General features: G+C 40.3%; 3 protein-coding genes and 1 pseudogene across 3 annotated transcripts; 2 read left to right on the forward strand and 2 right to left on the reverse strand.

Annotated features, from left to right (window-relative positions):
- Window positions 1-4,909: 4,909 nt before the first annotated feature.
- Window positions 4,910-5,010, reverse strand: LOC121172398 (annotated as a pseudogene).
- A 28,484-nt stretch (window positions 5,011-33,494) lies between these two features.
- On the forward strand, window positions 33,495-35,386 carry LOC121172356 (olfactory receptor 9Q1-like). Its single transcript, XM_041004217.1, has 2 exons — window positions 33,495-33,505; window positions 34,462-35,386. Exons 1-2 carry the CDS (start codon window positions 33,495-33,497, stop codon window positions 35,384-35,386), a joined length of 936 nt encoding a protein of 311 aa, XP_040860151.1.
- Window positions 35,387-47,643: 12,257 nt separating this feature from the next.
- LOC121172279 (olfactory receptor 9Q2) lies at window positions 47,644-48,588 on the forward strand. The gene has a single exon (XM_041004129.1). It carries the CDS (start codon window positions 47,644-47,646, stop codon window positions 48,586-48,588), a length of 945 nt encoding a protein of 314 aa, XP_040860063.1.
- A 10,350-nt stretch (window positions 48,589-58,938) lies between these two features.
- Window positions 58,939-59,952, reverse strand: LOC121172280 (olfactory receptor 1S1-like). Its single transcript, XM_041004130.1, has one exon. The coding sequence runs from the start codon at window positions 59,950-59,952 to the stop codon at window positions 58,939-58,941; it is 1,014 nt and encodes a 337-aa protein (XP_040860064.1).
- Between the last annotated feature and the right edge of the window lie 12,137 nt (window positions 59,953-72,089).

Genomic DNA, 72,089 nt, shown 5'->3' on the forward strand with positions numbered 1-72,089 from the left:
CAGAGGATTCTGACCTAGTTTGGTGTGGTCAGAAGAGGCTTCTCTGAGAAACTGACGTGCTCAGTGAGTAAATATGCCATAGTTGTGGGTTGGGAAGACTGTTCCAGCTAAATAGTTATAAATGCAAAGTTCTGTGGCTTGGGATTCCTTGACATACCAAGAGAAGCCACAGGATCTGTAGCATGCATGAGAGGGGCTTATTGTGAGATGTAAACTCAGGAAAAACTAGGTCAGAGAAACGTGCATATTTGCACAAAGTCTTGCGGATTTTATTTCAAAAAGCAGAGTGTGATGGAGCTGAATTTGAGTTTTAAGTAGACCTCTAATGACGGTATGATGAATGGAGAGGAGGTTGGTGGTAATAGAAATGGAAATAATGTCAAGCCAAAACAAAACAAAACAAACAAACAAACAATTGGTGTAACTTAGTGCATGGCATTTGACTTCCACACAATACTGTGTACTTCTTTCTAGAATCCTTGTTATGTTCAAGAAAGTCAGTAGGTGTAAGATGATCATGATAGCTTTGCACAGATTCTTGGCCAAATGGTGAAATTAGGAAATACAAGTTTTTGTGATAATTTATCTTTTCATTTGTGCATCTTTCCTTTCATAAAATGTGACCTTCTTCAGGCACACACAATATATATTATCTGTTTGTTTACTAAAAATATTCATCAATTACTCCTTTCTCAAGGGGCTGTTGGATTTTCAAGAACCTGCTACTGTTGGTCAAGCTATGAGATCTTGTGGACTGGAAGCAGGGGAAATCTTCAAAAAATAAAACAAAACTAATTTAAGTGGCTAAAAATGCTAAGCGGTGGGTTTTTACTTTGTTGGGTGACGGGAGATGGATGATATGGTTGTTAATACCTGATGTATACACAGTTATTACACAAGAGTAACTGAGCAAAATAAAAATGAAAGTTAATGTGTTTGAAGGAGCTTCTGACTAATGTCAAAAACACTGGAGGGAATTACATTTATGTTGTGTTATTAATTAGATGCACTAATAAGTGAATGAAAACATTTTTAAGGTTCTTAAGCTGTGTCAGGTTCTGCCATTAATAGCTTTCATGTTTTTCAGTTGAAGTTCTTATTATTAAAGAGAAAACTCTCAAGCTCTCATTCAAAAATAGGCTCTACAATGGTCTTAGAAGTGTTTCTGTCAACTCCTAAGTGCATTTCTGTTGAGGACCTGGAATTTGAAATGATATATTTTTAACTCTAATACTTTGGACTCAATCTACCAAAATGATCTTGCAAAAGTGAAGAAATTAGACCTTGTAATTCTGACCTAAGTCATTTTCTCAATACATTAAGAAGGCAAAATGTTTTACATTTGTCAGCACTTAGAGTAACATTGATACCCTAATTACGGTTTTTTTTATTTTTCACATATATGAATCTGAGTAAGTATAGGTGTAAAGCCAAATTAACCTACTCAGTGGGAGGACATGAGTGCAGGCTGAAATAATGGAGTCTAATTCACCCACACAAGGTTTTGGTCCTTTGACAGAAGTGTGTATTTCTATAGATACTGTCATGTACGGGTAGAGGTGTATTGAAAGAGTCACAATACTTCAGATAAGAGCAAAAATACCATGTTCTTTTTGGTAATGGGGATCAGTGCATGGCAGATAGAAACACTTCTCACGTGTCTTCTTTCCCTGTTCTTAAAATCCTATTTACACAGTTTAGGAAGAGCCATGTTCAAATGACCTCAAGAACAGAGCCATTGGAGCCCTAATGTTACTACCCCTCATGATGTCCTGTCACTGTGTGTGTGCGTGCGTGTGTGTGTGTGTGTGTGTGTGTGTGTGTGTGTGACAATGGAGAAAGAAGGAAATGAAGGGATGAAGAATTTTGGTTGACAGGTTTTTGCTGGTGACAGAGTTCAAAGAAGGTAAGATGGCTCTAGGTTATCAATCTCATTTTGCCTGATGTTGAAGCCAAAGCTCAAATAATATTTTGTCCTCAATCTTCCAGTGCGTGAGGAGGGTAAATCACCCCGAGAAATTGGGAATAGAAGGCACAAGTTGAAAGGAAAGCAGGCTGCCCGCTCCCCCGGGGTGAGCCTGCTTGTGGAGAGCGGGATGTTTCATGGACATTACACAATTCCTCTCTTTGATCCTCTTCGCAAAGAAAATCTCAGCTATTTTTCACTTATCTCTTCTTCAAAAACTCACAAAGTTTTCTGAAAATAGTTGAAAAGAACATTGTGTCTTATTCTTCGGCTCAACACATCTCTGTTCTTATTTAAAACCTAATAGTACAAACACAAAAATAAAAGCTGACAGCAGTAGCAATGAAAACGTGTTTTTTTTTTCTTGATATAGAGGGGATATATGAACTCTTTGTAATCTTGCCCTTGTTAAATTTGTTGTTTTGGGTTTCCAAACTTCCTAGGAAATGGCTGTTTAAGAAGCCTGCCTTAGATACAAACTACTTTATTAATTAGTCCAAGAATTCAACTCATTATTGATGTGTTGTCATATACTGGATACTGTTACAACGATTTTGGAGTTATGGTAATGAGGAACATGATAAAAAAAAGTCTATTTCTTTTCTAAAGAACAGTGTTTGCTTTCCCCTACTTACTATTTGTTGAAATCATTTATAGAGAGAAGCTTGGCATTATGGATTGATAGTATGACATTGTAAAAATTAAAAGAAAAATAATACAAGAGTTGAAGTGTGGAAGTCTTGAAGGAAGGGAGGGCTGGGAAGTATTATTACGGTTTTAAAACTGCATATTTGAAATACATGAAATTTGCTCCCTTTACATAAACAAAAGATTACAACAAAATATATTTCAACTTGAAAAAAATTCTATTTCCTCATAGAATTTATGCCTTAATGTAGGAGATAGATGAAAATGTTGAACATATTATATGAACAATATGCATAAAATATGCCAATAGTTTAATGGAGTATGTTAAATACTATGGAAAAAATGACCAATTAACATAGTAAGAGTAATTTCCTATGTCAAGGATTATGCAATGGATAGCCAAGTGGCAATTATTGCTTTTTCAACTTAAATAAAATGATTAATTTGGAATAATATTTGTGTAGTTTGTGCAATGCTGTAGATACTCTAATGAGTGTCAGATATGAATAAGTCATGGTTACTGACCTCAGGGAGCTTGCAACTGAAAGAAGACAGAAACATGATTATGTAAAGAAATAGTTGCAACAGGTGTACAAGGCTGCGGTAGAATCATGCACAAGACACAGATGTGGCCAGGTGCAGCAGGAATGATCTTTTCCTTGCAGGGATTGGTTGTTGGAGAGTCTTTCAGATGGCAGTAGAAATTCCAGCTGCATTTTGAAGGATCAGTAGGAGCTGATCTCCTGAACAGATTGTTGATGACAGTGAGGGGATGGCATTCCTGAAAACAGGAAACAAAAACCTGGTGATGGCCCCAGGGCATGACGGTGCGGAAGAGGCAGCAGGTGGATCTTGGGAATTTCTAGCTGATGCTTTGGTGTCTGTGTATAACGAATGAGGCATAGGGGATGATGTCCAAGGTTACAGAAAGATTTTACAATTTTCAGCCAATGTGGCTTGTGTTTCCTAAGAGACTTTCATCCTCAGTAAGCTTTATGAGATCATATTTTTTTTTTTAAAGATTTATGTTACTGGCAAAGCTCAGTGGATTATTTCTTCAGCTTAGTGTAGAAATAAAAATTCTGGAAACAGCTGCAGATAGAGAAGAAGATATATTTATAAAGTGAACAAATGTGTGTGAAAAGAAGGAGGCGAAAGCAGCTTTTGGGAGAGACCTGGGAGAAGAGGTGTCTCCTGAAAGGGGAGGGGGAGAGAGACCAACGTCTCAGGAAGGGTCTTGGGTTTTTAAGGGTTCCCTGCTCCTAGTGAGAACCTGCAGAAAACCTTCTCCACTGGTAGTCTCTAATCAATTAGGAAATGATGGGGCAATTCCTGTTTTGCCCACCTGAAGGCCTACTGGGCCACTGATTCATGTTAAGTTTCCCACCAAACAGCGTCTATGCAAACTTGGGGCAGTGCTGTGGTGGCCCAGGGAGAATGGCCCCACAAGATTTGCCCCTGAACTGCACATGAGATTTTAATGGGCTTGAATGGGCTCAATGTATTTATTTGAAAGACAGAGTTACAGAGAAAAAGGGAGAGAGAGAGAGAGAGAGAGAGAGAGAGAGAGAGAGAGAGAGAGAAGGAGAAGCAGAGAGAGGTAGAAGCAGAGAAGGATCTTCTATTTTCTGGCTCACTCCCCAAATGGCTACAATGGCAGATGCAGCAGCAGCAGCAGCAGCAGCAGCTTATCTGGGTCTCTCACATGGGTGCAGGAGCCCAAGCACTTGGGCCATCTTCTTTTGCTTTCCTGGGTGCATTGGCATGGAGCCGTACAGAAGGTGGAACAACCAAAACTGGAGCCAGTGCTCATATGAGATGATGGTGTTGCAGGCAGAAGTTTAGGCTACCACACCACAGCACTGGCCCTTTATGAGAACATTCTAATTAAACTATCATTCTCCCAACTACAATTTTTCTCCCAAGAGTCTTGAATCTATTATGAGCATCAGTCAGTTCGCCTGATCTAAGCTCTATGAGATGCTGAGTCTTGTCTATCAGTGGCACTCTGGGTTTCTCCAAGAAGAGAAGAGAATACCTTACATGAATGTCAAATCTTCAGGGAACCACTCCAGATTGATCAGCTGGTAACCATGAAGTCGGCAAAACACCAGGAAACTCTGGTCAGTGATGGAAAAAGTCCTGCTGGCTGTTTGGATTTAAAGCAACTAATTTTCTTGGTCCTAAAGCAGAATATGGTATTTCTTTGCCTCTTCAATCATACAAAGTAAGCTTTGCAACAACACTGAATGTTCAAAAACAGGACATTGATAAAGAGATAGAGAGCTTGGGCTCTAATTTGCCTGATGCATCGCTTACTACATCCTTGTGCAGGGGCCATGCTAATCTTCTCTGTATCGTTCCAATTTTAGTATATGTGCTGCTGAAGTGAGTACTGCTACAGAGAACCATATTTTGACTCCTCCTTTTGTGCACCTGGAGAATGGATTTTGGGACATACAAAGCATTTCACTAGGATTTCATGTAACTAAGTAGTCCCTATTCTATCTTTGCCTCATCAACCTTCCTTCTTATGGTATTCAAGGATTTTTCTAAAAATTTTATTAAGGCCATGCTGCTCTCCTATTTAAATGCTTTCAGTACCTCCTCCCATTTCTACTAGATTAAAACACATGCTGTTCGTTAAAGACAACAAAACCCATATGAGATGGTTCCTGCCCATACCTCTGCCTTACTGCTCACGTTGGGCTCCATCTACATTGTCCTATTGCCCCTGATCATGCCATGTTTATCCCCTGCTCATGGCTCTTGCCCTTGATACTCCCCTTTCCAGGAAAACTTATTCTTCAAGCCTTTAAGTGGTTATTCCTCCTGACTTACATGCCTGCTCAAATATTCCTTAAGCCCAAGGCCATCCCTGGACACTGTGTCTACAACAGCAGTCCAACACAGCTCCAGGGTTGGAGCCGGACATGCTTTATTACAGAGAAAATCCCAAAATGGTAATCTCTCTTCCTTTGTGTAGTCTTGAGACAGATACTTTAGCTTCCAGAATGTGATGCTGGCCATGTTGGCACAGCATACCAGAGCACTGGTTCTAGTTCTAAAGGCTGTCTTTCTAATCCAGCTTCCTGATAATGTGCCATGGAAATGGTGGAAGATGATTCAGCTACTTGGGTGCCTGCCAACCACATGCGAGACCAGGATGGACATCCTGGTTTCTGGCTTTGTCCTGAAGCAGAAGTGGGTGTTAAGGCAGTCTTAAAAGTGTCTTTTGCTCAGTTTCTCAGTCACTATGCCTTTCAAATAATGAATGAATGAATTTAAGAAGTAAGGAGCCTTAGAATGAGCTTCTCAAAAAAAAGGAACATGCTGTGCTTGGGGTTTGTGAGCTCCCTTTCCTTGGGAGCACTTAAGCAAGGACTTAGATGCTTGGTGGAAGATTCAAACATCAGGTGCCAAGCCACTGAGCTAAACAGGCCAAAGATGATTCGATAGAAAGGTGTAGAACAGTGAGGGGCAGAGCAAAAGCTGCCTCTCAGTTCTAAGTGTTGCTGTCAGGATTTGTAGAAAGATTTCTTTTTCCCAAAGATAAATTTGAAAAAAATTTAAATTAGGAAAATTCTTGCTTTATAAATTTTTCACGGGCAAAACAAATAATACCTGGCTTTCTCTTATAACCTGCCAGTTGGTAAGACCCATCTCAGGTAAAAGGGAGAATCGTATATAGAAATGATAAGTTTATGGACTAGAAGACCTTTCATGATTTTCTGACCTTGGTTCTCTGATTTCTGAGTTATATAAAAGAGAAAGATTATTAATAGTGTCACTCAATTACTAGAATATGACTCAGCATACGAGAAGAGCAGATAAGATGCAGGAAGGATTCAGATTTGATGGGAAGAAGAGTACTCGTGGAATTAGATTTCTCTGTACCACCCATCACCATTTATGCCAATTAATATTAATTTCTGATAATAATAGGTGGGGAAAGTCATATAAGTAAGTCTTACCAAGGAATTTTAAGGGGACAATGAAGAGAGTGTGAGAGCAAGAGTGACATTGAGAGTGAGAAATTGAGGGAGGGAGGATGATGGAGAGAGAGGAAAAGGGGTCAGGAGGAAGAGGACAGAAGGGAAGAGAACAGGACATGAGGAGACTGGGATAAGGAGAGAAGCTTTGGCAAGGGATTCCGATGTACAGAAAGGAAATCCAGAGTTTGAAGACTGCTCTGAGGCCAGTGGTTTGGAGACACAGGACATTCTGCAGGCTGCATCATTTACTAATCAGATGGAATGTTTCAGCTTAGCAATAACAAGCAATGCTATGGATTTTTTTTGTTTGTTCTGTAAAGAAGCAGGGAGCATAGAAAAAGAACAGGAATTTCTATTGCTTCGTGACCCAACTGGATTTTGTTGCATATTTATAACTAACGAGGAAGCTGCATGAATAGTGAAGGAGATGGCTTTGTCTCCTCCAGCACTGTGGCTGGAAATAAAATTCCCTTGTTGAAGGAGAATGTGAAGAAAGGATCCTTGTAATGAGGCACAAGGTTGTGACTCCACAGCTGTGTGATCCACACCTGTGTACAGCAACATGGTAGATGGCAATGCTATCAGAGCCCTTTCGTATCCGCTTAGCATCCACAGCTCCAGCATACAGCCCCTGTGAGCCTGTTCCTGTAGATACCAGCCCCTCTTTTCCTCTGCCCTATAACTAGGCACCCTGGGATCCTTACAGAAGTGCTCAACTGAAAAGCGTCAGGACTTCTGGGTAAATCCTGAGTCTGCATTCTCAAGATGGGGCTGTGTCCTCAGGCTCTGAATTACAATATGAGGAAGCTGCTCACATCATAGCCCACTCCTGATCCCTTTCTCCTTTTATCTCACTTGCCCCCTTTCCTATCTGCATGCCTGACTGTCACAAGTAAACCATTTTGTTCTTGACTCTCCATTCTGATTCTGGGGTGATCTCCTCTACCTTGTTGCACAGGCTAACCCAGGGGCAGTGAGTTCTAGGTTTGTTGGTACCACTGTGTCCTCTCTAAAATTGATATACCAAAGTCCTCACAATCTGGAGATAGGATTTTAATAGAGGTAATGCATCACTGAATTGGGATGCAGGACTAGACTTATATGACTGGAAAAAGGAGAAATTTGGACACAGAGGCAAGCATCTGAAAAGTGTCTTCATGGCAACACCTAGACTGTTGTTTGACTAAATAACTGGATGCCAAAGCTTTGCAAGTTTGACACGTTAAAACTATCACAAGCCCTTTGAAGATTGCAATAGACAGCAATTCCGCTTAAGGGGCCACTCACTGTCAGTGTTATGCAGGATCAGAACCAAGGGTGACAGTTTCCTTAACTTCTTTACCTCCTTAGCCTCACTGTGAATGTGGCCCTGATGCCCATGAGAGATAAAGAATTGTGACTTTAATCCAAGCCTACTCGGAGCAGGATAGAGTATGGGTCAGAAAACCCAGGGTTTGAAATCTGACTTCATCACCCTAATGAGTTCTGAAAGTGGCACATTCAAAAAGTTATTGTTATTATCATTTTCCATAATATGATTTTGTAACAGGGATTTCCCCCATTCCCTCCCATTTTTCCTTTTCCATTCTCCCCGTCCACCATTTCCCCCATTTTATTATAGTAAGGAAGTCCTTTAGTTGCAGTTACAGGTTTAACATTCTGCCGTTTAAGTGGATCATGGCATTGTAGGTATAGACCAAGGCACAAAATCTGGCACAGTCATTTAAAGCCTGAGCTTTCCCAACAGTGGAATTGGGGACCATGACATCACTTGTTTTCTAGGGGTATTGTAAGGTGCTAGAATATCAACTTTTCTTCTGGGTCGCCCATATGCGTGCAGCGTTCCAAGAACTTGGACCATCTTCCACTGCTTTCCCAAGCCACAAGCAGGGAGCTGGTTGGGGAGTGGAGCAGCTGGGACACAAACTGGATGGAAGATCTCTTTTTGTCTTTCCTCTTTGTAAATCTACTTTTCAAATAAAAACACATAAATATTCAAAAAATAAATCTACTCAAGTTAGCTCAATAGAGGTAGGTATATTAGCTGGGTGTTGGGTGGGAGAAACTGGGGCCAGGATAGAGGCCAAACAGGAACCATAGCTGATGTTGTCTGGCCACCCATCCAAGGCACCTGCAGTGGCTGCAAGACAAGGGTTAAGAAATGAATGTTGGACGAAGAACAAAGTTGTTTGATATCTGATGATAATAAACAACTTCATTTATTGGATTGTAGAAGTCTCTGAAATCAGTAGTTTTTTCTTTTTTTAAGGAAATGGGAAGTGAGAAAATCCAAACATAAATTCTGGAATATCTGTAACCCTCTTCAGGCTTACTGGAACATGGAATAAGAAAAGCTGGACTTGTGGTGGTACAATCCGCTTCCACGGGTGTTGGCCAGCCAGACAGTGGAGGTGTTGGCGGCCCCAAACATGAACCATCTGAACTGCTGTGAACACAACAGATTTTTAACAATTGGTGGGACAGACTTTAAAGACTTTCTGCTGATTTGAGATGTCAAAATTATGCTCTGTTTATAGATCAGCCATTAAATATGCAAAAAGGTGCTCTTTACCGCTGCCCATCAAGTCCCTCACTTGGGTAGCCTGGGGCTGAGATCCTCCTGGAGAACCAGAGCGAGTGCAGAACAAGCAGTCTGACTTCTCAGATACGGTGAGCTTTGCGAACAAGGAACACTAAGACATTCTTCTGCGGAACTGCAGGGCATCTTCAACTTGGCTCTGAAAGAGGTGCCGTTTCTCAGCTGAGTGATCTCTCTCTGCCCGGACATTGAGTTTGTGTTCCAGGGTGACGATGACCACCACGTTACATTCTGCATTACTTGAATAGCTTAGTCAGGAACAAAGCCACAGAGTTGTTGACAGGCTGGGTGAGTCACAATTCTGAGCCTTACCTGGATAAGAAACTGAAGTACCACATCCCAGAACTGGTGGACTCAGGGGTCTACCGGCTGGCAGTAAGCGAGGGTGGCAGCTTCCTCTTTCCTGGCCTTCGTGGGCTGTGGCTGTTCAACCCGACTGACCACATCTGTCTACTCCACAGAGGGCGTTTATGTTTGGATGTGCTATTGGAAACTCTGCATGGTTCCTGAGCAACACAAAGGCTTCAGGACATTTGACTTGAGGGAGAAAAAAAACCAAGAATGACATTTGTTCTTATGCAGATCTGATGTGAGTGCATAGGTGAGTGGAATTTGATCTCAGTTACCAAACTCTCATTTATAATAGTAACCGTGGGCCTGGCACAGTAGGCTGGTGGCTGGAGTCCTTGCCTTGCATGAACAGGGATCCCATATGGGTGCCGGTTCATGTTCCAGCTGCTCCACTTCCTTTCTGGCACCCTGCTTGTGGCCTGGGAAAGCAGTCAAAGACAGCCCAAGGCCTTGGGACCCTGCACCTGCTTGGGGAATCTTGGAGAAGCTCCTGGCTCCTAGCTTCGGATCAGCTCAGCTCTGGCCGTTGCGGCCATTTGGGGAGTGAGCCAGCAGACAGAGCACCTTTCTCTCTGCCTCTCCATATCTCTGTAAATCTGACTTTCTAATAATAGTAAATAAATCTTATAAAAAAAAAAACAGTAACAGAGCTACAAACTGAAGTTTGCATGCTGAAACAGTTCCCATGTTGTGTTGTCTCAGTAGAGCGACTTCCATGTAAACCAGTAAGACTGTCTTTATAAGGCAGTTTTGTTTGAAGGCCTTGAAACCCTCCAGGTTGGCACTTCTGTGAATGGAAATTTTTTTTGTGGAAGTGAGGGCAACTTGATTGCTTTGACTCATCCTTCCCTTTTTAAAGATTTATGTATTATTTTAAGGAGGAGGGGGGATGAGAAGGAAGAGAGAGAGAGAGAGATCTTCTGTTTGCTGGTTCATTGTTCATTGCCCAAATGGCTGCAATGGCCAGAAGCCGGAAGTCTCACCCAAGACTCCCTTGAGGATGCATGGGTCCCAGCTGTGACTGCTGGGATAGACACCCATGTGCTCTAGAGGTACTGGTTTTACCACCTACGCCAAAGCTGGCCTGGCTTTGAGCCATTGTTGTTTTCCAATTGGTTCCTCGTTCTTTCAAAAATCATTAAGTTCCTAGAATTTACCACTTTAAGTTATTTTTGCTTTATACTTCTCTGTGAATAACATTTCTATTTCCCCCTTATACTACTGATTAGTGTGTAATTCAGGTGTTTATTACCATACTGGGTATAAAGACTTTAGCTTTCAGCAATCATTGATTTTTTGTTGAAATGGGATTACATTTCTGTTTCATGTATTTTAGGTAAGTTTTTAAAATTATCTAGAAAATTGGGGAGAATCAACATGGCAGAATAGGGTAAGGACATGTTTAAATAGATAGAAAAATGTTAGTCAGTGTGAAGCATAGAGGACACATTCCAGGAAATAGGAGAGGACAGAACAGCAGAGGGGCACCTGGAGACTGACAGACACAGGAAAGCAGCAAAAACAACAGTGTGGTGTTGCAGTGACTGATACCCCAGTGGCATTCAGTGAGTGGTGATATGAACTCCACCAGCAGCTGGAACTCCACCAGCAACCAGGTGGGAAGGGACTTTCACCAGGAGCTCAGGAGGTGAACCCAGACAAAGAACTGCCCATCCTGCTGGTCTGTTTGATTTGACCAGGAACAGAGACAGAGCAGCAGATCACAGATGGGCAGTGTGGCAACAGTGTGGATACCACAGCCCAGTCCATCCCCTAGAGCTGAATCAGGCACCATTTTTTTTTAAGGAGGCAAAGGCTATGGAACATGACTGCACGTGCACTGAGTTGGGAGTGAACTCATTTCTGGCTCAGTAAACTGCAACAGTATGACATTCTACAGGTTCTACCCGAGATAGGTTCGGGTAGCCTCCAGATCTGACAGCCAGCAGATCAAGAATCCTAGTGATGGCATATCAGGTACCATTTTGCAGAGTGTACCAAAGGCTTTAAGACTGTAGAGACCACAGTGAGCTGTGCATGCCCTCAGCTCTTGTGGAGAGCTCACTGAGCTCATTGCTTTACACTGGTCCTACAGGGAAAATGATACAGACTTTGGCAAAATGGTCCGTGTGGCCCTCAGACCTCACAGCCAGCAGGTTCCTGCAAGAATACCATCAACGACAATGGGTCATCCTCTTTTTAAAAATTTATTTATTATTGTTTTGAGAGAGGAAAGCAGAGGGAAAGCGTGTGTGTGTGTGTGTGTGTGTGTGTGTGTGTGTATGTGTGCATTGTGGAGAAAGAGGGAGAGAGAGCTCCCATCTGATCACTTCCCAAGTGCTTGCAGTTTCTGGGACTAGGTTGGGGCTGGATCCAGGAGCTTGGAACTCAGTCAATAGCTCCATATAAGTGGCACGGATTCAACTACTTGAGTAATTGCTCCTGTTTCCCAGGGTTTTCATTACTGGGAAACTCTGGTCAGGATCTGGAGCCTGATCTTGGACCCTGGGTGCTCAGGTATAAGGTGTGATAATCCTTAACTGCTAGGCCAAACCAACCCTGATTCTTCCTCTTCTAAGAGAAAGAGAGAAGGGGAGAGTGCAGGGGCTGGAGGGGGAGAGAAAGCAAGGAGGGGAGAGACAGACCACATACAGAATGAGGGGGTAGTTGTGCAGACACAGACACAATTGACTGTATATTTGAGGGATCCGAATGCAGCTAATTCAAATTCAAAACATAATTTAAAAAATCCCACATCTGTATGAATACGTACAGGACTTTTGTCATTATTCTCTAAACAATAACACATTTAGATAGTAGGGATTGTAAGCAATCTAGAGATGATTTGAAGTCTGTGAGGAGATACACATTGGTTACACACAAACACCACACCGTTTTATATGAGGGACGTGAATACCCACAGGTATTAAAAGGGATAGCTAGATGCATAGAAATCACAGCTGTAGTTCTCACGGGATTTCCTGTTCTTCTTTAGCCCACTAGTAATAATTCCAGCTTAGATTCTGAATACACATATCTTTATAATAAACTTCATTTACTTTCACAAATGCTTATTCGAATTGTTTTTTGTTGCTTTCAACCAGAGTCTAAACTGACGCATACAGTCAATAAGAGCCTCCTCACTTCTCCATCAGTCAGCACCCATGCCAAGGTTCCTTGCAATGGAATTGCTGGAAGGGAGATCAAATTGTGGAGTTTTGGAGCACCCCAGACTTGGCCTCACCTGTATGCATAGACCTCAACCTGCTGTGCCAGGTGACAACTGGGTACTGACCCCTGTACAGGGGAATGGGTGAGTGTTCAGGTAGTTTGCTTTTGTTATTCTTATGTGGAACCTTTTCACTAATATCTTGGTGAAACAGGGGAGTCAAGGTGTCTTTGAGGAAACCTAACAGTTATTCTAATTCCCTTTGTAACTGAATCACATGCCAAGAGTCATTATTTTCAGTTGTTATAACAAAAAGTCATGACAAGTAAAAATTTGCCAGCTATGAACAAAGAACTATTCATTTTTTAGAAATGTTATGTTTTATTTGAGTGTGTTTTATGTAATGATACAGAGAAGATCACTCTAATAATGGGTTGTCAGGGTGTTAAGACTGGGATGCTAGCTTGCCATTGTGCTGGAGAAGTGTTTGTGGATACATGCTGTTAAAATCATTTCAGAGCAAGGAGTAAGAGGGAGCCTTGGGTAGTGACACTGGCTGTGGCGTGCTCTAGCAGTTGATAAAAGCCTCTTCTGAGTTTTGGTTAGAGCTGCAGTGCTAAGGGGAGGGTGATTTTGTTTTCTGGCACTGCAAGGAGCGGGAAGGGCAAAGGGGTCAACACAAGCTGCGCGGTGCCAGCTGGTGCCGCACAATACCAAGAAGGTGACTCAGTATCTGCTTTCTGAAAAAATACGCTAGGACAGACATGATTTAGAGTGCTTCCTGTATGGCAGCTGAGATTGTAATGATATCCCTGCAAGACTGGGGGTGGGTGTTAGGCGAGTGTCTTTGGGTCATTCATTACCGCCCCTCACGTCTATGTATCTACAGAGTGGGGTGAGCCACACCATCTCTGTTGTTCTTGGGAAGAAAATGGATGGTTTATTGTTCTTAAAAGTCAAAGATGTTCTGTAAATATAAGAGCTTACGACTTGTTCTTTCTTTGCATTTTTCTGTAGTAGGAGGGATGTGTGGAAAGAGAATGAGGCCAGGGTTTACCTAGGGGTTGGGGGACTACACAATAAATATAGTAAGGATGTTACATGTCATTTCAGAAAATTGAGTCAGGGCAAGAAGAACAGGCAGTGCTGATTTTGAATCAAGGTTCAGGCTGCCTGCCTCTCCTTTGGGATTTACAGGGAATAGCCCTTCCAGTGTGGAAATGACCTATAGATTTTCTCAAGGCAGGAAGTTGGTATGCTTCTGTCTGTCTCTCTCTGAGTGTGTGTGTATTTGTGTGGGTAAATTTCAGCCAGGACTTCCAGAGCCTCTTCCAAACTGAAACATGACAAAGTCTATCCACAGACAGTTCTCACCTGTCCTCCGCCTGATCCCATCTTTTCCTCCTGACCTTGTTTTTTTATCCTTGTGTGGACATTCTGAGATTCATAAAAAAAATTGTGCATATGATGCTAAGGATAACTGCCACAGTTTCTCAGCCTCAGAGAGCTGGCAAAGGTCATACCAACCTGCAGACTGCGCCAATTGCTTCTCCCAGCAATGTACTTGTCCTGCTTATTCCGCCACCCACTAGTGTTTCTCTTTTGTTAAAGATTAAAGGAAGAAATCTGACGAAGCACCTGAATGTCAGGAAGGCAAACTAGTAGCTACAATGCTCTTTTATTTTTTTCTGTAGATGAGCATGTTCCCATTATTGTGCTTCTGAGTGGAGATGCCAGAGCCCTGTATTTACAAAACATCTTTCTCTTAGGGGTCACAGCTGACAAGGTGCCATAGCCTATGAGTCACGGCATTAATCTGACCAAGGAAATAAATCCTGAAAATGCTTATTTCCTCTTGGGAAAAATGAGACCTGGAATTCAGGGTCCCTTAACCATTCTTTAAAATTTTTACTTACATTTTTATTTTTTAGTTAGATTCAATGTGTTTTGTGACTATAACTATGACAGCATAATATTTCTTTCCTCCCCCACCTCCACCATCCTTCCTTCTCTGGCTCACTCTCCTTTTAAAAAAGTTTTTGAAATAACTTAATTTACATTCCTGTAAAAACAGTTAATACTTCATCAAATAAGAAGCTTAAGAAGTAAAAAGCAAAAAGATTCTAGTATAGTGATAACACAGACAATGGCCATAACCAGTAATTGATGGAAATAAACCATTTCACTCATATATGGTAAATGTTCTAGTAGTCACAAATCATTAAAATTCTAGTAGTGTAACAATATTATAAACTGTCTTTTTTTGCGAGTGTTTAGTTTGAAACCTACGAATCTGGTTTATCAATTCAAACAACTATTTGGTATAGTGTTTAGATTTTTTTTGCCATGGCTATTCAGACTAGTTTTCTAAGACCCTTGTATTTCACTGGTGTCATTTCTTTTTTTGTGTGTGTGTGATTTCTAAGGTCTGTTTTTTAATCTACAATTTTATTTATTTGAGTTTTTGGTTAGTCTGCTTTGTTGATCGCTTTGATCTTCTTAGTTTCAATTTTATTTATTTCTGCTCTGATTCTTATTATTTCCCCCCCTCTTGATGATTTGGGATTTAGTTTATTCTTGTTTTTCAAAATCTTCAAGACACATTGTTAACATTTGTAAAGACATTTCTCTTTCTTAATGTTAGCTCTTAATGCTATAAACTTCCCCTTAATGTTGTGCCTGCTGAAGCCCACTGATGTTTACATGTTGTGTTTTTTGTTTATTTAAAGAAAGATTTTAATTTCCCTTTTAATTTCTTCAATGACATATTGATTGTTCGATAACATGTTGCTTAACTTCCAAATATTCGCTGAGTTTCCTGCTGCTCTTTTTGCTGTTGATTTTTGGTTTTATTCCTTTATGGTTTCAGAAGATACGTAGTGTGAGTTTAACCTTTGTGCATTTTCTGAGAATTATTTGTGTTCCAATATGGAATCCATCCTGAAGAAGTTGCACATGCTGATGAGAGCAGTGCATGTTCTACTGTGGGGAGAATTGTCTAATGGGTCCATTTGCATGCTCCAGTGCCAGTGTATCTTTGATTTTATGTTTGGATGATCTGTTCACTGGTGAATGTGTGGTGTGAAGTCACCCAATATGATTAGATGAGAGTCTATCTCTCCCTTTAGTTCTGCATAATCGTATTTTCTGCATTGATTGGGTGGGCTTTCTTGGGTGCATATATATTTGTGATTGCTATTCCTCTTGCTGGATTGAACCTTTTATCAAAATGTAATATCCTTCTTTATATCTTTTTTTTTTTTTACAATTTCTTAATTTAAACTGGACTTTATATGATAATAGGATAGCTGTTCCTGCTTTGTTTTGGTTTTTATTTGTCTGGTATATCTTTTTCTAACTCTTTACTTTCTGTCTGTGTGTGTATCCATGAGAAATAGACTTCTTGTAGGTTGTGTATAGAGGAGCTGTAATCCCTTTTTAAAAAATCCAGTCAGATAACCCAATTCTCTTGGAGAATTTAATCCACGCAAAGAGTATTGATAGGTAAGAATTAAGACTTAAAAAAAATAATTAAGACTTGCTGTTTTGTTAATTCAATCATGATTCCACCTGCTCTGTTAATTAATTTGGTGTTGACATGTCTCTCGTTTTTCCTTTGGAATTTCCTGTAAGGTTTGAGTAGACTTTTTCATTCTTCTAAATTATTATTTTTATTTTTAGCAATAAATTCATTTTATTTTTGATGATGTTTATGTAGTTGAGAGGGATGCATGCCCATGCGGATCGCCAGTTAAGGTGGGGAGGGTTCGAGGAATGGGGGAAAGCAGATGAGACAACTGCCTTCAATCTCCTTTTTTCTTTTGTATCTTGGGAAAGTAGAAAGAGAAGGGGAGTGGGTCACTTCCAGCAACCCAACCGCATTAATACCCAAGAATTGAGGAAGGCCACCTGATGTAAATTATCTCTTAATTTTTTATCTAATTGGGTTATTTCAGAATTATTGTCACTGAGGTAAAAAATTCTTCTACATGATGTATTCTGCCACTGAAGCTCTCAGTGGTGTTGTTTTAAATTTCATGTTCATTTCCAACATTTTCAACATTTCCAACATTTCTATTCGGTTCTGGTTTATGAGTTCTAGCTTGCTAGTAGTATTTTGATTCCCTAATTTCTATAATCCGTAAGTGACACAGTGGCTTAATGTACTGCCATTCGTATGGGCAGAAGTGTGACTTTGAGAAAGCCAAGGATTTCCTTAGATGTATTTCTTTGGTTTATGGAGAGTTAGGTGCTAGTCTTCCTGGGAAATGGCATAACCAGGAGCCAGTGTTCTTGGTGTCAAGGGAGACCAGAATGGCTGACCCCTTGTCCTACTGGCAAGTCTGAGTGATGCTGTGGCCTATGGCACCAGTTGCTGTGGCTCTAAGAGTGTGTGATTCAATGAACCCTTCCTCAGTGTCTGCTAGGAAAGCCCAGCTGGTGCTGTGGCTTCCAATACTAACAGCCCTAGTCTTAGGATAAGTGGATCTGGACTCGTTGCAGTCCTTGAGGGCAACTACAAGGTATAGAGGAGATTTTGTTCTGGAAGGTATGAGTCGAGAAAGCTGGAATGCAGGTAGCTTTGTCCCTATGCTCACCAGGGAGATTCCAGTGACACCAAGAAATTTAGAATGCATTGTTTTGGTTCTGAGGTTGGAGGATATAGAATGATTATTATCTCAATCTTACACATTATAATTCTTTTTTTTTCTTTTACGGGCTGCTTCTGTTTTTAGCCCCTCAGAAGCTGAGGCAACCCTCTGTGCCCCCCACCTCCCCCAGCTAACAGCGAATACATGAGCAGGGTGCAGGGGCTCTGCCCTTTGTCACACACGTTGCCCTGACTCTGTTCTGAGGTGCTCTGTGCAGCTCCTCACTACTGAGGGTGGCACTTTTTGTGGGTGGTGGAGGGAAGGACAGAAAAGCAGCTCAAGCCTGGTGGTTGCTCAGATTCCACTCAGCCCCTCATGCTGAAGTCAAAGTCCGTGGGTGACTCTCAGCTAAAAGTGCAAGCAGCACTTGCAAGGGAATTTCTCCCTGTCTTGTGGTGGTTCACATCTGGCAGCTGGCTGTAGTGGTGATTGTTGTCTTTCCTCTTGGCGCATGGAGTCTTCCTTGTTATTTATTTATTGTTTCACTGCTCCACCCAAAATGTCCAGCAGTCAGACCCCTGGAAAGGTAGTGCTTCTTTTCTTCTTTTCATATCCCAGAGCAGCCTATGTTAGTGTGACTGTTCTCACTCTCCATCATTCTTATGGCATTTAGCAAGGCATGCATGGAAGAAAATTTCCGTGTATTCTCACATTAAAAGTGTCACTTGCACGTAAGAATCATCAGGATGAGCCATAACCTCTCTGCCTAGACCCAGATCCATCATTTATGGGCTACAATAGTGCTACAGCAGAACATACAGCTAGTGTCTGCTTCTGGAACCAGAAGTCCAGTCAAGCGCTATGCCTGCGCTCTGTCCTTGTCTGAGTGGAAAATGTGCATGTGGACACCGGTGGGAAGGAATAAAGGACAAGAATCTTAAAAATCAATCTCTCTAGGTTGCTGTCTTCCAGAGATTTATTATGCATACTTTTTGGAGTTAATTAAAACAAGAGAGATAACACGGCGTGTGTTGTGGCATTATGGATTAAGTTGCCACCTATGATGCCAGCCTCGCACATGGGTGCCAGTTCACATCCCAGTTGCTCCACTTCTGATGTAGCTTCCTGCTAAAGGCTTGGGAAAAGCAGCAGAAGATGGCCCAAATGCTTGGCTCTTTGCTTTTCAGGTTGGAAACCTGGAAGAAGCTCCTGGCTCCCAGCTTTTGGCTGGCCCAACCCTTGTCATTGAAGCCATCTGAAGAGTGAACCAGTGGATGGGATATCTAATCCTTTCTTTCTATAACTGTGTTTTTCAAATAAATAAAAAAATAAATCCTTGAAAAAGAGAGATATAGAAAGTGTAGGAGTGGAAGCCGAGAATGTAAGAGGCTTATGTAGGATTGTATAGTCAGTCAAGGACGGTGGTGGGAGAGGCAGGTGTCTGGAGCTTCATTTCCATCCTGTGGAGGAGCAGACAGCTAAGGACAGAAAAAAACCCTGATTGGGGAGAGAAAGGAAATGTTCAAGGAAAGAGGAAGCAGGTTCCACATGAGGAAGATGACTAGGTTCACTCAGAACAATGCTGCCAAATCAGTTTCTGAAAAAGTATCACAATGGGGCCCAGCACGGTAGCCTAACAGCTAAAGTCCTCACCTTGCACACACCAGGATCCCATATGAGCACTGGTTCTAATCCCAGTGGCCCTGCTTCCCATCCAGCTCCCTGCCTGTAGCCTGGGAAAGCAGTTGAGGATGGTACAAAACCTTGGGAGCCTGCACCCGCATGGGAGACCTGGAAGAGGCTCCTTGCTCCTGGCTTTGGACCAGTGCAGCTCTGGCTATGGTGGCTGCTTGGGGAGTGAATCAATGGATGGAAGATCTTCCTCTCTGTATTTTTGACTTTCCAATAAACATAGAATAAATCTTTTTTTTTTTTAAAGTGTCACATGGGTCTGGCATTGTGGTGTACCTGGTAAAGCTGTCGCTTGTGATACTGACATCTCACATGTGGACTGCTTTGAGTCCTGGCTGCCTCACTTCTGATCCACTTCCCTAGTAACAGGCAGAGAAAAGTGACAAAAGTTGGAAACGTTTGGGCCCCAAGCTACACATGTGTGAGACCTGGATGAAGTTCTTGACTTGAGTCTTTGGTCTGGCTCAGGTGTGGGGAGTGAACCAGCAGAAGGAGGATCTCTTTCTGTCTCTCCCTCCCTTTCTATACCTGTGACTTTGCAGTAAATAAAAAAAAAAAATCTTCAAAACGAAGACCCTCGTGTGGACAATGGGTCTGTTTAACATTGAACCTGCTGCTTGGGGCTTTCAGAATACTCAAACATTGTCTCTGCGGTCTAGCATTACAACTCCGTCACAGTCTACCTTAACTAATTTGCAAAAATTTCTGGCAATCTTTCCTGTCATACTGAATTATATAATTGTTTTTCACGTAATTTTTCTTCTGATAGACAATGGATTTCCTTCCATTTCTCAAAAACAATCAAATAAATAAACAAACAGAAAACCAGGCGTGATCTTACCTTTGAACCTTTGCCTTTGATCTTCTCCCTGCTAGACTCCACTTCCTTCAGATATCTGTAGAGTTTGCTGTCTTGCTGTCGTCAAATCTTCGCTCAGACATCACTTTCCAATGAGGTATTTTCTGATCAGTCCATGTAAGGTGTCAGCATCTGTCCATGTTTACTTTGACATCCCTAATGTTCACTTCACCGAGGACTGGGCTCTCTGCTGTCCCTGGTGCTCACACAGTCCCTGGCCGATAGTAAGCACCCAGTAAATATTTGTGGAATAAATGCTCCATGCGTGATTGTGGTCCTCCACGTCAAATACATTTTGTGAACATGTCTGACCTGACACATATACTTGACAGAATAAAAGACACATCTTTTTTAAATGTACCAAGAGTTCCATTTAAAACTGTCTGGTCTTTTAGTATGACCTTTGAGGCTTCATAAATTCATGATCTCTTTTTTTTTTTTCTAAAGATTTAGTTTATTTTTATTGGAAAGGCGGATACACAGAGAGGAGAGACAGAGAGGAAGATCTTCCGTCCGATGATTCACTCCCCAAGTGACCACAACGGCCGATGCTATGCCGATCCGAAGCCAGGAGCCTCTTCCCGCGCAGGTGCAGGGTCCCAAAGCTTTGGGCCGTCCTCGACTGCTTTCCCGGGCCACAGGCAGGGAGCTGGATGGGAAGCAGGGCTGCCGGGATTAGAACCGGCGCCCATATGGGATCCCGGGCATGCAAGGCGAGGACCTTAACCACTGCGCCATTGCGCCAGGCCCCTTGATCTCTTTTGTGAACAGTTTGTATGCTGATCAGTTTTTCCAAATTCAGCATTCTCTAATGAAGTCTACAGACAGGATGGAACTTTTCTCTGATTCCCGTAAGAGACTAAGCTTGCTGGTCATTGGCTGCTGTGGTGTCCTCACTGCTCTGTTGGAAATTCTCAAAGCGCTCATCACTTGGTTAACATATGTTATTGCTGGTGAACTTTAAATGTTTCTGCAGGGCAGGGTGTGTCAGCCTTGCTTATTGTGGCTTCCCGCCTTCCAGCCCACTGACCTATGGGAGACAATGAAAGAGCGTTGTTTACCAGGTCAGCGCTATGGCAGGATGAAAACATGTGTCTGACTCCTGACGCTTGAGCAGCTGTTTTACGGAAGACCCCTCCCTGCACGCGCTTCAGTGAGTGCATCATTGGGGAAATTCTTTCATATGAAGACTTGACATTTGGAAAGTGATACGGCTTCTGGAGTTATGAGACTGATCACAGAAATTCTCCCGCTTGCTCAATAACGCAGAAAATTGACAATATGTGACCCAGATGTCTCTGCATCTAAACACTGCCTCTCTGCATTCTTTCAGCTTTGAGGAAAAAAGGCAAAAGGGTCAGCACCAAATCTCCCCGGAGTAAAAATGTCAATAATAATGATTATTAGAACTAAGTTCTACTTTTATTTCTTTTAATAGATGTGATTAAATGTCGAGGGCACAGCTTAGGAGTCTCAAATTTGTGTTAGCGTTTTGTCAGTTCCTGTGATGTATGCTTTTAGAAACTTAGTCTTAAGAGTTCGTTGGGGTTTTTATTATAAAAATAAGCTATTTTGCTGTGATAAGATTAAAGAACACATAAATATACAAAGTAAAACAGAGAATATTGGTTTTTTATTGCCCCTCCCCAGGTTTGGATGACTTTTCTATGCTCATCAAACATTTACTTATCTTTTTTTAAGGGAAAATATATCATATTTCGTATAATTTTTTGTAATTTGCCATTTTGCTTTACTGTGTTCTTACGACTTACAGCTATGTCTTCTTTTTTATTTATTTATTTTTATTGCATAGCTATGTCTTCTTGTTAAAGGCTCCGTAGTATTATACTGTTTGGAAGGATCCTCACTTACCCATCTGTCCCTCTAATTTCCTTCAGTGACAGAATTGCAATAAATATCTTGGATTGTGATTAAGTATGCATTCATGCTCTTCATAACGATCAATGAAAGTGAAATCAATCAGTGAAAGTGATTAATGAAAGTGAAATTGGTAGTGGATTCATTTATCCTTGCTGGATTCCTATTTTCCACAGTTTCTCCTATTGTGTAATTTTTCAGGGTGGGCCACAAGAGTCATTTTACATGAAATTTGGAAAGAAAGACGGGAGTAAGGTAGACAGGCTAATCCTCTACCTGAAAGCACTGGCATCCCATGTGGGCCCCAGTTGGTGTTCTGTCTGCTCCACTTCTGATCCAACTCCTTGCTTATCGTCTGGGAAGGCAGCAGATGATGGCTCCAAACTTTGGGACCCTGCAACCACATAGGAGATCCGGAAGCAGTTCCTACCTTTGGATTGGTTCAGCTCTGCCAATTGCGACCAATTAGCAAGTGAACCAGAAAACAGGCAATCTTTGCCTCTCCTATCTGTAATCTGCCTTTCCAACAAAAATTAAAGAAATAATATTTTTTAAAGAGTGGTGCTAGTGTTGGAATGAGAGTGAGCGCTGCAACTCTTATTCTGTAACATGTAGTCACTAATCTTGTCTCTCACATATTTTGGTGTCATTGCCTTCACCAAAGCTCAGGCACCTCCAGAACTGTGAATTAAGCAAGCCACTTTTCCTGTGAAATGAACTGGCTTCGGGTATTTCATTATAGTAGTGTAAAATGGACCAAAGCATTTTAATTTAGTTTTAGTAAATGTTTTATAAATGAAGTCAGAAGTCAGGCACTCCATCCAGGTCTCCCAGTTGGTGGCAGAGACTCATGTACTTGAGATGTTATCTATTGCCTCTTTGGGCACGCAAGGCAGGAAGCTGAATAAGTATGCCTAGTGTTCTAGATAAATTGAATTAACTTTTCACTTAAAAAAGTTTATTTGTTTTATTTTATTGGGAAGGCAGATCAGATTTTATAGAGAGGAGAGACAGAGGGAAAGCTCACCCACCCACTGGTTCACTCCCCAAATGGCCACAAAGACCAGAGCTGAACCAATCTGAAGCCAGATATCAGGATCTTCTTTCAGGTATCCCATCTTGGTGCAGGGTCACAAGGTTTTGGACCATCCTCTACTGCTTTCTCAGGCCATAGCTAGGAGCTGGATGGGAAGTGGAGCAGTGGGATTTGAATTGCTGCCCATTTGAGATCCTGGCACTTGCAAGGTGAGAATCTAGCCATTGAGACATTGCACTGGGCTGTAACATGTCATTTTTATCAATGCTTCAATAACTGTTGCCATAATAATGCATTAGTCTATTACAATAAGCTTTTATGGTTCCACTTTTAAGGTGAGTCTATAATGGTTTTAGTTTGAGTTGGAGGCTCATGCCTGTCCATTCAACTGTGCATCAAGCCGTAGTTTGATTAAATATTTTCACACATCTAGCAGGTGCCTGATTATCAATAACTGGGCTCTTCATGGTGTGGTGCCTCGCCTTCCTATGAGGTAGCCTAAGATGTTCACTTAGCAGCAGCCGAGGTCGCATGCACAAAGCAGCAGTGTGAAAAGTCCCTAGAAGTCCAGGCTCAAAAATGGCATAGCATCCTTTCAGCTGTACAAAACCTTAAAATCAGCAAAGATCTAAGTGCAGGTTGGGAGCAACACCATCCTTCTAAGGATAAAGTTACAAATACTTTGCCAAAGACATGCTGTTGAGGGGGCTTCTTATTGGGTATTTTAATACAATCACCACAGTACAACCTACCTGCAAAGCTAAAAACTCATTGAAATTTTGCTAGGACTCAAAATAATAGACTTTCTTTTCTGAGAGGTGATATTTTACAATATTGAATTTTCCCTCCACTTATCTCACACCTGTCTTCTGTTGTGTCTTTCAATTGATTTTTATGTTGTTCTTTACACAGAAGAGGCCATTTCTCATTAAGTTTATTCCTCAGTAGAAATCACATCTTTTGTTACTGGTGTGAACTGAATCTCTTTCACTCTGTTGTCTGCTGTGTAACCCAGTCTAACTCTTCAAAAAATCTCAGTCGAGATGTGTAAGCCATAAATATGGACCACAAGTATAATTCCAAAAATTCTTATAGTCATAACTATATGAAATTATTTCTTGTAGTATTTTATTGAACACATGTAAGATGTTGTCATTTTAATCTATAACTTATGAGATTATAACTTTTAACTTCTTTCACATTAAATCTTTAAAATATAATGTTTATGTTAGAAATTTATCTTGATAAGGCAGGATTCTGATACCTTTGGTAATGCTATTTGGAAGCTATGAGTAAGAGTTAATTCCTCTAAGCACACAATAGACTGAACAACATCAACATCAACATCCACTGTGAATGTGATATACACATACAAAATAAAGCCATTAAAAATTATCAGTTAAATGTTCAGTTGCGAAGACTTTGGAATCAACCTTGGTAGAGTGAGGGGAAATCCCAGAAGCTACAGAATGCAGCATAAAATAAACAAATTAATTAAAAATAAATTTAATTAATTAAAAATAAATAAAAAGAGAAATTAAGAAACTCTTAGTAGGTTGAGTCTATTGATCTAGAAAACATGAATTTGTGACTTATTCCAAGGACACAAAGATGGTCCAGCATTAGAATACTCATTAATATGATTTGTTGGCTTATTTTTAAAAAGAAATTTATTAGTACAATAGATCCAAAAGAACATCAAATAATATGTACTACTATATAACTCTCATAAATTCTCATAGTAATGGAATACTAACACAAACAGATTCCATATAGTTCATAGATACAATTCTAAGAATATGATACTCTCCCTTCCTCTTTCTTTCATTTTTCTTTTACGTTCTCTTTTCTTTTTTTCTTTCTTTCCTTTTCTCGCACCCTCTTTCACCCTTCTTTCCTTCCTTCTTAACTGTTGAGATAACATCTTAATGTGTTTATTTTTTAGTATTTAATACATTCAGTATAGCTTAAAGATATAATTCTAAGAATATAATATTCCCTTCTTCCCTTCTTCTCCCTTTCTCAAATCATATGCTCATGGCAAGATATTCCAAAAATAATAAAATTGAATAGTTATCTTTATCTTGAAGCATGGACAACAATAGTAAGATTAAAAATTAGAGGCAGGCATAAACTTCTTCATGCTGATAAGGATGGGTATTCTCAGGAACTCACACCGGACAATGAAATCCTAATGACACTTCCATTACCATCACACAGAGCGTTAAGTAGCCTCTCCTCCCAGTGACTATGAAACAGCTTTCTGCAGGTCTCAACCAACATAAAAGCTAGAAAAATTGTCAATTGTTTAAATGGAAGCAGTAAATATTACCAGTGGAGGAAAACTAGGGTACCAACTGAAGAATTGTCAATTTAGCAATATAATAAAATTGTGTTATCAGATTAACAATCTAATAAAATACTTAGTGTAATTTTGATATGCAAGAAAACATTAAAAAATCACAACTGTGAATATCTAAAATTTTGCTTTCCAAATATGACAACAAAGCCACATACAGCTATTAAGCACTTTGATGCTCTTTCCACATGGCCACCACGGCTGGGGCTGAGCCAGGCTGAGGCCAGGAGCCAAGAATTTCATCCTAGTCTTCCCTGTAGGTTGCAGATGCCCAAGCTGTTGGGCCATGTTCTATTGCATTTCCAGGAGGCAGACAGTGTGAGGTGTTCTTTCCCATAACTTAAGGTTTCCCCCTATAAAGCTGCTTTTTACATTTCTCAGTCCTAGTGACATTTATTTGTTTATGTCCTTTTTTTCCTTGGGTTGGTAATGCATTTGTCTATTATATCCGGCTTCGTTACACCTTTAAACATTTCTGTTATTGATCATTACCATCTTCTTAATTTTTAAAAAATTGGAATCATGACATTTAGTGCAGCTGATTTTCTCTTCACTACCCCCTAGGTAGATGTAGCTCATCTTTTCTGGTTTCTATTACCATGCACACCTGTTGACTTCTGCTGTCCGTAGAAGCCACGATTCTCTCCCAAGAGATGTTCTCTTTGTGTGGCCAGAGGGACCTTCTGATTTTCTGAGCAACTTTGATTTCAAGGTGTCAGGATTCTGTGACATTGTCTTGATCCTTCCGCCCTGACACCTTTGCCAGTCATTGTGCATAGGCTGTTCTGCCCCATGTTGAGTGCAAAAAATTCCAAACAGTCTTTCCATTACCTTGGAAAATGAAGCATGAGGATCTCCTCTTGAAGAAGCTTCTTATGAAGTTTAATGACTCCTCGAGGACTCATCTAGGGTTGACTGGCGTTGGAGTAATGGTCTTTTCTTACCTCTGCGATCTAAGTGAGGGATGCTGTCAGATTTTGTACTCTCCTGCCTACTGATCACATTCTTTCATTTTGAATAAGAAAATAACTCTTCGGTATGTTATGAATTTTCTGCTCACGTTGCAAATTTTTTTTTATTTTTCTCTTCTGCAGTTACTTTTCTCATGTTAAATGATCCATGTTGAATAATTCCAAGGAAAGCTTTTTTCTTTTTTTTCTCCTTTAAAAATTATTGTTATTTTATGATACAGTGCCATAAGCTCTGGGATTTCCCTTAGCTCCTCCCCAAATACTCTCCCCCCCCACTGATTTCACCTATATTATCACAATAATACAGTCATTCATAAACAATCATAAGTCCATCCTTGCAGGTATGGACAATGGCAGAGAATACAGCATCTTATTGTCAAGATATATTTAACAGTTTCATTGGGGGTCCATCTTTGATCTGGAAGTACCAATGTATACTGTATTGTATCCTCACATCTGGATATGATAGTCTCCATTACACAGTTACTATACATCCACTTAAGTGAAAAGCCACAAAACAAAATCAACAATAGGAAGAAAAAAAGAAATTAAAATGCCATGAAGTTAAATAACTTGTTACTGAATGACTGATGTGTCACTAAAGAAATGAAAAAGAAAATTAAGAATCTTAAAGAAAATAATAATCTATGAGTCAGTGAAGAATTCAATGAGAAAAATTGCTTTGAAAAAATGAAACTAAAAACAATAATATCAAAATCTGTGAGATGTAATTTCTACTGATCTTTTTTGGTGAGATATGTCTCCTGTAGGAAACAGATGGGTTTTGTTATTTTTCATCCCTTCTACTAATCTATGACATTTGATTGATGAGTTTAAGCCATTTACATTCAGTGTTAAAATGCACTCGTGGTAATTTGGTCCTGTCATTTTTAGCAATGGGTTGTCCATTGTTCGATTTAGTCTTCTGTTGTTATTTTACTGGGATGTTCTTCACATTTGCCTTTTCAATATTTACAACTAAAAGCTTTTTTGTGAGGATGAATATTAAATATGTTAAGATATCCATTAAGAAATCAGTGAAATCTATATTCACTTTAGATAAATAAAGTAAGTTTTACAACCCGTTTAGAAGGTCAACTGGTTCTGTTCCATGACGTGTCAGACACACTCCTAAACAGAAGGTGTAGGACAACAGTCACTACTTCTTAAGTCATGGAGGTAAATCAAGGCTCTCAGGAACAGAGACTGTGGAAAACAGATGTCTCTGGGTGGTGATAAGGCAGAACCTAGCATTCTGAAAATGGCCTAAATTATGGCATCATCTTTAGAAATGCCACTTACACATTGACTTGACTCTTCTGTGACATTGCAAATCCCTGATGTATGCCACTATCTTGACTCTCAAGACGTCTTGAAGGTAGTGACTACACAGCTTAGAGGGTTTAACAACATGATTCTGTCTGTACATTTCACCTTTGAACTTATGTTTGGAGTGAGTTCTTATTGATAATTTTATTTTCTGTGAGCCCTCATGACACTGAAGCTCACCTGGGAGGTAACTTTCTTTTTAAAAAAATTATTTATTTGTTTACTAAAAGGTTTATTTTTATTGGAAAGGCAAATTTACAGAGAAAAAGAGACAAAGAAAAATATCTGTATTCAATGGTTTGCTTCCTAAGTGGCCTCAATGGCTGGAATTGAGCTCATCTGAAGCCAAGAGCTTCCTCCAGGTCTCCCGAGCAGGTGCCAAGTCTCAAGGCTTTGGGTCATCCTCATTGCTTTCCCAGACTACAAGCAAGGAGCTGAATGGAAAGTGGAGCAGTTGGGACATGAACCAGTGTCCATATGGGATTCTGGGCATGCAAGGCGAGGACTTAGCTACTAGGCCATCATTCTGGGCCCCTTAAAATTTACTTTTATTTATTTGAAAGGCAGAACTACAGAGAGAGATGGAGACAGATATATTGGTTTTCTATCTGCTGGTTCACTCCTCAAATGGCTGCAATGGCTGGAGCTGGACTGCTCGCAAACCATCAGCTAGAAATTTCTTTTTGGTCTCCTACGTGGGTACAGGGGCCCAAACACTCAGCCATCTCAGGCTGCTTTTCCTTGGTGCATTAGCATGGAGCTAGATAAGAAATGGAGCAGCCAGGACTTGAACTGGTGTCCCTAGGGGATGCTAGCGTTGCAGGCAGTAGTTTTGCCTGTTATGCCACAGTGCTGGTCCTGCAGCTACCTTTCTCTAGCAGCTGCTGATTTCCCTGTTTATTCTCAGCACAATTCTAGCCAGACTCCCCATGTCCCTGTTTCCTCATCTGTTCATAAAGAAGGCCATCTGAATACATACAAACCATGTCTTTAGGCAGAGCTCTTCTACCTTTGCCTCCCATGTAATTGCAGTGTAGTTGATCTTTAGGATACTAACTTTAATCTGTGTATGATGACTTAGCCAAGTCCTCGGTGCAGGTAAAGTCTGTTTTCCGCATAGTCGTGATCTTCAGGGTGAACTTTCCCATTTTATAGGAGCAAGGGAGTGAAGGCGGCCATGAGGAAATCTCTTAACGAAGCTGAATTGTTCTAATTATCTTCACAGCTCGGCAAGATGTTCATAAACAAACTAATTTGTTGGCCTAACCATCTGGGCTCTTGTCATTTGCAAGTGTTCACAGCATACTAGGCATGAAACCAGGGACCCAGAGACAGAGAATTTTACTACAAGGAGTTTCCCATTAAACCTAGTTACAGGAAATGCAATGTCATACAGAGATTGAATGTCAGCAAATGAATTTTATATGTTACTGGACAGGAATATTAATAGATATTTGAATATAAAATATACAACATCAACAACATGGGAGGGTTACATCAGTAGTGTCATTAAACTTGAAACAGAAAACAAAATGTGATTAGAAAAGGATGAAGACACAGCTACAGAGAGAATTTATGAAGACTCCCATCCAAAACAACAGTCATTGTATAGGAGAACATTTCCTCCTACTGTCCTATTATATTTATCTTAAAGTTTTATAGTGAATAGTTAAATCTGACATGCCTGGCATGGTGTTTGACATAAACGGGCACTTAAACACATTATCACAATTATCAGGGGATTCTAAATTAATGAATATACAGGTAGAAGGCTGTATTGTTATTTAAAGAATTGGTTGGTATTAGCTTTATAATTGCATCGAATAAATGGCATTTAGACCTGTCAGTAGGTTTTCCAGGAGGCACCTTTCTTATTAGTGATGATCGGAGTTTCTTGTACATGGAAGGCAGAGTGACAAAGAGAGAGGGAGAGACAGAGGGAAAGAGACCTTTCATCTGTTGGTTCGTTCCTCAATGATTGTCCAGATTGAAGCCAGAAGCCTGGAACCCTCTTCTGGTGGCCCACATGGCTGGCAGGGGGACAAGTAATTGGACCATTACCCTATTTCTTTCTTCCCAAGTGCATTAGCAGAAAGCTAGGTCAGAAAATGAGCAATCAGAACTGGAAGTCCAATATTGGATGTCAGTGTCACAGAGAACACAGTGGCTGAACCCACTGCATGACGATGCCAACCTCTTGTTTCTTTCTTTCTTTGAATTTTCTCCGTAACATACTGAGTTTGGTGCTATGATTCCCAACTTGTAGATTAACAGTTGAAATATAGAGAGAAATTGGCCTCTTTTTCAAGATTGCAAAGCTAGAATTCACATCCAGGCCAACTGGTTCTAGAACCTGTGCTCTTATGCTAAACCTAATAATCGCTTTTTTTTTTTTTTCCTGGTTAACTACAGGTTGCTAAATAATATTGTTGACTGAGAAAATAGGAACTATTTTGATTTAGGGTTTATATATCCTTGAGTTTATTTTGCTTGAAAACAAGAGAGAAAGAGAGAGAGAGAGAGAGAGAGAGAGAGATCTTTCATCTGCTGATTCATTTCCAAATGACCACAAAGGCCAGAGGTGGGCTGGTCTGAAACTGGGAGCCAGGAGCTTCTTCCAGATCTCCCATTTGGATGCAGGGATCCATGGCCCTTGACAAGAAGAAATTCTACCTTTGATAGAGGAGCTACAGCAGCTTAACTCACAATAGCTAGCATAAGGAATTGACTTAGATGTGCTTTATCTGATGACTGGATAAAGAAATTATGATATAATATATGATGTAATACTACTCAGTCATAAAAAGGAATGAAATCCTGTCTTTCACAACAAAGGATGCCACTTGAAACCATCTGGCTTAGGGAAATAAGACGGATATCATTGTTTCACTTATTATTATTATTTTTTTAATACAGAGTACAAACAGTGTAAACAGTGGTTTCTCTATGTACTACTTGTTGATTTTTTTTTTTTATTTAGTGGAGGGTTCATTTTGTGACTATAAAGTGTATTGGAAGTATGTAATTGTTAAAAGTAAAAGAAAAATAAGAAAAGAAGGAGGAAGGAAGGTGGGAGTTAGGGAGAGAGGAAGGCAAAGGTTGAAATGAGTGAAATGTCTGCCCTTTATATAAATAAAAAATAAAATAGTATTTATATTGTTTACCGAGGTTTTTAGTGACAGTTTAGCTTATGCACTTAAACTAACACCTTTATCTTCTCATTTTAGTCCTAGCTATGGCTTGCCTGATGCCATTCTGTACTGCCATTCAATTGCCACTAACTGTCCCTGAGCACTCCTGCTCCTGTGTGTTGGGGTCATGCTGATTCCCTTCCTGACTTCAGCCTATGATTCTCCCACTTTGAACTCTGTCCAAAGGGACTGTCAAAGTCCATCTATAGGCAGCTGCTCACCATCTACCCCTCTCGTCAGTAATTTTACCTACACTTTGTTGAAGAGGTGAGCACTTGTTGTGTTATGGATGATTATCTCGCTCACTAGGCTGAATATTCCATATAGAAACAGTTGAGTTTCTTTTATCCTTTTATTCTGTTGAATCTTGTACTCTTCCTTGAAAAGTTTTATCATGGTGATGAATCATTGAACTGTGTGGTCCTGTATTTTGTCGATTCTCATAATCGTCAAAAAGAATGGTTACTCTGTTCCTTTTTCATTGCCCTTATTTCTGTTTTTGAGTTGAGACATCTTGTGACTTAACAAAATGCCTCTGAGATGAAGACTTTGTGCCAAGGAAGCAGAGCCTCAGTACAGGCCATGCCAAGGAAAATAGCTTGCCAGTTCCTCCTGGGCCACCTCCCAGACATTGGTTTTGCCTCTGCATTAATTTGTGTCTGGAGACAAACAGGAAAGATTTAATGAAACATTTGAATCACAAGAGAGGGCAAGCAGAAGACTTGATTCTTGCTGCAGTTTCTGAGTAGTGTTTCCAAGTGGCCCTCTGGATAATGCAGATCAAAACTTGATGTCTGCCAGGGTATGGCTTCTGATGCTGATGTGATTGAAGAAAAGAAAGTTTGACTCTCTGTGGACCACACATTTTGAATCCCTTCCCTCTGAGTTAGGGTTTTGTTAGGAAATCACGTGAGCAATTGATTTTCCTCAGAGGCCGCATTAGCTGCTTACTGGAGGACACCTCAGGGGCTGAACTTTCCTCACGGTTATTAGTGCTTGCTCCAAAGAGACTTGTACTGGATATAGAAACCAATAGGAAGAGACTTTTCTCAAATATTTATCTTCTTGTTTTTTTTCAGCTGGAAATGAACAAGGACCAGGGTGAATAATGCATCCTAACTAGCTGGAGCAGACATGGAAACAGAAAGAGTAAGTGAAATGAGTCCTTAACAGAGCTGACTGTAAGGTTTTTGAAAATCGTATGGTAACGGACCTGACTTCTAGGCAGCTAAGGCATTCACTCTGTGTATGTATGCATGTGTGTAATGTGGGAGGGGGAAAAAGGACATAGAAGTTTTCATGAAATTACTTGGCATCATGACTAAGCAGGCATGGGAAGGCAACAAGATATCCAGATTGGAGCATAGGGCTTTCCCCCTATACTATTTTTGGTGGCTTTTAACATTTTAAAAAGATATTTATTTATTTATTTGAAAGGCAGATTCACAGAGAGAAGGAGAAACAGAAAGTGAGATCTTCCATCCACTGGTTCACTCCTCAAATGGCTGCAATAACTGAAGCTGAGCGAATATGAAGTCAGAAGTCAGAGGCCAGGAGCCGGAATCTCTTCTGAATCTCCCACATTGGCACAAGGTCCCAAGGACTTGGACCATCTTCCACTTCTTTCCCAGGCCATCAGCAGAGAGCTGGATTGAAATTGGAGCAGCTGGGACACAAACTGGTGCCCATATGGGATGCCAGTACTGCAAGGCAGAGGGCTAGTCTGTTTAGTCATTTACTGCACCCTTCTCCTACACTCTTAAGGTGCTTCTCAAAGCAGTGGGAGAAAAATGATCTTTTAGTGACTAAGGAAAATTATTAGACATGCAGAGAGACCAGTCAGGCAAAAGGGAGGTGAAATTAAAGTGAGAAAACCTTTTTTTTTAAAAAGAATTTTTTTGGTTCGTGCTCAATTCAGATCTGCAGATCAAATTTCCTTTATCAATTCACCGATTGGTCTGTCCAACACTAGCTGCCAAAGTCTTATGTCTTAAAGATGATCAAATATCCTCTCTATGCCATGCTGCAACTCTGCCAAAGGACATTCTATCCATTAGCTCAAAAGCCTCCTTTAGCTTTTAGGTATTAATAGACTACCAGACTGATAGTCTGGTGATTATGTTTGTTTCTTTAATGTTGTACACTTCTGAGTAAGGGCTGTTGGAATAGCCGTGTGATGTATGTGAAATCCCTTCCCAGGTAAACTGTGCTTCTGTGTTTTGTTCTCAGTGACAATGCCATCATCAATTAGGTGAGCCATTTTTCATGGGTGACTCTAACTTTTTGAGTCTTCTCATTCAGAGGATTAGGATAAGAACAATTCTTACACCACAAAGTAGCCATAAGGAGTAAATGGGCTGATTTCCAAATCAAGTAGAGTAATATCTAACTATATGGTTTCAATTATTTATGACAGTAGCAGCTCTTGCAAAATCTAATTTTGCTAAATGGAGAGGCTTTCAGTTTTCTGTGACGCACAATGCTAGGTCAAGGTTAAAACCCCAGCATGGCTCATTAAATTTGGTAATTTCTTAGACTTTAATCAATTCTGTTTTAACCATTTCTGTTCCACAAAAACAAAAGTGACCACTCAGAAATATGTACAATGGCTTTGCTTTTACAAGATGCTTCACATCCCATTTGACAATTTTATTCCATAAAAACCCATGGAGCATTTATCATGTGGAATTCTAGGGGAATATAGAAATGATAAGTCAGACTCAAGAGAAACTTCTTTGGGCTGGCATGCTATAGTGGGTAAAGCCATTGCCTGAAACTTTAGCATCCTATTAGTTTGTGTTCTGGCTACTTCCATTTGCATCCACCTCCATGTTAATGGCCTGAGAAAAACAGTGGAACATGGCCCAAGTGTTTTGGCCCCTACCACCTACATAGGAGACCTGGATGAAGCTCCTGGCTCCTGAGACCATTTGGGGAATGAAGCCATGGATAGGAGATCTTCACCTGTCCTTCTTTGTATCTCTTTCAAACAAATACATCTTAAAATAGGAAGAGATTTAAGGCACAGTTTTACTTGAGGTCTGAAAGTAGGGTGGGAGTTGGGAATTATCTCAAAGGTGGGAAGGGGAAGATAATCTATGCAGAAAGCATTGCACAAAAGAGGATCTGGCAACAATTACTCAGTGTGACTGACGAACAGTGTGGCACAGTGAGGCATGTTCATGCAAGTGAGGATGTGAAACGTAAGGAAGCAAACAGAGATGCTACAGAGTTCCCTGCCAACATGGTGAAGAGTCTAAATAGTGCCCTATCCATGAGGAGGCACCTTAACAGACAGTTGAGATGTAGTTAAGTCACAGCTTTATGAACATTATTATGGCCACAGCACCGAGCAAGAAGCAAATCTGAAGGCAAGGAAAGTGGTGCCACTCCTTTAAGAGATGATGAGCGTTCAAAAGGAGGCAGAGCTGTGGTCACAGACCAAAAAGAATAGAGCTGTGAGATGGACAGTTTCTTGATAGGCAGGATCCCAGCTACTCCTTTGGGAGGAGTGGAGAGTTTTTGGTTCACAATGACTGACAAAGTTCATTTAGCCACTTAACAACAGAGGTGGCGGAGTATGTACTTCTGTCCCAAAAATGTTTCCTTGCACCTGCTTTCTTGACACATGTAAGGTGACTGTAAGACTTTCTTTGAAGGCAGGAACTAGTGTCGGTCATCTATGAAGCCTGACAGAAACACTGGACATGTTTTGTGTTTGGTACATATTCAATAAAAGCAAAGTAGAAGTAATGGTAAATCCTGGCTGCGGCTTTTTAACATGCTTCTTCTAGATCTCGCAGGAGTCAGTGGCTTCACCGCAGAGAAATCTCACCATGGTGACCGAATTCCTCCTCATTGCATTCACTGACTGCCCGGAATGGGCGCTGCCTCTCTTCCTTCTCTTTGTGTTGATGTATCTCATCACGTTACTGGGGAATTCGGGGATGATTGCTCTGATTCGTGTGGATCGCCGGCTGCACACGCCCATGTATTTTCTTCTGAGTCATCTGTCTTTCATGGACATCTGTTACTCATCTGTTACTGTTCCTCAGATGATGGTGGTGCTGTTGGAGCGTGGGGCCGCTTTATCCTACACTCGCTGTGCTGCTCAGTTCTTCCTGTTCACTTTCTTTGGTTCCATCGACTGCTACCTTCTGGCCATCATGGCCTATGACCGCTATGTGGCCGTGTGCCACCCCCTGCTTTACGTCACCATCATGACGCAGAAGGCTCGCTTCTGCTTTGTGTTTGGGGCGTACACTGCCGGCCTCTTCAGCGCCTTGGTGCGGACCATCTCCGCCTTCACTCTCACGTTCTGTGCAAACAATGAGATCGACTTTATCTTCTGTGACCTCCCACCTCTTTTAAAGTTGACCTGTGGGGACACCTCCACTCAGGAAATAATAATTATCGTGTTTGCCATTTTTGTCATCCCTGCTTGTATGGTGGTGATCTTGGTGTCCTACCTGTTTATTATTGTGGCCATTTTGAGGATCCCGTCAGCGGGAGGTAGGGCCAAGACCTTCTCCACCTGTGCCTCCCACCTCACTGCTGTATCTCTCTTCTTTGGCACTCTCATCTTCATGTACCTGAGGGACCACGCCGGCCAGTCCTCAGAGAAGGATCGAGTGGTGTCTGTGTTTTACACCACAGTAATTCCCATGTTGAATCCCCTCATCTATAGCCTGAGAAACAAAGAAGTGAAGGAGGCTCTATGGAAAGTTCTCAGCAGAGCTAAGTTGTCCTAAGAATTTCATATCTTGAGAAATCTTGCTCTGTAGGTCTTTTCCCACAAAACCTCAAGGAAACTGGTTCTTTATGACACTGCATATTTAAATGAATAGTTTGTGGTGCATTGTATTAACAAGGAATCCAGAATTATGAACTCTAAAAAGAAGGAAGAAAATGAACAGGCAACCTGAGAAATGGATGGCTTGAGAGCTGTGACTTTCAAGATCAGTGACAAAAAAATTTGGAAATCCTGTGTGATTCAGAGACACGTCTCATCAATCTGTGATTAGAAAAGATCACACCAGCTGAACAATTTTGTCATTTATTTTGCAGCACTTTATCTTGTACAAATGTCAAAAATAATGCATGGTAAGCTCTGTATTTAGCATGTAGATTCTGCACTTGCTAATACTCCGCTGTGTTTACTTCATTATAAATATGTACATCTATATACACATGCATGGACATACATATATAACCAGTTTGTTGATTTATCCACCCATCATATCTTCTTATGTTTTGATTCATTTTCAAAGTGATTTGCAGACAAACATTCTTACCCTTCACCCCTTCAGAATTACATCATTAGTTGGAAATCCATGCATTTACTTAGAATGATCCAGTTATGGTGGTTTCAAGGTCTGATTTATAAAGCGGATTGTGCTCGAGATAGTCTTTAGAATCTCTTGGTAGTTCCCTCAGCTGCTTCACACAGATCATTAACCAGCCTCGGTAACAGAAATGTCAACACCTATCCGCACTGGAAAAACGACGTAGACTTTCTTCCTCTTCACTTATCCCAGCTGAGTGTCTATATTCTGAGTGTTAACGCCCTGTGTTCTTAAAGCCTCTGTCCTCTGCAAGGCAGAGTGTTGCTACATTCCCAGAACAGGTGGGCAAAGGGGCATCATCTTCTGTACTGAGTTCTTGTTCTCTGCAATTGGTCACCTGTGACTGAGTCCCATGAAGTCTTCTCAGCCTTTGTCTCCATCAAACTCAAGGCATTGGAAGGAAACAGGCTAACTATATTCATCTTTTTTTTTGCATTTTTCTTGAATCCTTATTCTTGAAGCTCAAAATGATTTCTCATCCTGCCCCACTCAGATTACCAAAACAACAAAATCTTAGGTATGTAAGTGATGTAAACGACTGCGGCAGCAGTATTTTGGGAGTAGCAATGTCTTACAAACAGAATGATTCAAAATCTGGCCAACCGAAAATGCTGTGTCACACATGAAATTCCAGGAAACAGGATTCATATTCAAAGAAGCAAATATATAGATCATAGAAGATTCAAAGTATGTGGAGCCAGAGGAAATTCATTTTAACATTAATTGAAATAAAATAAAAGCACATCTTAAATATTTAAAGACATTATGCTTATTATAGGAGATAGAACACTTTAAGATTTTTTAGAAACTTATTCTTATTGGAAAGGTAGATCAGATTTATGGAGAGAAGGAGAGACAGAGAGAAATCTTCCATTGGTTCACTCGCCAAGTGGCCGAACGGCTGGATCTGAGCCAATCCAAAGCCAGGAGCCAGGAACTTCCTCCAGGTCTCCCACATGAATGCAGGGTCCCATGACTTTGGGCTGTCCTCTACTATTTTTCCAGGTCACAAGCAGGGAACTGGATGGGAAGTGGAGCAGCCGGAACATGAACTGGTGCCCACATGGGAATCCCGGCACTTGCAAGGTGAGGATTTAGCCACTGAGCCATTGTGCTGGGTCCAAAGACAGGGCAGTTTAAAAACACATTGTAATTTTCCTCAAAACAGTTTATTCTTAAAAGTGTTTTGCCCTAATATTAAGACTCAGATTGAAAATTTATAGCTCTACTAAGGGGGATGGTTAATAAACAGGTCATGTTTCAGTTGTATTACTGAAGTGAGAAATATTAAGAAAGAAGTTAGAAAGTTTGAACTAGTTACATGAAATTCCCTCCTGGTTGTAAAAGAATATTTGGTCTGTTTGAATAAAGTCAATATGCTGAGGAGTTGCTGGTTCTTTTCCCTAATGATTCAAAAGGGAGTATTAACAGAATTTATTGTCAGGCTTCAGAAAGCAAGCGAATTCTTCCTTCTGACTAAATTCTAAGCAGGTGTGTGAAGATGTTTACTCAAGAAGTGAAGACTAGGGGTTGTTGCTTGTTGCTGTGGCATAGCCGGCTAATCCTCTGCATGGGGTGCGTGCATCCCAAATGGACACTGGTTCGATATCCAGCTGCTCCATTTCTGATCCATCCCTCTGTGTATGGCCTGGGAAAGCAACAGAGGATAGTTCAAGCCCCTGGACCCCTGCGGCCAGGTATGAGATGTGGAAAAAGCTCCTGGCTTCGGATTAGCCCAACTCTAGCCTTTGTGGCCATTGAGGAGTGAACCAGTGGATGGAGATTTTTCTTTCTTCTGTCTCCTTCTTTCTTCTTAATTTGGACTTTCAAGTTTAAAAAAAAATCTTTTTTTTTTATTGTTGTTTACATTGTATTATGTGGTACAGTTTTATAGGCGCTGGGGATTCCCCCCCACCCCTCCCATACCCCTCCCCCCATGGTGGATTCCTCCACCTTGCTGCATAACCATAGTTCAAGTTCAGTTGAGATTCATTCCTTGCAGACACATGCCTAGCATAAAGTTCAGCGTCTTATTGTCCAGATAAGTTCAGTGGCCTCTTGGGGAGACCATCTCTGGTCTGAAGGTAGGGCTAACAGAGTAAAGATCCGGTCATATAAAATCCCCAACAAAACCTCAGTATCAATATACAACATTATGGAATTAATTGACATAGTATTGGGTAAACAATATGTTAAAGATAATGCAAGTTCCATTCTTCAAAACATCTGGGTTGAGACAGTATCAATGACAGGTTCAAAAAAAAAAATAATAAACAACCAAACAAAAAATTACAGGTTAAATCAAGGCAAACATGTGGTATCTAACCTTTTGGGATTTGCTCATTTCCCTTAGCATTATAGTTTCCAGTTGGGCCCATTTAGCCACAAAGAACTGCATTTTGTTTTTTTTAATAGCTGAGTAGTATTCCATGGAGTAGATGAACCAAAGCTTTCATAATAGTTTCAATAGATGCAGAAAAAGCTTTCGACAAAATCCAACACCTCTTCATGCTAAAAACTCTAGCCAAAGTAGGCATAGATGGGAAAATCCACAACATAATCAAAGCAATTTATGAAAAACCCAACGCCAGTATCATACTGAATGGAGAAAAGCTAGAACCCTTCCCACTGAGATCTGGAACAAGACAAGGGTGCCCGCTATCACCACTGCTATTCAACATAGTCCTAGAGGTACTTGCAGAGGCCATAAGACAAGAAAAAGAAATCAAAGGCATACGTATAGGAAACGAAGAAGTCAAGCTTTCACTATATGCAGATGACATAATCCTATACATAGAAAAACCAGGAGACTCAATACAGAAACTGCTAGAACTTATACGAGAGTTTGGCAGAGTGGCGGGGTACAAAATTAATGAATGAAAATCAACAGCCATAGTGTACGCAAATAACACCAAGATGGAAGAAGATCTAACCAACAGGATACCATTCAAAATAGCAGAGAGAAGTATGAAGTATTTGGGAATAAATCTAACCAAAAGTGTAGGAGACCTATTCGAAGAAAACTACAAACTATTTAAAAAGGAAATTGAACAAGACCTCAAAAGATGGAACAACATCCCGTGCTCCTGGATAGGCAAAATCAATATCATTAAAATGTCTATACTATCACAAGCAATATACATTTTCAATGCAATTCCAATCAAATTGCCCAAAACATTCTTCACGGAACTGGATACAATGATTCAAAAGTTCATCTGGAAACACAAAAAACCACGAATAGCTAGAACCATCCTGAAAAATAAGAAATTAGCAGGGGGAATCACAATCCCGGACCTCTGGACATACTATAGAGCAGTGGTTATCAAAACAGCCTGGTACTGGCACAAAGACAGAAAGGAAGATCAATGGAATAGAATAGAAGCACCAAAAGGGAACCCACACAAATACAGCCAATTAATCTTTGACAAAAAGACCAATGACAGTTCAAGCAAGTGGGAAGGCCTCTTTAGTAAATGTTGTTGGGACAACTGGCTGATAGCCTGTAGAAACAAAAAGATAGACCCACATCTATCACCATACACTAAGATCCAATCTACATGGATAAAAGACCTAAACCTACATCCAGAAACCTTCAAACTCTTGCAAGAAAATGTAGGAAATACCCTGCAAGACCTAGGAGTAGGTCCCGACTTTCTAAGAAGGACACCAAAAGCAATAGCAGTTGAGAACAGAATAAACAAATGGGACCTCATCAAACTAAGAAGCTTCTGTACAGCAAGGGAAACAATCAACAAAGTAAAAAAGCAACCCACAGAGTGGGAGAAGATCTTTGCACACGATATAGGCGATAGGGGGCTAATTTCCAGGATATACAAAGAACTTCAAAACAACCAAAAAACCAAAACAAACAAGCCACTCAAGAAATGGGCACGGGAAATGGGCAAACATTTCACAAAGGAACAAGTCCAAATGGCAAGCAAACATATGAAAAAATGTTCCAGCTCCCTAGCAATAAGGGAAATCCAAATTAAAACATCGATGAGGTACTACCTAACACCAGTAAGATTGGCCCACATAAACAAGAACACCAACGACGCTTGCTGGCGAGGATGCGGGGAAAAGGGAACCCTACTCCACTGCTGGTGGAGCTGGAAATTGGTACAGCCTTTATGGAAATCAGTCTGGAGAACACTCAAACAACTCAAAATCTGCATACCATATGACCCAGCAATAGCACTCCTAGGAATATATCCAAAACACCTGTTTTACGACAAACCAACATGCATCCCTATGTTCATTGCAGCACAATCAGTAATTGCAAAAACATGGAAGCAACCGAAATGCCCATCAGCAGAAGATTGGATAAAAAAATCTTTTTAAAAAAAGAACCCAAGCAATAGCTAAAGGAAAGATGTCCTGAAATCCCAGCTTTAGTATAAGACTCCGCATGCTTTTTTAGTCTATGAAAAGAATCCAGGGACAATTAAAAATTTCCAGTCTACCTATGTGTGGAAGGGAACACAAGGTTCAATTAGGATTTAAGAAAATTAGTTGCTAATAGGATGGTGGCTGGATTGTACATGGGTCTTAATATTTCTTTACTTCAATGCCTTGTTTTGAACTACTCAAATAAGCTAAATAGACTCTAAGTCTGCCTCCCAAACAGTGGTTATAAGAGGCAAGGAGGGTTGAGGGTATAAAGGAGATGATAACAGTGGATACCAAATCAGAATTAAATTGAAGCAAAGGTTCCTGGTGTATTGCACAGCATATTGGGGTGACTAATCTCATAATAACCCATTATTGATTTAAAAAAGAGCAAATAAAGGGGCTCCAGATTAATAATCAGAAGACTAGGAAATATTAGTTACTCTAATTTGGGCAGCTCACATTGTTTACACGAATCGAAATGTTTCACAACAGTCCGTAAGCATGGACAACAGTCATCACATTGTAAAAAGAGATATGTAATTGTTTTTCCTTAGTTATTTTAATTTCAAAAGTTCTAGTTGAGGATAAACAATTTGAAAATCTTTTTGAGTTATAAATGGAATTATCCCATGGTTCAACAATCCTACTTCTGTTTTTGTTTTTTAATTTTACTTTTTTAAATTTTGAATTTTGCGGTACAATCCCATACAGTCTAGGGTTTCCCCACAGCTGCCACACCCCTAAATTCCCACCCTTCATAAACAGCCATAAGTCCATCGATCTGGTTTTTAGGTGTGCCTGGACATTGCTGGTGCAATGTGAGACAGTCCAGCATCCCATTGTCTACACATGTCCAACTTTTTCATGGGGAGTCCTTCTCTGATTTGGAAGTAGGGATGCATACCTCATTGTATCTTCACATCTGAATATAGCAGTCTCTATATGCCATCACTATATACTTCCTAAAAATGAGAAACCACAAAACAAAGTAAAAAACAGGTATGAAATTAAAACAAAAAATTACAGCACCATGGACTCGGAAAATGCACCATTGAATAAGCCAACACACGGGTGAAGAAAAGAAAACACAAAAGCCTCTTGTATAAAATGATGCCACCACGCAATCCATGAGCTTGCAATGGATTTGACAAGAGATAATAAACTGTTTGGAAGAAATGAAAATGAAAACAAAACATCAAAACACATGGAATGCAGCAAAAACAGTATGGAAAGGGTTATTGATCTTACAATTTGCACGAAGATTGCCTTTTATCAGAGAGAACATGTGATATTCTGTTTAATATGTATAATTCTACTACTTCTCCAAAATATGTATAATTTCCATTGCAGCATTATTACCAATTGGTTCCTAAGTTCCTTCTGATGACATCATTCAAGGCAGTTGGATGGAGGCTCTGAAAAACTTGGAGAGATTTCATAGGGCGAAATGGAGGAAACGTGTCCCTAAACTAAAGGTCTGAGAGATGTTGGGAGATTGAAAAGACAGATGTACACAAAATTGGGTCAAAATGAATTTACTTGGTTATTTGAATCATCTTTATTTGGGGTCTCTTCTGAATTTCAGAGCACTAAGGAATTACTAGTTAAAGTGCTCACTAATTTAGTCTTAAAAAGCTAGAATCTGGCAATCAAATGAATTGATCCAATACCTGTAGCTTTGCTGTTTAGTGTTCACTCTTCTGTGAATTGGAAAGTGTGGTTCGTTTGGTCAGCAACATCGCCTTTGCTTCTGGCATCTTATGGAAGTCCATTAAAAAAAACACAGTTTCAGAATATATGCAAAGTGAGGGCAGGGATATTAATGATGAATTAAGAGGATAATTTCTGTATACATGTAAGTCCTTTTGAAATCCTTCCAAAACAAATTTATAGGCACTAGGTGTTCTTACGCTCTGCATTGGCCTGATATCCATCCAAGCCTTGATGGGGGAAGATGGTGGAGACAGATTCTAGAGTAAGAGTTGAGCACACGTTCTTCTTACATCATTCCTAGGGCATCCTCCAGGACGTAAGTCAAAACAGGTTATCTCTTTCAAGTAGCTCACTAAGACAGTTTGTTTTTTTCTCTTTTTGGTGATTAAGAGTGGATTATTTCCTGTAAAAGACTCAGAGGAAGTCATGCTTTTGTTCAATCAGCTTTGTCTAGAAAGTTAAAACTTCTTGGGGTTACAGTGGAAGCTAAATTCATCTCTTCACCAGAGACTCAGTGATGCTGCATAGAGTGAACAAAGGTCTGGCCAAATGTCCCAGGAACTTTCTACCACAATATGCCTACTCTGTAACATGGGTCCTGTCTTTATGCCAAGTCCCCTGATTTTTTTTTTCCTGAAGGGCTAGAAGGAAGCCATACAGACATAGAAAGAAGAATTGCTTCTAAATTTCAGTCAGATCTGTGGATATGAAGCAAAAAATGTCTAAACTTCTAAAATTACTGGTACTAACCATGTGTAGTGTATTCACAATCTCTACTATTTGCTATTGATTCTGCTTCTTTGTAAGGGCTGACCATATGGTGATTTAATCATTCAATGATCATTTTGTAATGGTGTTTTTAAATTATTTCTAAAAAATGGAGAATTTTAGTTGAAAAGTAAGTAGATTTATTTATGGAGAGTGATGTAATGTTTGAGCTACAAATATATTGTTGAGAGATTTAAGCAGCCGAATGAAAAAGACTGGCTGAAACCACTAGAAATCTTTCAGGAGGCTGTGATTCAATTTCAATTGGATTCTGCAAGTGGCAAGATTTTATTCTTTCTTGTTGTGACTGAATGAAGCCTCACTGTGTATATAAACCATGTTTTCTTTCTCTGCCCATCTGGTGACAGGCATCTTGGTTGATTCAATATAATGGCTATTGTGAGGATGATGTTAGGTGAAATAAGTCAGACACAGAATGAGAAATAATACATATTCTGCCTCGCATGTGGAAACTAAACAAGTTGATCTGAACACAGAATAGTGTGACCATGCTAGGAATGGTGGAGGGAGAAGGAGGAAGAGGGAAGGCACCTCAAGACACGTAAATAGAAGGAAAAAGTTTTATGTTAAATGAAAACAATGTGGTACGTGCAATTCATAAGAACCCTATATATTTTCTGAGCAAATTGGAGATAGGAACTCCAGGGCTCCAATCATCAAGTAAGGACAAGGAAAGTGAAATGTTGATTGCTCCAACTTCACCTATACTATATATACACACACATATATATGTATATATATATAGAAATGCCACACTGTACTTCATAAATGTTAATAGTTATGAGGTATTAATTTAAAAAAGTCTTTTAACAACTTAAAAATGTGGAAACACTAACTAATCTGATTGGATCTTCAAACCTCGAATATAGGCCAGGAGTTGTTGCACTGCACAACATAAATATGTGTAATTTAAAAAGCAAAAACAATAACAAACACCCTGCAATAATAATAATAAAAAATAAGAGTTATTGCTGATGGCCTCATTGACCATTTCACTTGGGGATGAGGGTGTGGAGAGTTATATTGTTTATGCAGTGGGACTGCAACTGTCTCAGCTGTGGAACCCATTTCATCACCGGAAGAAAAGCGTTGTAGGGCGAGGTGCTTTCCTCCTCCACAGCTCCTAAGGGATCCACTTGGAAAGATGTCGTTCCCCAATAATCTCCCATATTCCTTACTCAGTAGGAGTGATTGCTCTTGGGGGAGCTAGTCTGACCGAGACTTAAAGAAACAGATCCTGAGATGAGTCAGCAGGACGTGTTGCTGGCTGGAATAATTACTGCTTTGCTGTTGGCATTTGAGCAACTTCTAAGCCCCCTTAGAGCTGTCTTGCCCAAAGAAGCATCCTTTCCTAGGAACTTTGGCTTTGTAGAATGTTAGTGAAGAAGAGGTTCTGGGGCCAAACCCTTTTGGGAAATTGTGGCTTAGAGAAAGTTGGTGAGATTTCTTGATAATATTTTACAACCTTTAAGATGCTGATATGCAGTGCGATTTCCCATGTGAGAGCACAGGATGCAGTGATCTCCAGACTCACGAGAGTGGATGACCTATTTTCCTCCTGCGACATCTACCTTAGACTCCTGGGAGAAAGCAGAAGCCTTCAGCCAGAGATTCTCAAACTTTGCTGCATACTGTGATCACCTGGGAATTTAACAAGTGCTGGTATCTGGCTCAACACTCACATATCCTGATTTAATTGATCAGGGGTGCAGTCTGAGCCTTGGGGCTTTAGAAGCTCCCCAGATGATTCTGTTGTTGAGCGAAGTTGGAATACCAGTGCCCTGGAGGCCTCTCTGTTTTGTTCCATCTTCTGAATATGGCAGTTCAGAGAAAGCTGACCTGCTTCCAGTGATTCAATTTTTTACTACCAAGAAGTTATGCATTTGTAGGTTGTTTTAAAAATTCATAATACTCCAAAGCATCAAACTTACCCCATTTCCTGTCTCCTGTGAGGAAGGAAGACATGGATAGCACTTGGGAAAACCACACTTTTCCAGAATATGTCTTTATTGACAAATACTGCACATTCTGTTTCACAGGGGAAAGCTAAAAAAGTTGATGGAGGCTGAGAAGAGTGAAGAGTTAGAGAGGTTAGAAGGGTGATGAATAAGGGGTGCCCAAACACAGCTTGTGGGCTTGGTGCGATGGCTCAGGAGCTAAATCCTCACCTTTATGGGTGCCAATTGGGTGCCTGTCTGTGTTCTGGCTGCTCTACTTCCCATCCAGCTCCCTGCTTGTGACCTGGGAAAGCAGCAGAGGAAGGCCCAAAGCCTTGAGACTCTACGCCCATGTGGGCGACGTGGAAGAAGCTCCTGGCTCCTGGCTCGGATAGACTCAGCTCCAGCCATTGCGGCCATCTGGAGAGTGTGCCAGTGGATAGAAGATCTCTTTGTCTCTCCTTCTCTCTGTAAATCTGCCTTTGCAATAAAAATAGTTAAATATTTAAAAAACAGAACAAAACAAAACAAAATAAAACAACAAAAACACAACACAGGTTCCTGTGTTTCGCGGCATAGTCAGGCAATTTAGTCCACAGCAAGTTTGTATATCTGTGAAAGGACTGGAGAAGATCATAGCTTTCCCATGTAAAGAAGGACAAGGAAATTGGAATGTTAATTGTCATGATTTGGTTGGAGTATGCCACATACACATGTTGAAATGTCTTCTCCATGAACATGTAAACTTATTACGTTAATCCAACATAAAACTAATTAAGAAACTAATGTTATATTTTCTAGTTTAGGACACAGCCCAGGAGGAGCAGGACTGGAGTTCCTAAGAGGGTTCCCAAGGTACTGCATTTAGATGCAATTTTTGCATCAGAGTCAGAATGTCTTAGGATGCTTATAAGCAATGCAGACCCTTTTACTGTCCCCTGAAGGCTAAGGCACTATGTCTGAGTCTGTCTGGGTGGGCACTGCCTACTCACATTTTAACAGGTTCTCACACTGAAGTTTGAGAACCCATGCTCTGTTGGAGGAGTTATTCATCATTAAGAATTTCCCGAGTTTTCCTGTTGGCTAGCAGCTGACTCACATCTGCCTCTCTGACATTTCATCCCACCGTGCTCCTGTGTACCACTCCCTGCTTGTGCTAAGTGTTGATCTCTCAGTATGTCTTTTAGATCAAGTCACGGCTTGTTATAGTGCTAGACAACATTACCTACTGAGATACAGGACACCTCCAGAGAACTAAATTCCTTTTGATATAAGGCAAGAAGATGGCAAGGCTAGGGACCAGCATTGTCAGATCATGCCAAAGGATGGAAAAAAAACAGGATGGGGCTTTGGGGATTTGCGTGTAAGCAGAAGTCTTCATGAGGGAGTACATGCAGATAAGGAAGTTCCCCTAGAGAGATTTCTTAGAAGCTAATAAGGAAATAACGCATGGGCAATTAATCTATGTCACGTCACCAACAGGTCCAGAGCTGGAGCAGAAGCTCGACTGGTCCTCTAGTCCTTTTATATTAAGCTGAGACTGAAAAGAAAAATCACAAGAAATTCAAATGTGAAGAAAGCGTTGCTTTGTTAAGGGTGGAGCAAAGAAAGAGATTAATAGGATTGAGAAGAAGGCATAGTATTCCTGGAAATGGTGCCATCTAGGTCAGTTTGCTGTTGTTATGGAAACTTGCCAGGTTGTTGTTTAAGGGAAACTGGCAAAGACAAGGCACTTGAAGCCCATTGCATAAAATGACTTGCCCAGTGTCACACATGTAGTGAGGGTGCTGTGGAACCCACACATCCTCTGGATAGGTGGCACTACACGAAGAAGACACTACGAAGGTGGATTCAGGTGAGGATGGTCCATGTCCAGCTAATGGCTTCCTGATGTGATGTATCTTCTCTGCTGTTAGTCTCTGACGGGTCTGCTCAATACTGGCCTGGATACCGCTACACCCCAAATATCCCAAAATGATCGAAGCCCTCTCTCACCACCTTGCTTTTGAACTCTGTGTCTGATTCTTCAAACAAAACAGAGATAACACCAGACTTTAAGAAATACGCCTGCTTCCTTCTTGTATTCAAACATGTATGCTTTTTTTTTGTTATCAAAGTACTACTTTTAGGATGGAATTTTAGAATAGCCAGGCAGGATTAATGGAGGTTCATCAGGTGTCTAAAGAAGCTTATGTTTTCATGCTTGTTTACATACACACACACACACACACACACACACACACACACCCTTCATAAGCCAGCCAACTCTACTTAGGATAACAATTGTTTGCTAAACATTCATATTGCTGGATCGGAGTAGAGGTATTCATATCATCAAGCCCGTTACTGATTGTCAAAGAATTGGTTTTTTATCCATGCTTTTTATGGATAGAATGTATACTTTCCTTCCTTACAGTAGTCATTTTGAAATTTAAATAGTCACCATGTACATGTAGAGTGCTTGCAGCTTTCCATAGTGCCTTTTTAAATCTGTGCATTAACCTTATCTCAGAAGCGCATGTAACTGCCTTTTGGCAGAGGAGGAAATTGTGATTTAGAGAGGTTAAGTGTCTGTGTAATATCAAGCAGATAATTAGGGACAGAGTTGCAAAAACAAGAAGTGACCAGTAAGATAAAGAAGCACCTGCTCTCTGTTCTTACTCTAATAGAATCGTTCACCGCTTTTTATCTCATGCTATAGTGAACTTGATATTTTTCTTGAGACTGAAGAGTTCGTTGAAGCTGAGTATCTACGGGCCAGACTCTTAGTTTAAACTTGTGTCACTTGAAATGACTTCAACTTTTTTTATGTCTAGGTGAGCTGCTCCATGGATGGCTGGGACAAATAACACCTTGGTGACCGAGTTCTTCCTTATCGCATTCACTGAACATCCCGAGTGGGGGCTGCCTCTCTTCCTGGTATTTCTGAGTTTCTATCTCATCACTCTGGTGGGGAATGCAGGAATGATCATCCTGATCCACAGAGATTGCCGGCTCCACACGCCCATGTACTTCTTCCTCGGTCACCTTTCTTTTGTGGACCTCTGCTACTCCTCTGTCATCGTTCCTCAGATGCTGGCAGTGCTGTGGGAACACGGCACAGTCATCTCCCAGGCTCGCTGTGCAGCTCAGTTCTTCCTGTTCACCTTCTTTGCTTCCATTGACTGCTACCTCTTGGCCATCATGGCCTATGATCGCTACGTGGCTGTGTGCCAGCCCCTGGTGTATGTGACCATTGTGACAGAGAGGGCTCGCTGGGGTTTAGTAACTGGAGCTTACGTGGCTGGCTTTTCCAGTGCCTTTGTTCGCACGGTCACAGCCTTCACGCTCTCATTTTGTGGAAGCAATAAGATTGACTTCATCTTCTGTGATCTCCCCCCTCTGCTAAAACTTACATGTGGGGACAGCTACACCCAGGAAGTGGTGATCATTGTGTTTGCCATTTTTGTCATGCCAGCTTGCATCTTGGTGATCTTGGTATCCTATCTGTTTATTGTCATGGCCATCATGCAGATCCGCTCTGCTGGGGGCCGGGCCAAGACCTTCTCCACCTGTGCCTCTCACCTCACTGCTGTTGCGCTCTTCTTTGGCACTCTTATCTTCATGTACCTGAGAGATAACTCAGGCCAGTCCTCAGAAGGAGACCGAGTGGTGTCTGTGCTCTACACCGTGGTGACCCCAATGCTGAACCCCTTTATCTATAGCCTGAGGAACAAGGAGGTGAAGGAAGCTGTCATGAAATCCCTGAGCAGATCAAAGCCTTTTGGAACAGTGTAAGATGGGCCAGTGTAAAATGTATCATTCCGTAGTTTCTGCATCTTCTCTGTCTTCTTTGTCATTTTGTGAAAGCTCTTCTTGACAACCTTGCTTAAAGTTGCATCCAAATTTCCCATCTTTTTTTTCTGGCTTATTTTTCTATATAAAACTTGTTGCCATCTGGTGTAATAGGTGACTTACGTATGTATTAATTAGTGTTTAATCCTACAACTGGATAGTATGTTACATAAGACTAAACATTCTTAGCTATGGACTTCATTCTATGTGGCCAGTGACTGGGAACGTGTCCAATATGTCAATGGTATTCTGTAAGTATTTGTTGAATGCGTAAACAAATTAAGTTTCAACCTCATCAGTCCTGGGGTATTTTTTAAACCTGTCACATGAGTTTATACTCTTTATAGAACTATAGTTTTGAGGACACAATTCCTGGCTGGCTAGCCACCATGTTGTCTTCATCACTAGTACCTGCTGGATCCAGTACCTTGCCTGGCATAACGAACACTTGATGCATAATGTAAACATATTTGGAAAATCATGAAGCTATGTATAAACGCAACTTCTGTTTTTATCCAAATATTTTCTTTTTAAAATTGCCTTATTATTTTTGAGAACTAATGATAGTTGTAATAAAAACTGGTAACAACTAACATTTATGATGCATTATTAACTTCCAGGAGCTACAGTAAGCTTTCAATAGGTATTATCTCATGTCATTTGTAAGACATTTCTATTAGCTATGCTCTAGTGTTATTTTTGCTTTCTAAGTAGATGAGACACTTAAAATTAAGAGAGATTGTTTTTCCTGGTTATATTAAGTCGATCCTGAGCGTACTATGGAATGCTCAATAAATCACTCATTTGCAATTCATTGCAATTGGACTTTATTTTCCTTTTATCTGGTGAAGAAAAGTGAAAAGTTCAATATGTGGGGGTACAAGGTATTCAACAACAACATTTTCTTTGTTACCCTTTTGTTTTAATGCTGGAAAATAAAACACCCCAAGTACTGGGGCGGTTGGGAGGCTGGGTGTGGCTTCTCTTCTTGTTTTCCCCCTTTCCCCAGAAACAGGAAGAAGAAATAGAAAACTTGGAAATTATGATCACACTTACTTTTCCCTAACCCTTGATTCTTTCTACCCTGATCAACTATGTAAGCATCATCAAACCAAACATTAAAAATAAAAAAGATATTACTCAAAAGATGTGGTTGAAATTCTGGTTTGCTAAAATAAAAATGGTAGCTTTATTGAGGTTTATCTGAATGCAATAAGATTTACATATTTAATTGCATAGTTTCATGTTTGGACATGTGAACACACATTCATCATGCAGACTTCTTATAGATGTCCTTTTGATTCCTACTTGGTTGAGAGTGTTTTAGAAAACAGAAGTGGGCTTTAGATTATTAAACAATTTTCTGTATCTATTGAGATGGTCATATACTTTTACTTCTGCTTAGCAACATACGTATAATATAATTTGATTTACAATAAATGTTCCCTTTATTTCTGAAATGAACCACACTTGATCATCATATATTATTCTTTGCACAATCAAAGTAAGCGGAAGACAGTTCAGGTAATTTTTAGATATTAAAAAAATTCACATATGGTGCTGTGTAAAAGCTGTATGTCAATTTTAAAAGAGGTTTTGGTACTGAGTCATTTAAGTTCCTTTGCTAAATGACAATGCAGAGAAAAATGGAAAAACTTTGCCAGTGCAAGACAGAAGAATTCTGAAGAGGCAGTTTCATTTGGATTTTGATGCTAAAGGAGAACAGCTTTCCAGCTAGCTGGGGAGGATATAGATCATAACAGACAATTCCCAGCAGTAATATGTTGGCTTACCTATGGTGTTTGAAACAGCTGCTCCCTCTTTGTTTGAAAATTTTCCTTTTTTTTTTTTTTTGTCTTGGGCATTACTTCACCCTCATACTTGGAGTCTGTCTGGGCTGAGTTGCAACTCTTGCTCTCTCTATGCATTTACTTCTCTGATCATTTCATTTAGTTTCATGACTTCAATAAAATTTACCACGGGCTACAAGATTCATCCTGGAAAGGTTTCCAAGTAACTCCGTGACAATGTTGATGTATCTCCTGCCTACTCTGCCCTAGTCCTGACCACCTGCCCTGCTCTGAGAAAGGCAAACCTGTTCTCAGATGCGCTACCCAAATGATCACAATGGCCAGGGCTGGATCAGGCCAAAACAGGAGGCAGGGACTTCACTGGGTCTCCCACGTGGATACCAGGGTTCCCTTTCTTGAGTGATCTTTCTTTGCTTTCCCAGGGGCATAGTAAGAGACTGAATAGGAACTGGAGCAGCCAAGACTCAAATGGGCACCCAAACAGTAGAGGAAGAGGGTTAACCTGGTACACTACACCACTGTCACCCCACATCAGGAAGTTTGAATCCACTCTTCCTTTCCTTGGGAATGTCTCTAGATCTTCTTAAGACTCATCCCCTCATCTCACTCAATTCTCAGTTTAGTTGCTTAAGACAGACTTTTCCCAACTCCTGGAACCTTCCACCTAACATAGCTATTCCCTCCTCTTTATCTGACTCCATCTCTGCTTTACTTTTTTACCTTCTTACTACCTCATATTGTATCAATTTATCATCAATCATTATCTGTCTCATGAACTATGAAAGAAAAGCAAAAAAGTTAATTGACATTGACTTACTTCTATTTCCTGATCAATAAATGCTATATTTTTGTTTAGTGAATAAATATTTGCTGACATATATCGTACAAAGTTTATATGTTAAATTTCATAAGACATACCTAATGTGTAAAGATTTTTATTCTTTCTATGCACTCCTCTTGCATTTATATTAGCTACAACTAGATGATGGAAGTTTTATTTAGTTTATTCATAAAATCACATATTTCTTTTCTCAGATATGGCTCATACAAAAGAGTTACAGTGAAAATTCAGTGGATTATGCTTTGTATAAAATCTTTATGTTGCTTCAATTTCAATGACATCAATTATTGACCAAATATCACCTTTGCTTATCAAATCTTATTAGTGTTACATTTATTGATTTTTAAGTTTTTCTGTTTAGTTTTAGAGTACATTGAAGTTACGGACTGTAAATAATTCATGATTTGAATTCCAGAGCCCAAATCAGGCTGATAAATAGTAGGATGTTAAGAAATGGTGCTTGGGAATAAAATTGAAGAATGATTCATGAAATATTGTATGTGGATGCATATTTATTTATGTTCTCAGGATCTTCATCCAGGCTGTGATTTTCTGTTTTCTTAATTATTTGTCATTAGGGATGTTCTCTATTTGTATGTAAGTCTATCTGTGGCCAAATCAGGCTTCTTCCTACAGATGGAGCTGCACCTTGCAGCATCTTGTGAACTCTTCCAGCATCCCACAGAATCCTCAACCCAGACGTTAGAGAGGACGAATGGACAGACCTGCAGGTATGCAGAAAAAAATTAAATCACATGACCTTGGTCCAAACATGATGCTTCTTATCTTATAAAGTAGAATAGATGCATTCGGAATAAAGGAAGATAAAATTATAGATCAATCTAATTGATAGTTTTGCAACTGAGGTATTTCTGGTGCCATGTTAAGCTTGATGGTTTAGTATAAAAGAAAATAAATTTTATTAATTTAAAAAGATGTATTTATCTATTTTTTATAAAGATTTATTTTTATTATTATTTTTTTTATTGGAAAGGCGGATATACAGAGAGGAGAGACAGAGAGGAAGATCTTCCGTCCGATGATTCACTCCCCAAGTGAGCGCAATGGCCGATACTATGCCGATCCAAAGCCAGGAGCCTCTTCCGGGTCTCCCGTGCGGGTGCAGGGTCCCAAAGCTTTGGGCCGGCCTTGACTGCTTTCCCAGGCCACAGGCGGGGAGCTGGAAGGGAAGTGGGGCTGCCGGGATAGAACTGGCGCCCATATGGGATTCTGGGCGTGCAAGGCGAGAACCTTAACTACTGCGCCACCGCGTTGGGCCCATCTATTTTTTAAAATGCAGGTGTTGTAGATAATGAAGAACCAGAAACCTGAAGCTTTTTTTCTGAGTCTTCAGTGTGGGAGTAGGGTATCTAAGGACTTATATCATCCTTCATTGTTTTACCACATCATAAGCAGGGATTTGGATTGGAAGTGGAGCAACCAGAACATGAGTTGGCACTCATATGGAATACTAGCTCTATAGGAGAAGGATTTGCCTACTATGCCACTGAGCTGTCCTCTAAATTTCCTTAATATTATATATAAGAATTTTTTCCTCTTTAAAATGCCATTCACTATAAAATGCTAAAGCAATGTAGAGTGTAATATAAATTATTTTACTCCATGACCCAACAAAACAACTACAACAGTCATATAGGTATGGAATCTTCAAAGAGTTCTTTAAAAATATCTATCACGAAAAAATATGCATGGATTTAAAAATATTTTGCACCAAAATAAATCTATAATAACTTGTTACAACATATCTGAATATAATCTAGTTTGAAGCATTTAAGATAAAACACTAGTTTGTAAGTAGCCCCTATCAGAAGTACGTGAATTCTAGTAAAACTGAAGGAAGAACAAACATCGAATTTATAATCAAGCTTGGGAAGAAAAATGATGAAATAAATGATGCCTTAAAAAAGTGTATGGGAACAATGCTTCAAAGAAATCAGCAGTTCACAAATGAATGGCTTCATTTTTCATTTGTTGCTATTTTTAATATGGAAGATTTACCTAAAGAAAAGACAAAATGATGTTGAAAATGAAGCCCTTATAGGGGCAGATCATCCATATAAATTTGCAAGTAATAAATTACTCTTGCTCATGCTATAGTAGAAGTATACAGCAGCCAGCCCCCTAGGCATCTCAATTGGTACTGCTTGCATAATTATAACTACAAAATTAAAATGGACAATTCTCTGCTCAGTGGGTGCCAACACTGCTCCATAAAGACCAGCTTCAGACAGGAAATTTCCATGGGAACTGTAAACAAGTGGGGTCAGGATCTGGACATAACCCAGAAATGGCTACTACCAAGAAATGGAAATGATTTATTTAAAGCAAAGGTACCTGGTGGAAAGCAAAGGTCAGGGTAGCAGTTCTTTAGGATGATTAAGGCCTGTTGCTTATTGACTTTCTTGTGGGCCAAAGACCACTAACATGTTCTTATGATGAGACTATCTTAAGAAAACTAGCCAGGAGCTGGTGTGGTGGCTCATGGGCTGGTCTTCCACCTGTAAGTGCTAATATCCCATATGGATGTGGGTTCAGGTCCCAGACGCTCCACTTCCTACCCAGCTCCCTGCTAGTGGCCTGTCAAGGTAGCAGAGGATGGGCCAAAGCCTTGGGACACAGCACTCACGTGGAGGCCAGCAAGAAGCTCCTGGTTCCTAGCTTCAGATTGGCTCCGTTTCAGCTGCTGTAGCCATCTGGGAAGTGAACCAGCAAATAGAAAGTCTTTCTCTTTCTGTCTCTTTGTCTGTAATCTGACTTTCCAATAAGCTAAAATAAACCTTATGAAAAAAGCCTTAAAAAACTCTGAGAGTCTTCCACCTCTCGGTGCTGCTGTTCATTGTCAAAAGGACAGTTCTGTGAGAATTTTGATGAAGGATGATCAGAAATCCACCTTACAGTCTTATTTTTCTGCCTCTGACTTTTACAAAAATTTCTAATTTTAAGAATTGTTTAAAGAACACCATTACCCAATTAATAATGTAAAAAACACTCCTGTCTCTTGATTGGGAATCCAAGAGTTTCCTACTAAAACACGTGGACTACTGGAAGCAGAGTTTCTGATGTTCCTTGCTGGAGCTGTTAGTAGAACAGGGTAAATGCAAAGGTGCTTGAGGAACAAAAGAATGTTCAGTGGCTAGTTTGGTAATTCATTCAAAAGAAGATGAATTTTACATTCTTACTGAGAATTCAAATGAAACTTAGAAATTTTAGATGGTATTGAGAAAAGCAAGTTTTAGATGGTAGTGAGAAAAGCAAGTTGCTGGTTACATATTTGCTTGTAAAGAGAGTGAATTCTAAGTTTAAAGAAGAGTGAAAAATTATTTTATGTTGAAGATAAATGAATCTAGTTTGCTGCGACAAATATACTACAGTAGAAATCCGTGGAGTTAGTTAATAAAAGAAGAAATACTTAGTGATTAATGAGTATTATATAGCTGATATGATGATAGCTGGTTCATACATATGTTCACTTAGTTACAAATAGGTTTGGGGAGTTAGGATTACTGTTGCTGTTTGCAGATAAGGAAAATCGGTTTGCACATTCAAATAATTCTCTTAGGTGACATGGCTGGCTCACAACCTGCTGCAAAGCCAGGTTTTAGGATCAAATATTTTTCCTCTTTATTTCACCGCAATTATTAGAGAAAAATTTATAAATGCATTAGTGATAGTCAGCTACTAAGTTGGAAATAATTAAGATAATTTGGACAAGACTCTTCTGACCTGCTACAGTGTATGTTATTACTAATCTATTATTTTAATTTTAAACAGTTGTTTCATTTGAAAGACAGAGTGACCTACACACATACGGGGGAGAGGGAGAGTGAAGAAGAGAGAGGGAGAGAGAGAAAAAGAGAGAGAGAAAGAGAGAGAGAAAGAGATATCTATTATCTACTGATTCAATCCCTAAATGACAACAAACAGAGCTGAGCTGATATGGAGCCCACAGCCTGGAACCAGGAACTTTTCCCACATCTCTCCAGGTGGGTGGCAAGGTCTCAAGTATCTGGGCCATTTCCCACTGTCTTCTTAGGCACATTAGCCAGGAGCTGGGAAGCAAAGTTGAACAGTTGGAACTTGAGCTGAATTTCTGATATGGAATGCTAACATTCCAGGTTGTGGCTTAGCATGCTGCGTCACAATGCTGACCAAGCCACAGAGTATTTTAGCGGCTCATGTGAAAGATTTTTCCCCCCTTTAATCTGATAGCATTTAGAGTCACAAAACTGCAGTGCTGGAGTGGAACTCAGGACTTATGTGGTTCCTTGATTTGTTATCATATCAGATTCACTCAAAGAGTGTTTTGTTTTTTTTAAAAAGTTATTTATTTGAGAGGCAGAAACAGAGATAGAGACAGATGGACAGTGAGATAGATGCAGATATTTCCACCCAATGGGTCACTTCCCGAGCGCCTACAATACCCTGGTCTGGGCTGGGTTGAAGCTGGGGGTTAGGAACTCAATCCAGGTTTCCCTTGTGGGTGTCAGGAACTCAATTAACTGAGTCCTCACTGGCTCCCAATGGTCTGTATCAGTGGGACGCTGGAATCAGGAGAAGGAGCTGGGAGCCAGACTGAGGGAATCAAATGTGGGAGGCAGAAACCCCGACTGGCGCCTTCACCACTGGCCAAATGCTTGCCAGCTGAGGAGTGTTCAGAGTGTAGTAACTGATTCTTTCACTGGAGCTGAGGTCAGTTCCAGAAGGAATGTGGGAAGAAATGCATAAAGCCTCGTTTAAAGCCCTCTTTTCAGGGTTTGAAATCTGATTGATTCTCCCTGGCAAATATTTCCATAATTACTAGTAACATATATTTGAGGATGTGTAGTCACACCCCAAAGATGGGTACTTGTCACATTGCTGAGGGAGCTGTGCAATGGGAGGGATGATGGCTAAGAGAGTCAGAACTGCACTTTCCTGAGCTGAGATGGCCTAAAGAAGCAGGAAACCTCACTGTTCTGTTGCTGTACATGCAGTGTGGATTCCTGCATCATTTATTAAGTCTCAATAAAATTGATTCTAGATGTAGTTTATGAATTGGATTGCCAATTTGAGCTCAAGGCCATTGTAGCTGGTAAAACAAAGAAGGTATTATATTCCAGGGTCAGCAAATGAATTTTGACAGAATTTTCATGATGGCTTCTTAGAAATAAATGGCCAATAATGAGAACTAGGATTTTGTTTACTAGGCTAAAGGAGGTGAACTGACCTAAATAAGATCTTCATAAGCAGCTGAAGACCGAGTCAAAACTATAACTAACACTTCTCCCTTTTTTTAAAAAAAAAAGATTTATTTTATTTGTATTGGAAAGTCAGATATACAGAGAGGAGGTGAGACAGAGAGGAAGATCATCCATCCACTGATTCACTCCCCAAGTGGCCGCAATGGTTGGAGCTGAGCCAAACCGAAGCCGGAAGCCAGAAGGCTCTTCTGGGTCTCCTACGCAGGTACAGAGTCCCAAGGCTTTGGACCATCCTCAACTGCTTTCTAAGGCCACAATCAGGGAGCTCGATGGGAAGCAGGGCCTCCAGGATTAGAACTGGCACCCATGTAGGATTCTGAGGCATGCAAGGCGAGGACTTTAGCTGCCTGGCTGCCATGCTGGGCTATATAATGGGTACTTCCACACACAGGCTCTGTGAGTTTCAATGGAAATAACTAAAGTTGTTGGAGTTATATCTCCCAAAATGTATTTTAAGTAGCACTGGGTCCATGAACTGCTACGCGATGAGTGGATTTCTATATGATTGTGTAAGCATGGTTTGGACAATTCTGCATACTGTGACACACTGGGAAATCTACACTATGCTAAAACTTTACTAGGTTGTCTAGTTTGTATACATGCTTCATTTAACTCAACATTGCTCATTGTTCATTGATTTCATACTATGCTACCTTCCCAAACTCTCTTATGGGTTTCAATAACCTCTTTATTGAGTCTTTTGGTTCTCCAATTTATAGAATCAAGTCGTTTGCAAATAGGGATAACTTGACTTCTTCATTTCTGATTTGAATTCCTTTAATTTCTTATTCTTGCTAGTAGTTCTAGTGAGGACTTTCAATACCATGTTGAATGGCAGGGATGAAAGTGAACGTTCTTGTCCAGGAGCAGGTCTCAGAGGGAAAGCTTCCATTCGGTATAATGCTGGTGTTCCTTCTGTCTTCTGTGCCTATCTCTCTTATGTTTTTTTTTTTTTTTTTTAGCACAAAATGGTGTTGGATTTTATCAAATGCCTTCTCAGTATCTATTGAGATGATCGTATGGTCTTATTTTTTGTTTTGTTGATGTGGTGTATCATATTTATCGATTTGCAAGCCAGGGATAAGTCCCCTATGGTCCAGGTGAATGATCTGCCTGATGTATTGTTGGATCCTGCCGGCTAGTATTTTGTTGAGGGCTTTTTGTTTTGTCTATGTTCATCAGGAATATCAGTCTGCAGTTCCATTTCTCTGTTGTGTCTCTATCTGGCTTTGGTATTAAGAGTCTGGAAAGAATGCCTCCCTTTCTATAGCTTCAAATAGCTTGTGGAGGATCTGGAGTGCCTTATTCTTGAAATGTTTGGTAGAACTAAGCAGTGGAGCCATCAGTGCTGGGTTTTTGTTGTTGTTGTTGTTGTTGTTGTTGTTGTTGGGAGGGATTTCATTATCAATTCAATGTCTGACCTAACATAAGTCCATTTAGATTTTTAATTACCTCGTGGTTTGTTTTGGTAAAATGTTTGTGTCCAAAACTCCTCAGTGAAATAAGTCAATCACAAAAGGACAAACATCATATGTTCTGATATAAGGCAAAAATTCATGTAGAATACAAAACAAACAGATGTATAGGGGAATAAGAACACACACACATATATATATGTTCCCATAGATGAACTATATAATGAAGACTAGTATAATGGGGAGTGAAGATTTGTTGTAGTAGGCATTTCAACTTCCTAATTAAAGGAGGACTCCCAGTGAAAGTGAAATACACCTTGATAATATGATACTAGATTTTCTATCATTGGCTACACCTATAACTACATGATGTATTTAAATAACAGAATGTTAACCTTGTAACTCTTAGTAAACTCTTAGTAACTCTTCTATAACAATATGGGGGAAATGGTAGGAGGGGAATTGGGAAGGGGGAAAGAGGAGGGCAAAGGGGAAATCTTCATACCTACAAATATACATCATAGAAAACAATAAAAATAATTAAAATTTGTTTGAACATGAGAACTTTTAGCTTTATTTACTGCTGAATTCTGAACCAGACAGTATCTTCATAAAACAATTTGGGGAAATCTGACATAGAGAAATGTACATCGAATAAAGCTATTGTATTCATGTATTTTGTAGACTGTGTTGTCTATGAAAGGCAGGTTATAAGCAATACATGCACCTGTTATCATCTGTTATAAGCACTTAGTATCAACATTTATGATAATGCAGATTAAGATGCTTGTTAATATTGTGACTTACCATAGGAGAAAGAGGCCTTGTTTTCAAGACCAGACCTATGTGAGAAAAGCACCAATATCGCAGAGGTTGCAATAGAAGGCAAATATCCTAAAGTTGATCAAAAACAAACTGAACTGTCAGAACTATGCCACAAACTTTGGACTGAGCCACTCATTTCTTTATGAGGAGAAAAAGAGTTTAGATGCTTGGGGCATCAAAAACAGGAACATTTTTCTACTGTGAAGCTTTCTCAGAGCACCTTTCATATCTTTGTTCCTCAGGCTATAGATGAAGGGGTTCATCATGGGTGTGACCACAGTGAAAAGTACTGCACCAATCTTGTCTGTGTCCTCGGGGTGAGCTGATGAGGGGAAGAAGTAAACTCCTACAATGGTCCCATAGAAGAGAAACACAACCGCTAGGTGAGAGCCACAGGTGGAGAAGGCTTTCCACTTTCCCTTGGTGGATGAGATCCTCATGACGTCTCTGATAATGCAGATGTAGGAGAAGAGGATGAGGGCGAAGGGGAAGGCGATAACAGATAAGCCCAGAAAGAACATCACAAACTCATTGGTAGTGGTATCTGAGCAGGACACTCTGAGTAAAGGAGCCAAGTCACAGAAGAAGTGTGGGATAGTATTTCTGTCACAGAAGAGCAACTGAATGAGCAGAAGGGTATGTGTCAGGGCCACAAGGTTACTGAGGACCCACGGGATGACCGTGAGCAAGATGCAAAGCCTGGAATGCATAATGGACATGTAGTTTAGAGGATAACAGATAGCTACAAAGCGGTCATAGGCCATGAGCCCTAAGAGGAAATTGTCAATGACAACAAATACAATAGAAAAATACATCTGTGTGATGCAGCTCTCGTAGGAGATCGATTGGCTCTTCGTCTGAATATTCAGCAGCATTTTGGGGACCGAGGTGGAAATGGAGGACATATCGGCAAAGGATAGATTGGCAAGGAAGAGATACATGGGGGTGTGAAGATTAGAATCCAAGCTGATGGCCAGAATGATGAGTCCATTCCCGACCACAGTGACGAGGTACATACCCAGGAAAAACACAAAGAGAAGCTTCTGCTGCTCAGCCTGACTGGAGAGTCCCAGGAGAATGAATTCAGAGACGGTGGTTTGGTTTCCTTGATGCATATTCCCGCTGATCTGAAGAAAAGAGTACAACATCTTCATATCCTCCAAGGAAAATCCATCATGGTGCCACTTAACTGCAGCTTCTTTTTCTAGGTTGAAGAGGAGTAAACTTCATACTTCTTATTGAGTCAAAAAGCTACCTAATAAGGATTGACTTCTGTAGTGAAGAAACTCAGGAAATGCCTTATAATGAAAAGTCACGGATGTGGTAGATACTTTTGAATATGATTTTTCCGTTGGTTTCAAGTTTTGTTTAAACACCCAAATTGGTGGTCAGAGAGGAGGCGTACCCCACATTCTAAACATGTTCATAATGCCTATGGGTATCAGTTAAACAAAGCGAGATCTAAGATCTTCATGGCTGTTCCCTTCTACCCTTTAAGACTAGGAAGATGAAAAACATGAAGGATCATTAAAACAAAGTTTGGGAATGTAGAAGCAGTGAAGGCTTGGGAGTACATGAACATGTGTTGTTATGTGTATTTTTTTTTCCTCAATAAAGTTAGGAGAGAATGGCAGCAGAAAAACTGCCACTGGAAAATGAGTAAGAACAGGGATCAGGAGAATAGGGTATAACTTGTGGTCAGATCTTAGGGAATTAAGAATTTTTAGGGTGTTACTTCAAAGCTGGGGGTTCACTGAGTCAGCCCAGTATGTCAGGGATGGAGGACAATGATACAGCAACCTTGAGTTACCACCCATAGCCATACCATGAATATACAATTTTCTTACAGGTCAAGTGAATTCTGTAGGTCACTGGACTCCACTGACAATGTTAGACAACAATCAAGGGCAACTTTCTTCAGTAGTCCTGTGACAAAATAGCCAAAACCATCATCATCATACTGGCATTTTTTTTTTAATTTAAAAACTGCTACTTTAGCTTTATGGCTACTAATGTTTATAAAAATCCTGGGCACTAATTTGAAAAGGTATTCATTTTGTTTTCCAGGACAATCTTGCCAAAGGGAAAACTGTTTCTGCTGGAGAAAGATAAAAAAAATAAGATTTTCAGAAATGAAGTCTGTTTTCTCAAATAAGAAGTAAGCTTCATGGAGTTCAAATGGAATGCCAAATTCAGGCTTGAAACTCTAATTGAATACTTAATAATGTATAAAATCCTCTAAGTTGGTGACTGAACTTTCATTTTCTGCATTTAAAACATTCATTAAGTTGTGATCCTACATCTTTTAGCTTCTGTGATTAAAAAAGTGCAGGTCATGATTCATGGGCAAGAATATTTCAAGGAACTGACATGAGCCAAGTGGTGTCAATTGAGCATTAGACGGCATGATGTCAATTGCTTATACAGAACGTAAGGAATGAAAATACTGAAGAGAAAGAAGAGACCTTGAGAGAAGCTCATGGACATCTTCAATTCACCTACACTGATTGGAAAGACATCCAAAGGTAACCCTACTCCACAAATGTGGGAATGTGGCAAGATGGACCTCTACTGAATTATGTTTTGCATATTAAGAGAGCCAGATGGCATGCGTTTTGTGCTATTATATGTATGAGTACAAATATAAGGCCTTAGGTAAACAAATAAATAAGATGTTGACACTAACTTGCATATCTTTTCTTCTCCTATAGCCATACTTTATTTTTACTTAAAAGGGATTATTAACCTGCTTGTCTAGAGGAGGATGTGATGGCTGTTAACTGAAAGGGATATCAAAGAGATAAAGAGAATATTCATTATCCTTGCCAGGAGATCTACATAAAGGAACAAATCAAATCTTTGTTTTGAACCCAAAGCTTGACTGCCAACTTCTACTATCTTATGGAATTATACCAAAATTCTGTTTCTTTTTCCCACATGCTCAAGATTCGTCCATGCACCTATAGAACCAAAAAATGATAACAAAAGTAGATCAAGACAATAACAGTGTGATCAGCTTAGGAAAGGTTAAAGAATAGGAAAGAACAGATGTCTACTTCTTGGCTGCTGCTGTTGGACCTCTTTATCTACAGATCAGAAGTGAATCCAAAGGGAGACACATGCCTTGAACTGGAGGTGAAGCTGAACTTTTACGTTGGGCTGGGACTGGCTTTTTATTGCCTAGAAATGGGTCTTTAGGACCAAAGTAAAATCAGAGGCAATCAGGCAGCTACAAGGGAAACACTTTTGAAGTGGTTTCCTCATAAGTTGTCACCTAATAAGAAGGAAGAGCTTTTGAATCTGGCATGATATCCCTTACAGTTTCATAAGAAATTTCAAATTTGTGGCTATGAGATGCTAGTCACCATTTTTTTTTTCTCTCTCAGCTCTGTCTCTCACTTCCTCCCTCTGTCTTCTACCTATTTTCACAATCACTGAAGAGGTCAGAAAGCAATGGAATACTTGCCCTGGAATTCTAGACAACGAAAAGGGAGTGGATGATGGAGCAGAATCTGACTCTTTTTTTCTCCCGAGAAGGTTGGCTTTCAAATCAGAGAAAGGGCAAAATATAGGCAGAAGGAAGATTCCATGTCAATACCATGAGAAAAAGAACTGCTAGGCATGAATAAGGAAGGACACAGAGTGAATTTAGAAGGTCCCGTGGGTTACCACGCCCTGGACTGATTTCTGCTTGACTAGAAAGTGGAATTAACCGCATGTTCTGAGTGACGGTTTCTAATCTCACGTTCCTTTTACCCCGCTTACCGACTAGCAGTTCTGCACAGATTGTTCAGAATCCCTGAGGTGGCTTCTTTGCTAGTTATGATCAATGCTCTGTTTTTAAAAGGCTCACCTTTGAATAAAGGTGATTCTAGGTCCAATGGATTTCCTTGCACCTTACCAGGTTAGTAGGTGGGGCTGAGCATCCATATGCTTCTTGGAACAGTATTCTTTGTCCAAATACTCGAGTTAGGAGTCCTGGTGTTGGGCTCACATGGGACATTTAGCTGATTTTCAGTCCTTTGGGACAGCATCCCTGGAGTTCTTCTCTTTACACAAACAGCAATTTTCACATCCCAGCCTTCATGAGGTGATGGGGAATTGAAAGACACTTCTGCATTATTCTTGCTCTGTTTTGTCCACAGGTGCTCTTCTGTCATTTCCTATTTGTAAATTGCTTCATCATTATTCTTCATTGGAAGTCCATAGTTTGCTCTGTGTGTGTGTTATGCTCTCAGTGAGATGGCAAGCACTTGCCGTTTCTTCTCTAATGCTTGACAGATGGGAACACTTAGTAAGTGCCCACTGAATTGGGTTGTATGATTCCACTAGTTAGTGACTGTGACAGAAAAATTGCCATGTTCTGCAGCAGGGGATTGGCCATGGCCTCTGTATCATTTGAATGAACATCAACATTGGGAGAGACCCTGGGGACCCAGTGTTCCAGCAATCAGGTCTCTCAATGCAAGCTAAAGAAATAAACTCTGCTGACAAAATGGCTAAGGTGCTACAAGGGACACTTGTCTCTCATTACAAAGTGCCGAAGTTCAAAACCCAGCTGTTTCTGATTCCAGTTTCCAGATAATGTATACAGAGAATAATTCAAGTTGGTAGACTCACTGGCATCCACATTGGAGACCAACATTAAATTCTAGGCTCCTAGCTTTTGCCTAATCCAGCCTTAGCTTTTGTGGGCAGTTAGGGATTAAATCAGTGTATTAAAGATCCCTCTTTCTCTCTCCCTCTCATTTTCTCGTTCTCCCCCTTTCTCTCTCTTTCTGCTATTCAAATTTTTAAATGAAATTAAAATAAGTATATTTGAAAATAAATGAATTCTGTATTTTTAAAATAAAAAAATATTGCAATGATACTTGAATGCTTCACAATACACTGATGAGTCTGGAAAAACATCAGAAAATGGGAGGAACCCAGGAGGCTGCACAGCCAGAGACCCAGTGAACACATCCTTCTTCCAAGGCTGATTACATTGTAGTTATTTCTTGTCCCTCCCCCCTCCTGAACAGGATACAGCTTGATATATGGATTAATCATATTCAGGACTAATGTTTAAAATAACAGGGATCATAGAAAGGAAATAAAGGCTGTTATTCCATCTAAATAGACTCCTTAGTCTTGAAAAAGAGCAAGAAATTAGATTATTATCAGAATTTTAGCTTTTGCAACGTGTCTTGAGGAGGAATGTTTCTCAGTTTGTAGTGTCTTAGAAAGGGATTTCTAGAAAGAGGCGCTTGAGCCACGGGTCTAGGCCTCAATATTTTATTTGGCCCAAGAGAGGTTAACACAAAGAATAGAGGGAACAGAGGCTAAGTTAAATACAAATCATGAAATGAAATAGATGATTGCAAGTGTCGTTGCTCAACACAGCAACCAGGAGCCAGAGATGATTCATTAGATGTGTTTGCTCAGTGTATTGGAGAAATCATGAGAAATACTTTGGAGAAGTTTACAGATGGGAGAAAGAACAATATTTTAATACACTCTTTTCTTTTCATCTCTTGTTTTCAATCATAAAAGTTCATTCCATGAGGTCTCTACTCTGTTGGATTTCCAATTTGTGTTATCTGGTCCTTTGGTGTCCACAAAGGAAGCCAGAAGCTGTGTTCTGCAGTATGCTTAGTTCCTCTTAGATCAGAAGAGATGGGGGTGGGTGGTTTTTTTGTGTGTGTTTGTTTTGTTTTGTTTAGTTTTGTTTTTGTTTCTTGTTTCTTCCTCTTCTTCTTCTTCTTCTCCTCCTCCTCCTCCTTCTCCTTCTTTTCTTTCTTTCTTTTTTTAATGAGAGCAGGGATGTGGGACTGATATTCAAACCTAGTTGCTCTGATACGTCATACTGGTGTCCCAACAGACATCTTCTTCATCACTAGACTCAGTGCAGGGGAGATAGATTTTTGAAGGCAGCAGAAAGAAGCAGGGCATGAAAGGTGGAGGGAATCTACATCAGATTATTGTGTTTTGAATTCCATTTATGTTCCCCATCAGCCACATTGTGTGGAGGGGACATCACTTGCTCAATCGAAATGTCACCAATTGACATTTCTATCCGTCACCCGACTGATGGTGTACTGACATTTCAGTCTACATCTTAATTCCGGAATGTGATAACTTCAGCTAAAGAGTCTTACAGAAAGGAAATAGTCTTTCATTCAAAAGAAGGAACTCTCATGCTGTTTGTGCATCTATTCACGATAGTGAAGATACAGAATTAATCTAGATGTCCCCCCAGTGGAGGAGTTGATGATGAAACTATGATATGTGTGTTTATGTGTGTGAACAATGGGAAATTATTTAGTCTTAAAAGAGAGGAGTCCTTTCACTTTTGATCACAATGAACTTGGAAAACACTAAGTAAACACTATGTAAAATATCCAGGCATGAAAGACAAATATTAAATGACTTCACTGACACTGGAGTGCAAATATCATAGAAACAGAGTAATTGGTGATTATGAGGAGTTGAGGGAGGCAGTTGATTGGTGAGATTCTTGTTAGAGTGTACAAAATTGAGGTTAGACAAAGAAATAACTTTAAGAGATACATTGTAAATCGTGATGACCACAGTTAAGAACAATGTATTAAAAATTTGAAAATTACCAAGAGCCTAGATTGTGAATATTCTCACCAAAAAAAAGGAATATGAATATGAGGTAATAAATATGGCAAATAGCTGATTTAGCTCTTCCATAATGTGTGCGTGTTTCAAAACATCATGCTGTACACCATAAATATATATATTTTATTTTCTAACTAAACAATAAATAAAAGAAAACAAAGGAGAAAAGGAAAGACACTAATTTTGTTGACCTAGAAAATGCACAGGAAGGCTATTTAGGGAGCCCAGGACTTTAGGATAAAGTGATTGATGCTTTTTTTTTTCCCCTAATAGAGCAATATTTTACCCTATTCTTTTAAATTTTTGATGATTTGTAACTAACTAAATCATGAGTGGATTGTGGAAATGAAGTTGCATACTTTTGTGGTTGGCATGCTTGACACTCCCTGGCACAATGTGGTCTGAATAGATTGACAAGCAACCTGCCAGCTGGAGAATGTTATAGCTCTCCTCTAGGTCATAGCAGGAGCTCAAGCATTTTCACTATATTGTTAAATCCATAACTACTCCCTCCATAAAGAAACTTTGTAGTTTTCCTTAGCTGCATGTAAAATCAGCTTAAAAATTAAAAGCATCAAAAACAGCATAAGGAAAAAATATCAACGGTGCATCTAAAGTGTGATGATAGGAAGTATTTATTACCCCAAAAAGAATATAATCCTCTTATTTCTGTTTGTAATGAATACTTTTCAAATGATGAGACAGTTTATTTCAGACAACAGAAATGGGTAAGTAAATAAATAGACAGACGGAAGGATAAATCTCTCATTGGCTGATTTCTTTACAGCTAAAACTTGGCCCAGGCAGAAGACAGGAACCAGGAATTCAGTTTGGGTCTCCCATCTAAGTAGCAGGGGACTCAAGTGTCTGATCAGTTAGTTGTTGCTTCCAAGAGAATGCCAAGATGTTAGAAATTGGCACTCTGGCTGGTTCTGTGACATGAGATGCATATGTCCTAATTAATGTCTTACCGGCTGTGCTTCATGCTTGCCCTTAAATATTTTGGTTGTATCTTTATATCTGCTGGATCTTTGTATCTAATATGTTTACATGAAACTTTAATTAATTTTCACTTGGTAAATAAATAATAGCCTTATATTTTCAACGTTTAAATTTTTCTGGGATGATGCTTTCTATATAAGAATAAGAAATGAGGACCTGGTGGTAAAATCCTCACCTCACATGTGCCAGGATCCCATATGGGTGCCAGTTCATAACCTGGATGCTCTACTTCCCATCCAGTTCTCTGCTTGTGGCCTGGGAAAGCAGTTGAGGATGGCCCAAAGCCTTGGGACCCTGCACTCACGTGGGAGACCTGTAAGAGGCTCTTGGCTCCTGGCTCTTGGCTTCAAATTGGCTTAGTTCCAGCTGTTGTGGCTGCTTGGGAAGTGAACCTGCATACAGAAAATCTCTCTGTGTCTCTGCTTGTCTCTGTATATCTGACTTTCCAACAACAACAACAAAATAAATAAATTAAAAAACTTAAAAGAAATGAATACAGATGTTTATGCCTCTGTGTATTTGAATAGATGGCATTAAGGAGATGACACCAATTTCTTAGGACAGTTTTAATAAGCATTTTCAGATAGTCTTCTCTTTCCTTCAGACTTTGAGACAGGAATAAATCCTTGCCTGGTAGGTTGTACTTGTCTTGGGTGTTCCAGGAGGGGTAACTCCTGGTCAGAGCTGGCCCTGGGATCTGCCTCCTCTGTTACCCTGGGTATAATTAGGAAGACACAACTATAGCATCTGTTGTGAACCAGGGAAGGAAGTGGATTAATTGGAGGCACAGACACAGGAAAGTGTAGCAAGTATGCAGGCTGAAGTGGAAGGACAGTAGTGCCATCTGCTGAGTGGCTCCGTGAACAGCAGCCATTAAGCAGGCAAGGGGAATACTGGGTCCAGTGGAACAGCAGAGCCATGTGATGACTATTCAGCACTGAAGGCTGGGGCAGGTGGGGCAGGTGGGGCAGGTGGGGCAGGCAGTGCTGGCGTTGACCAGCAGTGGTCTTGATATCTTGGTAGGGTGGCACAGGGCAGGTGCTAGTCAGTGAAAGCTCGTTCCTGTTCCCTGCCCAGCATGGCAGAAGGAAAGAAGCTATGCGGAATGAATGAAGGTGGTTGGTGTATTACATAAGCTTGACTTGCCATGCATGGATAAAACAGTAAAAAATAAAATCCATTTTTCCGAGTAAAGCATGCTTTTATGAATATTCCTAGGTTAAGGCACATTTTCAGAAGATGGATTGCTCTTAAATGCTTAGAAGGCAGCATGTCTGTTGGTGTTGATTTTGGTTCACAGCATGATTAGGGAGAAAGATCGCCACTGGGGCAGAACAATTGCCATGGCGAGCTGACAATGCTTCAGGTAGCGCTGAATATATTGATTCTATGCTGCAAAATATAACATAAAGTTTTATTAAGGATGTATTGGAGGTCCGGCACAGTAGCCTAGTAGCTGAAGTCCTTGCATTGCACACACCAGGGTCCCATATGGGTGCCGGTTCTAATTCCAGCATCCCTCTTTCCTATCCATTCCCATCCAAACACACACACACACACACACACACACACACACACACACAAAAATATACAAATATATATTTATTTATCTCTCTCATGTTTCTACCAAATATATAATAAAATTGAAATGAAAATTGAAAAAATACTCATAAAAATAGGGTTAAAAATAGGGTTAAGTGCTGGCATTTGAATTATCAGCTTCCCATCCAGCTCCCTGCTTGTGGCCTGGGGAAGCAGTCGAGGACAGTTCAGACCCTTGAGACCCTGCACCCGCATGGCTCCTGCCTTGGGATCGGCTTAGCTCTGACCATTGCAGCCACTTGGGGAGTGAATCCTCGGACGGAAGATCTTCCTCTCTGTGTCTACTTCTCTCCGTATATCTGACTTCCTAATAAAAATAAATGCATATTTTTTTTGAAAAAAAAGAGAATGTATTGGATATTCAGACTAGCTAGAGGGGAGGATTTTAAATGTTCTCACTACTAAGAAATGACGTATGTTTCAGATGAATGATATGGTAATTACTCTAATTTGATCATCACCCAATGTTTACATGAATCAGAACAGCACATGCTACCCAAAGATATGTATAGTTATGTGCCAATCAATAAAGAACTGGCAGCTATTAAAATGCCACTTGGGGGTTGGCACAGTGGGGTAAGAGGCCATGTCCCAGCTGCTACACTTCTGATTCAGCTCCCTGCTTCAGCCTGGGAAAGCAGCCAAGAATGCCTAAGTCCTTGGGCCTCTAAACCATGTGGAAGACCCAGAAGAAGCTCTTGTTTTCTTACTTTGGTTCAGCTTGGCTCTGGCCTTTGTAGCCATTTGGGGAGTGAATCAGCAGAGGGAATATATCTCTGGTTGTCCCTCCTCCTCTCTGTCACTCTGCCTTTCAAGTAAAAAATAGCAAAAAATGTAAACAGTGCCACTTGAGGGGCCCATATCTCACTTGGATTGCCTGGACATGAGTCCCAGCTTCAGTTATGATATCAGCTTTCCCCTAAAACAGAGTGTGTGTCAGGAGGTGATGGCCCAAATAGTTGGTCAGTGTCACCTATGTGGGAGACACAGATTGAGACCCAGGCTCCGGACTTGGTGTGGTCCAACCCTGGCTGTTGTGAATCAACAACGGTAGATCTTTCCCCATCTGTCTCTCTTTGCTTCTCTGGTTTTCAAATAAAATAAATATATAATAAAAATGAAATGAAAATTAAAAAGGTACTCATAAAAATAGGGTTAGGTGCTGGCATTTGAATTATGAATCAGTATGTCACTTGGCATAATACATAGTGTTGAAGTTTCTGGTTTAAGTTCTGATTTTGGTTTGTTAATAATACCAACCCTGGGAGACTGCAGGTGATAGATAAAGTGGTTGGGTCTCCACCACCCATATGGAAATCTTTGAGTTCTCAGATCCTGGCTTTGCATTGACAAGACCTGACTATTGTCAGCATTTGGGGGGCAATGAGCCAAATTATGGGAGCAATCTTTCTCTCTGATATCCAAGTAATAATTAGCAAAATTAAAACAGGGCTAAGCAGACAGAAGTCCTATGTTGGAAATTTTGTTCAAATGCTCAATTTTTAAAGATCTATTTATTTTTTATTGGAAAATCAGGTATATAGAGAGGAGGAGTGATAGGGAGGAAGATCTTCCATCTGCTGATTCACTTTCCAAGTGGCTGCAACAGCCAGAGCTGAGCTGATCTGAAGCCAGGGGCCAGGAGCCTCCTCCGGGTCTCCCAGGTACGTGCAGGGTCTCAAAACCTTGACTATTCTCCCAGGCTGCAAGCAGAGAGCTGGATGGGAATTGGAGCAGGTTGGACATGAACCGGTGCCCTTTGGGATCCCAGAATGTAAAGGTGAAGACTTCGGATACTAGGCCACCGTGTTGGGCCCAAATACCCAATATTTATACAAAACATTTTACGATTTTAAATTTGTTTCTTTATTTTTATTTGAATGTGTTATTTTAAAATAACCTGTCATGCAATCAGAAATTCTTTGCTAGCTTGGTTTATTCTGTTATTGAAGTTCACAATCATATTTGCTCCTTAACTGATGGAAGTTTCAACATTTCTGTTTGATTATATTTTTTTTTAGCAATTTGCATCTCCTTAGTGAATTTTTCATTACTGTCACCTACTTTTTTCTTCCTTTCCTTAAACTGTCTATCTGTGTTTTCATATATTTCATTAAGTTTCCTTAGGGTTATCATCTTGGATTCTATTTCAGGAGTCCCATAGATTTCTTTCTGATCAGGACCTATTTTTGGAGAACTACGGTCTTCTGTAGGAGGTGTAACGCGTCTCTGCTTGTTTCCTGTGTTGACATCTGTGCATGTAGTGCAAACTTCCCTTTTTATTTATAGAGCAGATATTACTGGAAAGGACTTTGTTTATACGGAATGCAGTGCATTACTTGGTTTGTTACTTCAGCTTTGGTTCTAGGTCAGCCAAGAAGTATAGCCTCAGCATGCTGTCTTTAATCAACACCAGCCGTTTTGACTTTAATCAATGTTCGTCGTGTCTATAAGTGACATGGTTTTCAGTGAGCAGCAGTTCAAAGAGGGAAAAGACGACTTTGAAATAGATGTGATTTGCTAGGTTGTACATCTTCAGTGCCCATTCAGTTGTGAAATAGTCATCGTAAGGTCCATTTAGCATCTTATGGACTTTGAAAACAAGAAAAAACTAGGGGCCACCTTTGTGGCTCAGGCAGTTAAACCGCCATCTGCAACATTGGCATCTTGTATGGGTACCAGTTCAAGTCCTGGATATTCCACTTTTTGTCCAGCTCCCTGCTAATGCATCTACAAAAGCAGCAGAATGTAACTCAAGTATTTGGGTCCTTGTTATCCATGTGGGAGACCCATATTGGATTCCAGGCTCCTGTATTTGGTCTGGCACAATCTTGACTATTGTCACAAGTTTAGGAAGCTACCCAGCAGATGGAAGACATCTTTCTCTGTCTCTCTTTTTCTCTGTAACTCTGCCTTTGAAACAAATAAATATTCAGGAGTATTTTAAAAACAAGAAACAATTCCAAATTAGTAGCAGGAGCGAAGTCATAATGATTGGAGCCGAAAAAATGAAATTTGAACTAAAAAAAAAAAAAAAAGAACAGTTCAAAGGTCAACAAGACAAAAAACTGACTTTTGAGAAGATAAAGAAAAAAAAAAACCCTTTAGCCAGACTAACAAAGAAAAAGAGATAAAAGCTCAAATAAAATTAGAAATTGAAAAGGAGATATTGCAATTGACATCATTGAAGTGCCAGCGATCATGAGAAAATAATGTAACACCAATATGCTAACAAATTGAAAAATCTTGAAGTGGACAAATTCCCACCCATTAGTATTGGAGCATAGGGTAGACCATCTCAGGCTGGCCCACAGCACCTATGAGAATGTGAGAGAACCAGATCTGGGGGCAGATTTGGTAGGAGACCACAGGCTCACCTCTGTAGACTGCAGCAGCTGCTATTTTGCATGGACAGCTGGACCACAGAACTTGACCTGACACTCAAGAGAGCCAGGGAATAAGGGCTGGGAGGAGGCATGGCTCGGCTTGGTAGCAGGCAAGACTAGGCGAGGCCCCAGTACCTGCTGATGCTCATGAGTACCCAAATGGGTGTGGCTGGTTCACATGGGTGTCGAGTCTGGGGTGGGCTCGGCTCGGCTGTAGCACCTACTGGTGAGAGCCAGATTGGGTATAGGCCAGTCAGACTAGGCCACAGTGTCTACCAGTGAGGGCCAGGACTTGAGGCCAGCCATGTCAGGCTGGGTTACAGCACCCAATGTCACTAGCAAGATCTGGAACTGAGAATAGACCTGATAGTGGAACTTAGGGAACTTCCCTTCTGGGTTTGCAGCTCCTGCTTTGTGAACATAAGAGCTGAGACTGGTGAGACCAGGCTGGGCTGCGGCACCAGTCAGTATATTTGTGAGCAAGCAAGGTCTGGGGGTGGGCTGGGCAGGATCAGTCCACAGCACACATTGGCATGAGCGAGAGCCAGGATGGGGTGCAGGCCAGGTTGAATTGCCCCACAACACTCACCAGTTTACATGAAGGCTGATGCAGATTGTGGGCCAGGCTGGGCTAGGCTGTAGCAACTCTTGGCAAAAGCCAAAATTGGTTTAGG

Source organism: Ochotona curzoniae, unplaced genomic scaffold (assembly GCF_017591425.1).
Source record: "Ochotona curzoniae isolate NIBS_2020 unplaced genomic scaffold, NIBS_Ocur_1.0 scaffold_3171, whole genome shotgun sequence".
Lineage (NCBI taxonomy): Eukaryota > Metazoa > Chordata > Mammalia > Lagomorpha > Ochotonidae > Ochotona > Ochotona curzoniae.

What these genes read in the sequence shown, in the direction of transcription:
- LOC121172279 (XM_041004129.1), top strand. Translation starts at nt 47,644, where the DNA reads ATGGCTGGGACAAATAACACCTTGGTGACCGAGTTCTTCCTTATCGCA.
- LOC121172280 (XM_041004130.1), bottom strand. Translation starts at nt 59,952, where the DNA reads ATGAAGATGTTGTACTCTTTTCTTCAGATCAGCGGGAATATGCATCAA.